We start from the raw sequence: 58,845 nt of genomic DNA, 5'->3' as shown, positions 1-58,845 counted from the left end.
CTCCAGCCCTGGTTATGACTCAGTTCTACCTCCTCCTAGCTGTGTGACCTTAGGTAAATTACTTTACCTCTCTGAGCCTTGTTGTCCCTGAGCCAGGTGGACATGAGGAAGCCAGGTACACCTGAGCAGCCTGGTGGAATCCCCAGTCGGGGTGCTCCAAACTGGCCACCCATGAGCACTGCTCCCTGGCTAAACCGTGCATATGGTGGGGGGGTGCCCACTCTCCTCATGCACACCCCCACTGGGAGCCTGGGACCCAGGCGACAGCACAGCCAGGAGGAACAGCTGGCCCAGGATGCCCTCGTCACCCTGCCGTAACTCCCCTCAGCAAAGGTGTGACCCCAAGGCAAAAGCCCTGAACCCCTGTCACTAAGGCCAGAAACCCAGGGCACGCACCCTGTATCTCTCCAGCCACTCCGCTTCATCCCCCACTCCCGAAGACAGCTTTGACTCCCACCAGGTCCTGTTCTGAGATCTAATCCTTGTCTGTCCACTTTATAGACTGCCTGGGAGCCAAGCCCCAGCCACCGTGCTGTACCATCTGGCCACACTGCAGCCCAGGGTCAGCGGAAGGTGTAAAAACAGGCACATTCCGTCAGCACTTGCAAAGCACCGTGTGCTTCACGTAGTTAACAAACAAAATGTGTGCCTGTCAAAAAAGAGAGCAGTAACTATGATGATTCCTGGAGTCACGGGCAGTTATCAATTTAAACAAAGGACACCGTGAGCGCCACCTGCCGGGGAGAGCCGTCGCGCCCACCCGGCCCCCAGCCCAGCCCACCGGCCCCAGCCCCTTCTAGGCGAACGGAGGGGCGGGTGGGCTGGGCGCCCATTCTCTCACTTCTCGCCCCAAATCCAGCATCTCCGCAAAGTGGGCAGAGGGCCCAACGGACCCTCCTTCTCCCGGCAGCTCCCCACTCCCTCCCGCGGGCAGAGCCTCAGCGCCGGTTCTGCAGAGTCCCCCACACACTGACGAGCCCAGTGGCCCCGGGTGAACTTCGCTCTCTGGATTCAGTTTCTCCGTCTGATCCCACTGGCGTTAGGCCAAGTTGGGCGAGTTGGATCACATTTTACAAAACGGGAACTGAATCCCCAAGAGACCCAGGGAAGGACAGCGCCAGCGCCGTCCGAGGCCCTCTTCCCCCCTGACGAGGCCCCTATTCATTGTTAGAGGGGGAAACTGAGGCTCAGACACACTGGGGGCCAGCAGCCGTCTCCCTCCCACGGCCGACTAGTGGCAGAGCCAGGATGACGGGGCTGGCGGCCAGCAACAACCTCCCCGCTGCAAAAGTAAGACGGACGACTCCCCGAAGCCAGGGAGCAGAGCCGAACAAGGCCGAGCTCGGCCGAGTCTGGCCGAATGTTGCCGAGTACAGCCGAGCAGAGCCGAATGAGACCGAGCGGATCCGAATGTGGCCGAATCTGGCCCGCGGAGAGGAGCCCCTGGGCGGACGCCGCTCGGCGAGGGGGCGAGGCCTGAGGTCCCGCGGCGCCCCCTGCCGGGCACAGAGAGCACAGCGCTGACCTTGCGGAGGCCACCCTGCGGCGGGGGAAGGGGGGGCAGTCCTGCGATAGTCGTGTGAGATGGGGTGTGGAGCCCATTTTACAGATGAAGAAACTGACGCTCAGAGAGGTTCCGAGGCTGTCTCAAAGGGACTCAGCTAAGAAGTGGCGGAGCTGGGGTTCGAACCTGAGTGTGTGCCAAGGGCTCACCTGCCACGGCCGCCCACGTAAGGGGGCGTTGTGTGTGTTTCCTTTTCCCCTGATAGCTGCTGTTTATCATGGCCAGAGCGGGAGAGACCCTCCCTTCAGAGGAGCAGGCGGAAGGTCCCGGCAGAGCTCAGCGGCGACCCACGGTCTCAGGCAGGGAGCGACTAGCCGGGCTCTGGGCCGTGCGGGCCACGGCCGAGTGTGCAGCGCCAGCAGTTCCCATGAGCAAATACTGACACACTTGCTGCATTAAAGCAGGTCGAAGGGCTGAGAGGCCATGTCCTATGCCTTCTCCAGCAGGGCTCTGGTACAGCCCACCTTCACCCCAGGCCTCAGTTTCCCCACCAGGAACAAGATGGTGGTCGAGGAAATGGGCGCTGGGGGCACGTGAGCCAGAACTCAAAGCGTCTGGAACCCTGGAGGACACTGAATGTGGCCTGGCCACTCTCTTTGAGCCTATGGGAAAGTGAAGGCTGGCTTCACCCTTAGCACACACTTGTGCACGCGTGTGCGCCCGTCATTCACCCCTGTGTGCACCCTGCCCCGGTCTGCTAGGCCGGCCTGTGCCAGGGCTGCAAAGCTTGCTGGGGGTGGCTGGGCCTCTGGGAAGCAACTGGGAAGCAACTGAGGTCCCGGTGGGGACTGGCTTGCCCCTCTGCCTGTCGAGTCTTCCCTGAGGACGTTGCCATGGCCCAGTGGCCACCAGGGAGCTGACAACAGTGGCCTCAGCTCTCCCCTCTCCCCGCATCATGCCTGTCCACCCATCCCCCATTTTCATAGTTTTTAAAAATTATGGGCACTGGCCTAGAGGCTGGGAAAAAAAGTGTTTTGGGTCCTACTCCTGGTGCTGTAACCCTGGGCAAAGTCACATAGCCATGCTGGGCCCCACTGCCCTCAGCTGTGAAATGTCAGAGCTGTCATCAGGGCCTGGAAGGCCTCCCCCACCTCCCTGTAGACAAACTCTGGTCCCCCAGTCGCACTTGGCTGGGCTCTAACCCCTCCTGGGGAGGCTTCCATCCCACCCGCAGATGGATTCTTGCTTCTGTAAAAGCACTTCCCGTGTCTATGTGCCACTTACACGGTACCTGTGGCACGCCAGGCACTCTTCTAAGCAGTTTACAAATATTAACTCATTTAAACCTCCTAACAACAGGGACAACTGCTCTCATCCTCATCCCAGAGAGGAGGACACGGGCCCAGAGAGGTTAATTAACTGGCTCAAAGTCAAACGGCTACTGAACAATGAGCCGGGATTCAAACCTAGGCAGTCCCAGAGTCTGTGTGCGTAGGAACCGCCCTCTGTACCTCTCATCTGTGCTGTCACTTCCTTCTAGAAGCCAGGCCTTATACTCTGCTTCTCCGCCCTCAGCTTTCTGCAGCTGACAGCCACCCAGTAGCTGCTGAATGAAGGAATGAGTGGGTTAATCCAGCAGGTCTCCCCAGAGACCCAGAGGAGCAGGGGCTGTGATTTCTATTTTGCAGGTGGGGAATTGTGTTAGTTTGCTCTGGCGGCTTAACAAAGTAGCACAAATTGGGTGAGTTTAACAAGGGAAATTTATTCTCACAGTTCTGGAGGCTGGCAGTCCAAGACCAAGGCCTCAGCTCCTTCTGAGCCTGTGAGGGAAGGAGCTGCTCCCAGCCTGTCTCCTGGCATCCAGGTGTTTGCTGGCAATCCTTGGCGTCCTTGGCTCGCAAAAGCATCACTCCGGTCTTCACCTTCATGTTCACGTGACATCTCCCTGTGTGCCTGTGTCCCAATCTCCCCTTTTTAAGGACACCAGTCACATTGGATTAGGAACCCTCCCTACTCTGGTAAGACCTCATCTTAACTACCTACCTCGGCAATGACCTGATTTCCAAAGAAGGTCACATTCCAAGATACTGGGAGTTAGGACTTCAACATATGAATGGGGGGAATATTCAGCCCATCGCAGGAATTAACGCCCAAGGAGGCCCGTATGACACAGCCTGTGTCCCTGAAGCATCTCACTGCTACCTTCTTCCCTCGCTCACTGGGCTCCTCCATGCTCGGGGCCTTAGCACGTGCAGGTCCCTCTGCCTGGCACACTTAGGCTCAGACTTCGGCTCTTGCTGCAGCCCCACCGACCCCCCTGAGGTTCCTGGAGCACATTGTACTTTTCCCTCCCCAGTGAGCCCAACAAATAGTGACACGTTCACCGTGTGGTGGCTTGTGAGCACTGTGAGCATGGGAATCCTGTCGTTTGCCTCTACTGTGCCCCCAGCCAGTGGCAGGGCCTTGCATACAGCTGGTGCTCAAAAAAGCCTTTGTTAACGAAATGAATCATGTCCAGAGAGGTGAAATAAATGGCCCAAGGCCACACAGTAGGTTTGTGGCAGAGTGGGGCCCAGGGCCCAGGCCTCCGACTCTGGGTCCCATGACTTTTAGGGGCTGCGTCTTCCCTGCAGCCTGCCAGCAGACCCACCAGTGCCGGGGAGTGCCCCGAGGCCTTGGCAGGATGGAGGCCTTATACAACTCCAGGGCAGTGTCCCCCACATGATAGCCTGAGCTTCTTGCTGTGTTTTCTTCTGTGTCTGGAGTCCTGTGGAGCCCGAGCTGTCACCTCCCATGGGACACTGGCCTCCATCTGCCCCACTCCTTCTAGGTGAAGAGGATCCCAAAGATCTGGGGGCCTCGGTTCTCTCTGTTCCCAGCCCTGCAGACTTCCAGCTCCTTCCTGATAATGCTGATGCTAACATAAAAAGTCCTGGTCCAGAGCCGGGTGGCCATGGGCTGTTGCCTGGCAACCGCCTCTGAGAGACAAGTTCAAGGTAAGGACTTGGGTGTGAGCAACTTCGATGGCTGAAGAAGAGGAGTCAGGCAAGTTGGTTTGTCACCACTCCTCCCGCCCTGCTCAAGCTCGCAACCACAGAACCTCTGCTCACCCTACAGCCCCTGGGGTGCCCCCAACCCACAGATTCTACCCCCAAACCCCACTACAAGCTCCTTCAGCCCCTCATGCCCCCACACTCATTTATTCAGGACCACCACATTATACAATTTCAAAGGAGGCTGGAGTCACAGGGTGGCGTACCCTGGAATTGTGAAATGCAATGGCCCCCTTTGTGCATTCGTTCTGGATACTCATCGGAAGGGCCCGCACCAGCACGGCTAGGCCTGGAAACACAGACACGTCAGGCGTAGGCGTGCCCTGGGAGGGACAAGGCTATCAGACATACACACACGTGTGTGGGGGACAAGGACATCTACACACATGCATGCACGTGAGATGCACAGGGAGTAGCACCCATTGTGGTGGGGGAGCTGGGGCTGTGGGAGCCCGTGGTGGGGCCTGGCCCAGGCGGCAACCCCCACACCACACTCAGGCCCCAGCAGTTCCTCTGCTCCCACCGCATGCACCCTTGTCCCACGTGAGGCCCCAATGCACGTTCACTCACAGACGTGGCTGAGCACCTACTGTGCACCCTGCACCGTGCTCACACAAACCTTCACACACATGTGATCACAGCCAGGAAAGGCAGCCACACACAGTGAACCCTGCGCACACCCAGGTTGCTGTTGCTGCTGCCTGGCCCACCTCCCCTTGCCATGGGTGGGCTGTCCCTGACCACCCCTACCCTGCTGCCCATGTCGTACCTTCTCTCTGCTGGCAGCATAGGCACATGACCCACACCTGGCCAATCATGGCACCCTATCATCTTGTCTTTGGTGATTGGCCCAGGGGACCATCATGTGACCCAATTGGAGCCAATTGACTTTCTTCCATGAGATTTGCTATTTAGATAATAGGGAGGAAGGAGATCTGCTTTTGGATCAAGATCTATAAGGCTGTGGGTGCGGGCCCGTCAAGGGTATCTTCTACATTCCCTGGAGGACCTGGGCTCTGGGAGGCCACACATGAAGAGGCCAGGGTGTACAGAGCCCACACACACCTGCACATTCACACCCATCTGTACCCACGGCGTCTGGCAGAGGGATTGGCCAGGCCACAATGCCGTCGTGTATCGCCATCTTTATTGACAACAGCTAGGGGCAGAAGCAGCAAGGATTTCCTAACTGGCCTCCCCATTATCCTTGCAGGACATTGCTCATCTGCTCAGGAGTCAGGAAGGCAGGGTCAGCCAGAGAAGGCTGGAATGCCAGGGGTCCCTTCTTCCTCAGATGCTCAGATCCTCCTCAGGGGAGCCCCAGACCACGTCCCAGGGCTGGGCCTCCAGCCCCCAATCTCCATGGAATCTCTGGTTTTGTGAACACCCTTCCCCTCTGAAGGTCCTGCACTGTCCCTGAGCCCTGCCTCCCTGCCCCTTGGCCTCTGACCCCCAACTCCCCATTTCTCATGGCCTGCAGTGTCCACACCCCAAGAGCCAGACACAGAGAGGCTACTTGATGAATTGGGGCAGGGGTGCAGGCCAAGCCTGGGGGTGCGGAGGGCATCCATTGCAGTGAGCCTGGCAGTTTACCCAGCATGACTCATTTTTCTCCCCAAGTCCCAGGAGGCCGACAAGCTGGGATAACCACCGCCATCTTATGACGGGGAAACTGAGGCCCAGAGAGGCTAGCCAAGGACCCTGAGGCGGGTTGAAGATCCAGGTCTCCAAAATTCTGGTTCCTAGGCTTTCCCTGAGGACCCCCCTGCCCTCTGCAGGGGGTGGGGGTGGAGGGATTTTGTAGAGGGGCCACCCTCGCCAGGGCAAGCCCTACCACGGCTTGAAGGGGTTCTCTCCAGGAGGAAGTCCGGGCCCAGCCTTGGACAGTGGCTGCTCCCTGTGGTTCCATTCCAGACCCCTCTTGTCTCTACTCCTGGGGGCTGCCGCCAGGAACATAGAGGATGGGGAGGCCTGTTCCCCCACTCACCAGGAGCTCATCACTCTCCCGATGTGGCCTCTGTCAAGGCCTGAACCCTTCTTTCTGCCGCTCCCAGGCCCTCGAGGGGCTGCCGCCCTGTGCGTTAGCTCACCCACTGGGTCGTGCAGCTTCTCCTTGATGCTGGTCGGGCCAGGCATCGGCGACTCTGGTTCACAGATGCTGCAACTGCGCTCAGCCCACAGGGGCCACAGATGGCTCCGAGAAACAGATCTGTCGTCCTCCCCCCTGCTCCTTCTCCCTCCTCTTCCTCTTATCTCCTCCTCACAGCGCTGCTCAGACACTCTTTCCATGCCAGTCCACATGGGTCCCTGCCTGGGTCTCCAGGAGGGGAAGAGAGAGAGGTCGCAAGCAGAGAAACAGGGCAGGTCCCACTATGAGGAGGCTCTTGGAAGCCCTCAGAGACCTGAGGATGCCCCCACCCCAATTCCAGCCACAAGACCCAAAGCAACCTGCCTTAGGTAGCTGACCTCAACAGGGGCCCCGAGCCAGGCTTTGGGTGGCCTAGGCTTATGCAGTTTGGGGTCCCTCTTTAAGAAAAGGAATACAAAATTACAGTACAAAATTAGACTCAGGGCCTCAAAAGAGCCCAAGCAGTAAGGGACCCTGAAGCTGGACACCATTAGCTTCCTAGAAAGTTCACCTCTTCTCCTCATGTCCAGGATCACAGGAGCTCCAGCTCTGAGCGTCTGGGCCAAGAGGGCCTGGAGGTTACCGAGTTGTCCGGCAGAGGACAATTGAGAGGAGCACAGCTGGCCCAAGGCCTCACAGCCCACAGGGGAGCGCTGACCCGGGCCTGAGCACTTCTAGGCCCTCCTTCCCCCAGGTTAGACTTTCTTCTGTTTGGGGCTCCAGCCCAGCCCCCAGCATCTCCCGTGTCCCTGACCCTGAGCCTGGGAAATCCAGGCCTCTGAGGGCCAAGATTCAGGCTGGTTCCCCAGGATGCTCCGTCTCTGGGAGGCAGGCTCGTCTGCACTCAGCCTTTACCCCGGCCCCGCTCAGCAAGGTCAGCCCAGCAGCGATGCCCACCAGACCTCTCGCCTGACAGAGCTCATCCAGACCGCTTACTCCTATCCCTGAGTCACAGGGGAGGAAATGAGGCCCAGAGAGTGGAAGTGACCTACCCAAGGTCACACAGCAAGTCCCGGCAGCAGTGGGATCAGAGCCCAGGCCTCTGAACATCCCAGCATGGGTCTCTGGCACCTAGGGCAGCATGCCCCAGGCACACCCATGGCCTCTGTCCCTTCCTCGGGCCACCCTGGCCCTCCCCAGGCCCCTACAGGTAGCTGATGTGCAGCGTGCTGGACTTCTCCCCAGCTGAGGGCTCCCGGGGCAGGAACTGCCGCTCCTTGCCAGCTGCTCTGCTGGGCGGCCGCTCCTGCCCGCTGCTGCCAGGCTGTGTGATCTGGCTGACCCGGCTATTCTCCTCCTTCCCCTTCCCCTGCGCCCCACCCTCTTCCTCGTCCTCCTCCTCGGTCTTCTCTGGAGGCCCCACGGTGGGCTCCTGGTTTCGCACACGGCGGGAAGGCCGCAGCAGGACCCTGCGGAAGCCCTGCTTGAAGCGGTAGGAGAGGAAGCCGTAGAGGATGGGGTTGGCACAGCTGTTGGCATAAGGCAGCGCCACCACCAGGAAGTAGAGGCCGAAGAAGGCAGGCTCCTCGGGCAGCGGGCACACCACGTTGACAATGTTGAGCACGTAGAAGGGCATCCAGCAGAGGACGAAGAGCGCCACCACGGCCACCACCATGCGAGTGACCCTGCGCTCAGAGTTCCGTCGCCCCTGGCACGAGGGTGCCCACACCCGCCGCCCGGCCGAGCGCACCTTCACCACGATGAGCAGGTAGCAGAGACAGATGACCAGCAGCGGCCCGAAGAAGCCCAGCGCAGCCGTGTAGATGATGAAGCCGGCCCGCCAGGCTGCCGCCGGCTCGGGCCACTGCATGTGACAGGTGCTCATGCCACGGGGCACACCCGAGAAGACCACCACGGGCAGCACCACCACGGCTGAGGCCACCCAGACGGCTGCGCTGACTGTGCGGGCCACGGGCGCTGTGCGCCAGCGGGCCGAGCGGGTGGGGTGCACCACGGCCAGGTAGCGGTCCACGCTCATGACGGTGAGACAGAAGATGCTTGTGAACTGGTTGATGCCGTCCACGGCCATGACCAGGCGGCACATGAGGGAGCCAAAGGGCCAGTAGGACAGAGCGTTCTGGGCAGCCAGGAAGGGCAGTCCCAGCATGAAGAGCTCATCAGCCAGCGCCAGGTTGAGGATGTAGACGTTGGTGACCGACGGGCTGGCCGTGTGCCTCAGGACCACGTAGATGACCAGCGAGTTGCCCAGCAGGCCCACCACGCACACCACCAGGTAGACCAGTGGGATCAAAACGCCACTGATGGCCAGCCCTGCCGGGCTTGGGCCCATCGACACGTTTCCCAGGGTGGCATTCAGGGGCCAGGCCAAGGAGGCGTTCTCAGGTTCCAGGGTCGTGGGCACCAATGAAGGATAGCCAGGGGTGTCCATGGCCGAGGGGAGGGTGGTCAGCAGTCAGCTACTGGCCTGAAGGAGGGAGGACACAGCCTGGTCACGACAGAGGATGGCTTTCTCTGTGCTGCCCCTCCCCCATCACACTGAACTTGGAGACCTACCGTACCCCAGATCAGGGCTTGGCACGCACCCTCTCATTTGCGCTGCACAGCCCACAGGGCTGGGTGGTGCTGCCCCCATTTCTCAGATGAGGAAACCAAGTCTCAGGGGGTGAAATGACCACTCTCTATCATGCAGCTGGTGTGTGGTGTGGGACATGAAGTCACATCCGTTCATAAACCAATACCTGCCCTTTCTACGTATAATGCCCCAGCTGGCAGGACCCCAGTAAGTGGATTGCATCGTCCACCAACAGGTCTCAGGCCTCACGTCTGAGAAATACTGCTTCACATCCCAGGTCCTCCACCTGCACCCAGACGAACTTCAGGGGAACCACGGGAGTCTAGGTGGGGGTTAATGTGTCCGTGTCTTTTTGGGGCAGAGCTCAGAGCTTAGAGCTTGTGTCAGATTCCTCAGATTCCAAATGGAGTTAAGAATCACGGGCTCAGGGGTGTCCCCTCCTCTGGGACTGGGAGCCCTTAGGAACCCCCTCAGCCTGGGCCTTCCCACTGCACCCTCCCAAAGCCCCTGCCCAGGAAAGCTGGCTGTGAACCTGGGGGTGCGGCTGAGGCCCCTTCTCCCCCAGAGACCCACTGGTGCTGGAGAAATTTACAATTCACGTGATGGTGCTGACAAGAATGGCCACCATCCCTGGCCAGTAGGGTGGGCTGCCCGGAGCGGGGACATTTCAGACGGTCTTGGGGCGTGAGCACGCACTCGCCCACGGCACAGCGAACCCGTGTTCCCGGGGTGTTCGTCGGCATCCTTCTCGTGACACGTCCCATGTGGCTGAGGAACTGGGCCTCTTCCCGCTCCCTGCTGCGCTGTGGTCTCCCCCTTATGCAGCTCTGGACCCCCCACCCGCTGCCTCCCAGCATCACTTTCGCACCAGCGGCTCTGCCTCCGTGCCTGAGGCATGGGATGACTCAGAGGAGCCCGGGGCGGGCAGTTCTGAGTGCCAAGGGGATGAATTACCATGGTGGAATTTCAGGCCCTGCTGGGGAAAGCGCACGCCTGAAAACAGGAGCCTCCTCTGGGGCCTGAACCTCCTACCACACCCCTTCTTTCTAATGACCCCCCAACCCTGTCCCTTGGCTCCTGGCTGTCCTTTGATTCTCCCTGGAGAAAACCCTGAGGTGGGAAGAAATTTCTCAGAGAAGCCCTTCTTCTAATACCCTCCGACTGAACCGACGCTGGGCCTGAAATACCTCCAGTGCAACCTGCAGTCCGCATTGCACTTTTGAGGTGCAAGCCTCCTGGGAAGGGGAGACCCCCCCCAACTCCAAAAAACACCTCTCAGTGGGTGAGCCCACCTGATTATCCCTGCCCTGAGGACCTGGGACTGCCAAGAGTTCCGAGTGCCAGGCCAGGGGAGGCCAAGGATGGCAAAGAACCCCCAGGCCATGGCTTTTCCTGACTACACCCCAGGCTGGCTGGGCTCAGAGCACCCTCTCCTTGCTCCTGAGTCTGGGAGAGGAGACAGGACTCCGAGCCTGGGGGGCGTCCCCAAACTGTCCTCAATCCACCCCTCTCCCCAAGCCCTCATCAGCTCTCCTGAGCCTGGGACAGCAGCACTGGGGCGGGGTGGGGGGCTCGCAGAGTGTCTGCACAGCAGGGTATAGCGTCCTAACAGTGCTGCCAGCTGCTCTGAGCCCCAGCTGCGCCAGGTTCCAGGCTAAGCTGGTGACATGCAGCGTCATACAGTGTCCCACGAAGGGGCAAATCTGGGAGGACCCTTAACGACCATTCCCCACCTCCACACCCGTTCCCCAGGGCAACAAACTGAGGCCAGGCCTAGGGAAGGCACCCACTCCAGAGCCCAGCTGACAGCCAGCCCCCTACACTGCCCCTTGGGCTCTTGAGCCATTAGGATCATGGACCCAAAGCCTCACACTATAGGAGGCTGAGAAATAGAATTTTAGCTTCTTCGAACAGTCATAGAATCTTAGAATCAGATCTTTAGACTCAGTGTCCTTGAATCAGGCAACGTTAGAATTTTAGAATGCCAGAATCAGTCCTTCTTAGACCCAGAATTGTGGAACCTGGGACCTTAGAGTTCTACTTCTTTGGCCAGGGTCCTGCGACACCTACCACCACCACCCCCCGCACCCCCCGTCCATCGCAGTGCTGTGCACAGAGCCCCTGTACAGCACCCCAGGGCTCGGAGTGGGGGTGGGGAGGAGCTCCAGGCTCCAGAGAAGGACAAGGAGCTGGACAGATGCCCCCAGGGAAGCCGGGGGGTGAGCTCTGAGGCCAGCCCACCCCCTGCCTGGCACACATGTGTGTACCCACACGCACGAGCACGCATGCTGACACACACGTGGCCCTGGCAGGAACACAGCGTACCCAGCCAGACTCTCCTTTGTGCTGTGGGTTGAAATAGCCCCTCCTAGAACCCCTGACACCCCCCCAAGACTCCTGGCCTCCGCCCTCCTCTCAGCCTGTCTTCCCTGTCAAAGTCTACCAGGCCACCGTGCCAGAGCAGGGGAGTCACAGCTTTCCACGCGCATAAGCCCGACCTGCAATTTAGGTGCCGTCTTTTCTTTAAGGAGCTGGAATCCTGTGCATAATCTAGTTCATCCCCGGGAAGGAGGGACTTTTCCTCCCGTCTGGTTTATCTTTGGCACAAGCTTGCCTGAAAGCTGGGGGCGGGCTCCTCAGAGGACTGTTCCAGTGGGGACAGAGCACAGAGAGGGTGAGTGGCTTCCCTGAGCCCCACAGCAATTACAGACGGGCCCTCGGGGATGCCAGGCACCCAGTAGCTCTCCATTTGCCTGTCTCCCAGCCCCTGGAATGCTGGCTCTTGGACGCAGGGACCCTCAATGATCTATTTCTTTAGCCCCAGCACCTAGCATGCCACTCGGAATGTCCTTGAATGTGAACAACCAAGCAGTTCAGCAAGCAGAGCTCCAAGGTGGGACATTGTTCCCAGGCGGAGGTTTCAAACTCACTATGAAATCCCCATGGAGCCCAAGAGGGTTTTAGAGAGAAAGAAGTTGAGGCTCAGAAAGGTTAAGTAACTTGCACAAGGTCACCAGCTGGGGAGTGGGAAGGCAGAATTCGAACCCAGTTCTGTCTGCTCGTAAACAATTGGTACCTCCTGGCCACACTGGCTTCTCAACAGGCCCCGGGCTGACAGGAATCAAGGTCTGGGACGGCCCTGACAATGCAGGCTGGGGGCCCCCAGTGGTCTCTGCATCTGCTTGTCCTCTGCACCTGGGCCTTCTCCCAGAGAGCCTCGGCTCATGCTGGTCAGTGCCGACTGGCACATTCCCACCCCAAACCTGGGGTCTGGCCCCCAGGAACACCCCCCACAAGCACTGGGTTGGGGGCTTCACTCTGCCACAGAGTGAAGATGCCAAATTGCTGTGTGACCTTGGACAAGTCACCTCTCCCCCGTGGACCTCAGTTTCCTCCCATTAAGATGAAGACAAGCGCACTCACCTCCAGGGGCGTTGTCGAGATTAATGAGAGTGCTGAGCACGGGCGCGTAGCGGGGAGCTCGGGAGAGCTGCCACGTGAGCTGGGGCCAAATGCCGTGATGCATCTGGCTTCTTCCAGCTCTAACATGCTGCTGCTCTGCAATTCTGAGATTCTAGAACTGTGGCACAAGATTCTAAGATGAATACCCCTGCTCCTGCAGCCCTCCAAGAGGTCACAGGAGGGCCTCCTCCTTCCTCCCTGGGACCCCTCACCCGCTGCCAGCCCCCAGCCCCAGCCTCCCAAGTTCATCCTGGGCAGAGGGTGGGCTCCGGCACCCCACCCTCCAGGACCCACCCAGCCCCAGCCGCCTTACCTGCCCACAGGGTGAGGGGTCCCCTCCTGGCCGCCAGGCTGGTTATCATCCTGCTGTCTCCCCTCCCTGCCCTGTCCCCAGGTGTCCCCAGAGCATCCCTAGCCAGGGCACCCAAATGGGGCCCATTTCTAGGTGGCTTGTGGGCTAGGGCCCCTCCTGGGCCCTCGGCAGCCCCGTCTGCCCACAGCACCTCTCCCGTCTGGTCTCTGGCCTTGACTTCCCAGCGGTGCCTGGTGCATCAACCCCCATCTCCAGGATACATCCTGGGGGGCAGGGACACAGATGGGGGGGTCTGCAGTCAGGGGCCCGGGGTGGGGGTGGGGGACAAGCTCCCCAAGGTGAAGAGGAAAAAAGGAGAACAGGGGACGTAAGAAGCCAATGGAAATAGAGGGAAAGGGGGTCGGTCGGAGGTGGAGGAGGGGAGAGAGAGAGGGAGAGAGAGAGAGGACGGTGAGTGGGTGGAAAGGCAGAATGAGGGGGAGTGAGGAGAGACGCTGACAGGGAGAAGACAAGGAGGAGAAAGGAGAGAGAGGGAGAGATGCAGAGGGAGGCAGGGATGGAGAGCGAGGAGGGAGGAAGGAGAACGAGGGGGTGGCAGGGAGAGTGACAGAAAGGGACTGTGCCACAGATGGTGACATGGAGCCAGCAAGGAGGGGGGTGCAGGAGAGGCGGGAGGAGGGGCTGAGGGCCGGAGAGCAGGTGCGGGTGAGGGGGTGCAGGTTGGGAGGAGGCAGCAGAGGGAGCAGGGGGGCAGACCCTGTTACCGAGGAGATTTCAGCCACCCACGCCGGCCTTGGCTCCTGCAGAGAGTTGGAGGGGAGGATGTGGTGCTCGGGCCGCCAGCCCGTGGCCAGCCGGAGCTCCCTCAAGCCACTGCAGCACATGCCCGCAGGCGACAGCTGTGTCCTGAGGCCAGCTGGGGTGTGGGCTAGCCAGGGCCCAGAGGAGGGCCGAGGGCGCCTGCGAGCAGTGGGCTGGGAGTCCACGGTCCTGCCCTGCAGCCACCTGCCACAACACTGGCCATGACATGCCCCGGGAGGGGCGGGGGGCCAGGTGGGGGATCGCTGAACCTGGAGCCCCCCAGGCAGGGTGAGGGGTGGAAGGACAGGGTAAAGAATAAACGTTTTAGGCTTTGAGGGTTGAAATGCAAAATTAAAGACAGTATGCAGTGAGGAAACAAATCTCCACTAATTTTTAACTGACAAAATTCCAAGGATAATGATGATAATTGAGGATGATGTTTTGTGATACAGGTGAATGAATGAGAAGAATAGAATTCTCTTAGGGGATGACATTTTGCTTAATTGGAGTTCAAAATTATTGTTTCCTACCATAAATCAATTGCAAATGGTCATCTGTAAAAACCATTCTTAGCCTGTAGGCTGTATGAAAACCAGCAGAGGGCCGGATTTGCCCACCTGGTCTGAGATCCTCTGCCCTGCGGCCTGAGCACAGGCCTGGCCTCTCCTCTGGCCGCCGTGTCCCGGCCTGTGCTGATCCCTGCCCCAGGAGGGAAGGGGAGAGCTGTCAGAGAAGGGAGAGAAAAGGAAATGAGTCTTTGTGAGGAAGAAGACATGCTTTTACCAGAGGTGGGAGTCAAGGCCGAGATAAATCTGTACAAACAGACCTTTTAAACTTGTCTTTTTAGTTACACAATTATCATTCTTTGTTCAACCTAGTGTATAAGCACATAGCCTGATCCCTTCTTTGGGTCTTGTTGTTGTTTATTGGCGGGGAGGGTGGGCCGAGGCTCCCACTGTACACGTCAATAAATTCGTGTGCTTTTCTCCTGTTAATCTGTCTTATGTCAGTTTAATTCTTAGGCCCAGCTGGAAATCCTAGAAGGGTAGAGGGAAAACCTTTGCCTCCCCTACACCTCTCACTGTTCCCTGCTTCCACCCTCACCCACTACTCAGCAGGGAGAATGAGTCTGTTACAAGTGGAAGTCACACCAGTTGCCTCCTTGAGACCTTCCTATGGCCACCTGTGCTCGTCAAATAAAATCCACAGTCCCTACTGCGGCCTGAGGGGCCCAGGTAGCCTGCCTTTCCCTGCATGCCCCCCAACTCTCCCCCTCCTCTCATTGTAAAGCACCAAGGTCTTCAGTCTGAACCTCACACGCGCCCCAGGGCCTTTGCACAGGCTGTCCCTCTCTTCACCTGCAACAAGTTTAGGCATCACCTGCTCTGGGCAGCCTTCTCCGAAGCCCTCCCGTTCTCTGGTGCTCTCTCCTCCGGGCTTCCTTTTTATCTGTAATGCGATTATTTTTAATTTGCTTTTATTTTATCAAAGTACTGTTTGCAAGTAAATTTTAAAAACCAATATAGCAGTCCCCCCTTATTCTCAGGGGACATGTTCCAAGACCCCCAGTGGATGCCTTAAACAACAGATAGTGCTGAACCCTATATATGTACTGTATTTTCCCCTATAAGGTACATACATACCTGTGATAACATTTAATTTATAAATTAGACACAGTAAGAGATTAACAACAATAACTAATGATAAAATAGAACAATTATAACAATATACTGTCATAAAAGTTATGTGAATGTGGCCTCTCTCTCTCTGTCAAAATATCTTAATATTTTTGGACCATGGTTGACTAAAACCACAGCAAGTGAAACTGCAGATAAGAGGGGACAACTATAGTGATTAAAAATGTCTGTAACAGCAAAAAATAGCAGTCCTCTTGTAGCCCTGCTCCCCTCCTTGTCCCAGAAGCAATCCCACCCTCTTAGCTATTTCTCTGTATTTACCTCCATCTTACCAAATGTCATCTTTATTTTTCTGTCTCTTGAGTCCTCGATTTCACCCGTTGTCTACTGACTTGCTATTACAGTGGGTGAGAATTTTAGATTCCCTGCACACCCTCATCTCACCCCTTCTCCCCATCCTCCCAACACGATTTTCATTAAATGCATATTCAGTGTTCCCGTTATTAATGCAATGTAAATATTATTTCCTGCTCAGTCAGGAGTTAATAATTGCCTCATTTTTTCATTTGCTTAGTTTTTTGTTTTTTTGAAAGAAACCATTTTCTTGGATTAAGCATTTCCACACACTTCCTACAGCTTCACACAAACCTCACAGTGTAGTTTCCAGAGTCCAGCCTCAGTGGTCATTTTCCCTTGGAGACTGCTGAACTCCTCTTGCGTGGGCCAGCTGCCCCTAGGCCTACACTTGGCAACATCCTGAGAGTCTCTCTATAGCATAGTATTGGAGAGTCCTTTCAGCTGTTTCCAGTGTTCGATCCAGTTTCTTAGATTCCATGTCTTCCTTTTTGATATTTTACATTCTAATTTTGATGGAGCATAGCTTCGAGTAACTTCCTGAGAAAGTGCGTATGTTTGAAAATAGTTAATTCTCCTCTCTTGCTTCTTGATAGCTGGGCTGGGTGTAGAATTCGAGGTTGAGAATCACGTTGACTCAGCTGATGGAAGACGTCTGTCCATGTCACTAGCTTCCAGCACTATTCTTCTTCCAAATCCACTGTGTGTAACTTTAGGTAACTTTGTTTTCTTTATTCTGGAAGCTTCTAGGATCTTTGCTTTGTCCCTAAATTTCTGAAATTTCATAACAATGTGATTTGGTTGGTCTTTTTCATTCATCATTTGGGTCACTAAGTGGACCGTTTTCATCTGGAGATTTGTGTTCTTCAGTTCCGAGAAAGATTTTTCTATTATTTCTGTCTGGAACTCCTATTGTTTGAATATTGGGCCTCCTGGATTAAACCTTTAATTTTCTTGTCATTCACCCTTTACCATTTTGTTCTACTTCCTGGGAGTTATCTGTTTTTATCTTCTAATCCTTCTATTTTTATTTCAAAATATTAATTAAGGAGGTACAAGTGTTTTTGTCACATGGATACCTTGAATAATGCTTAAGTGAGGGTTTTTGGTGTGCCCATCACCAGATCTTTATTTTAATCAACGTACTTTTAATTTCCAGGAGCTCTTCTCTGTTCTCTGATTGCGCCTTTGCTATGGCATTCCGTGCTTCTCTGTGGACACGTTTCCTGATCTCCTCAAGGATGGCAATGATGGTTCTTGACAGTTTTCTTCTGCTCACTGCACTGTCTCTGTTTCTTGCTAGTTCCTTTCCTTCTACTTCTTTGATCGGGTCTCTTTCACATTACAGTTTTCTTCAACCAATCAACCTTTGTTATCCACTCCTGTTTCAGAATGAGGCATTAGAAGTCTGACTGGAGCTCAGGAGCAGTGCTCGTACAATGATGAGCATTCTGTGGCACAGCTGGGTCTTTGGTCAAGGACACCCAGATGTCAGCATCTGTGAGACGTTTCTCGGATGACCAGATCCTCAAATTTCCTGTCTGGGGTAAATGCATGCCGGGTGCTGACACCCCTGAAATGGGCCAGAGAAGGGGCCTGGGGTCACTTTGTTCAGTATCCAGGCTTTCACATAATCCCCCTGTATCAGTCAGCTATTGCTGTGTAACAAGTAACCACAAAACTCTGTGGCACACGACAATAAGCACTTGGTTAACTCACACATCTTCTGGTCAGCTGGTATGAGCTGATTTAGACTGGGCTGGACTGGGCCCAGCTGTATCCAGTTGCAGGTCTGCAGGTCAGCTGGACAGCTCTGCTCCGTGTTTCCCTTACACTCTTGGAAGCAACAGGCTTGTCCAGAGCATGTTCTTTTTTATTTTATTAAATTAAATTTATTTATTTATTTATTGGCAGCACAAGAGAGCATGCTCAGGGGTGCAAGCACATTCCAGTCCCTCCTTCTGATGCATGTGCTAACATCCCAGTAGCCTCAGCAAGTCACATGTCCAAGCCCTGCAGCAGGGCAATGGGGAAATACATTCCTCCCATGGGTGGGAAGCAGTGATTATTTGCTGAGCATAACCGAATCTCTAACATCTCCAAAATCATTCTGCTGCCGCCCCCCACTCTGCTCTGCAGCCGGTGTCCGTGGGTCCAGAGCATTCTGGCTGAATTTTCCCTGCCTGGGGTTGGGAGGGGCTGCTGACTGGCTGAGTAGCGCCAAGGAGAGGACCTGGACAGCGAGTGTCTAACTCCTCCTTACACAGACTTCAAGCAATCTCTTGTTTCGGCCTCCTGCCTCGCCATCAGTGGTGTCCGGGCCCCCCAGTTCGGAGCCTCTCCAGGATGCTGAAAGGCCAGTTGGTTCACGTCTTTTCTGTCTCCACCGCCGGCCCCTGCCCCTGCCCTGCCCTGTAAACAGCAGGCGCTAAGGTTTGCTTTCCTGGGCTCTGTTAAATCATTTACCACCCCTCCATCTGCTCTCAATGCTCGTGCTTTGAGGTTACAGGTGTCTCCTAGTTTCTTCGAAGATGGGAGTTTCTGTTTCTGTTTCTTGTTCGCATTATTGTGGCGCCTGCTTTCAGCACGGGCCGGGGTGGAAACATCTCCACCCCAGCGCCTCGACACCCGAGTCTCTTCCTTTCTGTGTTGAATATACTTCTGTGATTCGTGCATCAAGCCACGCGGCAGGTGTTTATTTACGCATCTGGTCCTTCCACTGGCCTCTGAGCGCTCAATGTGGAGCACGTGGTCAGTGTGTGGAAACTGAATTGAATTGAATCTGGATTATACGGACAACTGCTCATTTCGCCTTCCTTGAGGCCGTCTCCAGGAGTCTGGAGACATCCGGACCTGCCTCTCCCTCCCCAGAGCCTGCCCTGCCTACCGTACCCCATGAGGACTGGATGGAGTCAGGTGTCCCCAGAGGTCAATATTTCTCTGGGGTGGGCATGCAGGGTAGCAAGAAGTCAGAGGTCAAAGGAGTAGACAGCAGAGATTCCAGCCCCCAAGTCATTGTTTCAGCATCCGTGTCTGTGTAACAAACCACCCCAAAATGCAGCAGCTTGTAACAGCAGCCATGTTGTCATCGGCCAGGATTCTGTGCATTGGCTGGGCTCATGCAGGTGGCTCTTCTCTTCCACGTGACAGTGGCTGGGGCTGCAGTGACCTGGGGCCTCAGCTGGGCTGGCACGTCCCGGATGGCCCACACACATGGCTGGCTCCTTGGTAGGGATGCCGGAAGGGCAGGCTCAGCTGGTGCTCGAATGGTTGGTCTCTCTCCCTCCGTTGGAGTCTATTCCCTCATCCACTTGCTCACTTGCATGAATAACAAACATTCATTCGGCACGGATTAAGGGGCCAGGACACACTAGGGTCCTGGTGTTGACCTGTGAACACAGCACACGGGTCCTTGTTGTCGTGGAGCTTGCAGTCTAGAAGGAAGCACTTGTACAAACTGACCCGTCTAACAAATGCTTAAATATAACCAGTGACGAAGGCTGCTCTCCAACAGAGGATGGAGAGAGGCGGGAGGAGGTGATTGAGGGTGACTGTGGGTGACTGTGGGGGAGGCTTTGGGAGACCACGTGCTGGGGGCGGAGGGAGGGACCTGCCTGAGCGAAGGTCCTGGGTGGAAGAGGGCCTGGGACTCCATGAACACTGGGAGCAGCGCTGTGGCAGGAGCTGTGCCAGGAACCGGCAGGCGGGCACCAGGGAAGCTCCGGAGCGAGGCACTGGTGACATCATGCAGGGTCTCGTAGGTGAGGTGGGGTTTCATGCTGAATGTCCCCAGATGCCATGGAGGCTGTTAAACAAAGGAGTGATTCAACCTGATCTGTGCTTTAACCTGACCACTCTGGCTGTTCTGTGGAGACCAAACCACGGCCAAGGGCGAGAGTGGAAAGCAGGAGACAGGTCAGGGGGTATGAGAGTTTGGGTTGGCACTCAGCAAATACCCCTTGTCCCACTGGCATTGGGCTCTGCCACCCGCAGCGTGAGCAGAGGCCTTAACTATGCTTGTGACGCACAGCTTGGCCTCCTGGGACCCACGTGGGAAGAGCACGCTCCGGGTAACACTGGTCTCGGGAGGATGAGAGGCAGGTGGGGCAGACCTGGAGCTGTGGCCAGGTGCTGAGCCCACCCAACCCCTAGCCTGAGGCAGAGTCACCAGCCAAACCCCCGCCAAATCAGCTGACCCACACAGAGCCGCAGCCTGGAGCGTGGGAATGAATACAGGCTTGGCGACGTTCGCCTCTGAATTTCGAGGTGGTTTGTTACACGGCATTATTGGCAATAGCTGACTATGACCAGACGACGCTACTGCAGTCATCCAGGGAGGAAACGATGCTGGCCTGGACATTAGAGTGGTGGCAAGGGAGGCAAGGGGACATCTGGGGAGATAGTTGGTGATGGGTCAGAAGTGGAAGATGGGGAGTAGAAGGTATCAGAAAGGACTCCCCGACTTTTGGTTTGAGAGCCTGGGTGCACCAGCTGAGTGACGAAGGCTGTGGCATGTGGGTTGAAATGCTCAGAGACACACAACGGCGGGGCTGTCTCCCCTCTCTGCCGACTGGCAGCCTCCCCGCTGGCCCAAGACTGGCGAGAGCAGCCCCGGCCTGGCTCACCCTCACACCCTGGGTCTGGCATCAGGTCTCCTTAACTATTTGCTGAGTGATCAAATGACTGGATGAGCCAGCAGCTGTGTAAGCATGTTTGAAGGTAACAGGAGGATGTCACGGCATCCAAGCGGCCGAGTATGTTTGTACACAAGGAAGACCCCCAGGCTGCCCGGTGGAAGATGGAGGACAGGCAGAGAGAGGGAAGCAGCAGTGGGGACAAGGGGGTGGATTTAATAGGTATTGGGAGGTTGAACTGCCCGAGCCTGGTGACCAGGGAAAGCTGGGGTGGGAGATGGGAGGAGCCTGGGGGACCCCTGGCCCCTGCTCTGGAAGAGGGAACGCGAGCGGCCAGGCTCCGGGACGGAGAGCGGTGGATGAAGCAGTCTGTCCGGCAGGCGCTGGCCTGGCCCCCCAGGCCACGATTTCTTGCAAGAAGGGCTGAGTCTGAGGCTAACAGCCCTGCGCGCCCGGCCTGGGCCTGGCACTAGGCAGGCTCTGGGAGTGGCTGTTGTCGCATGAGTGAGCACTGTGTTGTCAGCTCCTGCCCACAGCCGGCAGGTCTTCCTGTTTCAACACAGGTTCTCACTGACTTCCCACAAGGTTTCTCTTTCCTGTCTGAGAGGCCTCTGGCCTTCAGCCAATGTGCAGAGCAGGAACAAGTGACTCACCCATGTCCGGTGCCTGCTAGTACCTGATGCGATGCAAAGAGCACTGGGCTAGGAGTCCTAAGGCCTCAGTTACAAATGCTGTCAGCTTATAGTAATAGAAGGCCCGACCAACGGAGGAATAGATAAATAGGTGGCTTCATTTTCCTTTGTTCCCATAACAAGGCAGTTGCTGGCACTAGTCAGCTGCCAACTGATGCTGTCAGGGCCCAGGCTCTTTTTCGCTTTCTCCTCATCCACTCTCAGCCTGTTGGCTTGTGTCTTCACACCTGTGGCCTCAAGCTCACCGGATGGCTGCTGCAGCTCCAGACATCCCATCAGTATTGAAGCCAGGGAGGGGGCAGGGCAAAGGGCAGTGTCGATTAGGTCTGTCATTTTTTATAGAAGAAAACAAAACCTTTCATAGAAGCCACCTCTCCAGCTGACTTTCCCTTATGTCTTGTTGGCCAGAACCGTGTGACCTTGGGACCCCAGCTACAAAGCTGGCTGGGAAACAAGTATTTTGTCAGATGTTAGGTACAGCGCTGCCGTGCACAACACGAGGATTCTGTTAGCAAGGAGGATGGGAGTAGCGCAGAGGGCGGGACAGCAGTGTCCCCCTTATCCACTTGAGCTCTAACTCCTTTGGTCTCCTGTACTCGTGTTTCCTCCTCTGCAAAATGGGGCAACTCGTACCTATCTTGGAAACAGGTTAGAAGGATTAAATGAGGTAATACGTGCATGCTGAGACATCACGAGTGAAGGCATTTCTTCACTGACATTAGTATTGGTATAAAGGCAAGGACTGTCTACCGGGGTAGGCTTAGGCGGCTGAACACACATGGGAGGAGACCCAGCCCCCCGTGCCCTGCAGGGAAGTTGGAGGAGCAAGAGAGGAAAGGATTCGAGGAAAGGGGATGGAGCAAAGGCTTTGGGGTGCAAGAAGCAGGAAGGTGGGTGGGTTTGAGGAAATGAGAGTCCAGTGTGACAACAGAGGTGTGAGTGCAGGAACAGAGAAGGAGGCAGAGGTGGCCAGGGCTCCAGCACCACGATGGGGGGTCCGGAGTTTGTCCCGAAGCCTTGGAAAGAGCAGACAGCAGAAAGAGGCCCCCTTGGACTCTGGCTAACTGGAGGGCCATCTCAGGGCTTTTAAATGCTGAACCTATTGGGGTGTGGGATCCCAGCCCCCGTGTCTATGCCTCGCAGTATGGTGGGTTGTGATGTGGTTTTTTGTTTCAGAGGAGAAGTAACTTTAAAAACATAATGACCTTATTTGAGCGAAAACTAAGAAAAGTCAGGGGGTTCCCAACTGTACCCAGTCCCTTTCACGGGGGCTGCTCCCAAGAGACAAGTGACCTGGGGGTCTTGTCTCAGAACTCGGGACTTATGGGGCGGTGGGGCTGGCCAGGAGCTCTGGGAAGGCAGAAAATGGAAACCCAAAGCATTTCATTGGCTGGGCATTGGCGGACTTCTGGGATGTCAGGGACAGGCTCTTACGTCTCTTAGCCTCTCTAGAGTGGCAGCCCCCTGAGAGCAGAAGCATGTGTGCACTCCTGGATCCCCCACCCTAGAGCAGTGCCTGGCACAGAGGAGGTCGCCAGTAAATATGTGCTGAATGATGAATGCAAAGTTTAGACAGGGAAGAGTGATCGTGCACAGGAGTGGGAAGTCTAGCACCTACCTGTAACTTAGCAAACACCAAGGTGGAACCGACTGTGCCAGGCACTGTTACACTTTCTATATGAACTTCCTAAATCCTTACAATAACCCCATCTCTCTTTTAAAGAAACTCACCTCTGCTTCGTGCCTGCTGGGCCCAGCATCATTTCCTTATACTGTTGGGTTGGACACTTGCCCACGACCACCAATAGTGGAGGTTGCGGGTTTCTGGCTGCCCGATATCAAATTCCCCAATTCCAGCCAGGCTCTCAGCGTCCACTTGGGAAGTGGCTTTTCCTCCCTAGTGCACCTGGTTTTGCTGAGGTTGCCTCTACTTGCTGCAGCCTGGCGTGTGGTCTAGGCCTGACCAATCAGGACACGGCACTGCTTGGACAAATATGATTGGTTGAAGGGCCAGGACCTAAGCTGGTCCATCAGAGTAAACTTGCCTAGGACAGACGCTTGCTCTGTTTGGCTGAACTTGAACTTGGAAGGATGAAGCCCTGAGAGTCACTGCCTGAGAATGAACCAGCCAGCCAATGGCAGAGCCAAACCATACAGGAAAACAAGCCCTGATGACATCATTCAAGCCCCCTTGATTAGGCTGCACCTGAAGTCACGATATTTCCAAAGTGTAATCAATAAATTTATTTTCTGCTTAAGCAGGTTGAATTGGGTTTTCTGTTTGCAATAGCAAAAGTCCTGACAGGCAGGGTGTGAAAGTTTTAAGACTCTCACAGGTAAATGAAGCTCAGGATCCTGCAGGCGGAGCAGAAAGTCCTGAGAGATGGCGGGGGTCAGCTGAACCCAGACTGTCGATTGGCGGGGCAGATATCCCAGAGATTTAGAGAATTTGATTTGTTTTATGTTGTCCCAAAAAAGGAGAACTGAAAGCAGAGGAACAAACTTCTGAGACACTCATTTTTGCTTAGTAGAACTTTCAGACAAGCAAGACCATCTCAATAGTGGAGCAGACTGCCTCAGGAGGGACTGAGATCCCTGTCCCTGGAGGTATACAAGTAGTGGCTGGCCACCATCTGACCGAAGGTTTCCAGAGGGGAGTCAGGCACTGGGGGGGACTGGGGCAAATGGGTAGATGCTTCCATATGCAGTGGCTGGCATTGACCGAAGTAACACACGGGTGGCTTATTGGGTCCTGGGGCTCCCCGCTGGCCCCTGGGAAGGCAGGAACATGAGCAGATTGGGATACAGCGCCTACAGAGTCATGCTCTCCCGGCCCGCGGGGACCTCTGGCGCGGAGAAGATGATGAGCCAAGCTCTGCAGCCATCTGCTAGGAAACGCCACAGGGAGGGGACAGCATGGCCAGTTGGGGCACCGTCGGGCTTTGCATGGGGGTCCTAGAGGGTCAGGACCATCTGGGTGGGAGGGCTGGGGAGCAACCTGGAAGGGAGACAGGCAGGGGGTGAGAATTTGGGGACAAGCAGAATCTATAGCTCACGGCTTTCCTGGCTCACAGCTCATTCCAACTCCAGGGCCTCAGCTTGAGGCCTGCCCTCCCCCTGGGACCGCCCTCCTGCTCTTCCCACCACCCCAGTCCTCTCTGTCCTTCTTGTCCCACCCCGAGGAAGCCTTGCCAGCTGCCTCCAACACACACCCCCCTTCTGCCCCAGGGGCACCAGAGCGCACGCAGTCTGTCCCGCCTCCACCCATATGTGTGGCGTTCAGTCTCCCAGGCTCGAATGGGCAGAGTGCGGGTGCAGGGACTGCCCATGGCTCAGGGTACTGGGCATCTTCTGATTCCTTGGGCCTTCCCTCTGGGACATAGGGTCCAGAGAGCAGGACTGCCTCAGGCAAATGACAAGACGGCTGGGGAAACTGAGGCTACCTTGGCACCCACCCCTCTTCTGTCCTGGCCTAAATGCCACTCTCAGTGAACCGAGGGCCACTGCTCAGCGGCTGGACGCCCCCCTCCCAGCCAGAGTCTGCTGTGATGGGGGGGGTCCCAGAGCGGTGGGGGAGGGGCTCTTACCCCTAGAGGATGCTGCAGGGGCGCTTCTGCGGCCGCGTGGGCTGGGGGCACAGGACAGCCCGGATCGCCTCGTCAAAGACAGTTTTCAGGCCCCTCTGGGTGAGGGCTGAGCACTCCAGGTACTTCACCGAGTCTGGTTGGGGGGGGCAGCGGGAGGGCAGAGGCTGAGTCCGGGGGGCTCTGGGCAAACACCCCTCCTGCAACACATGACTGAACACCAGGCTGTGGGGGCTGCTGTCCAGGCTGCAGGACCACTGGGGCCACCTGGGGTCTGGGAAGTTCCTCACCATGCCTCAGTTTCCTCACATCTGAAGTCGCTTGAGTTCAGTGGGAGAAGTTAAGACCCACAGGGCAGGTCTGTGTCTTTCTTGGACAGGTAAGCCCTTAATTTGCGGAAGGCAGGCAGGGATTCTGACACCAAATCTCTGGGCACCTCACTGTCTTCTAAAAAGTGGCCTCGTGCCTGCCTGAGAGGCTTCCCCAGGGACACGGCTCAGGAGGCCCGAGGCCCACATGGCTCCCTCCGCAGGACCCTCCACACATCATCTGCCCACTCCTCAGCATCAGACCCATTTCACAGACGAGGAGACCGAGGCTCGTGCAGGATGTGACTCGTCCAAAGTCACACACTGGACGTTTCCCCCCGCCCGGGGCAGCGGGGCCCTCGTGAGTGGAGTGGGCATGGAGGGCTCCTCCTCCTCGCGGAGCATAGGCCCCTCCCAGGCACCCCGGGGACAGTGTTCTGTGACGTTCTGCAAGGAGCCGTGTGACTTCCCATGTCCGCTACAACCCGAACAGTTTCCCTGAAGTGCGGAACCAGAAAACCCCATCTGCTGAGCGGCCCGCGGGGCCAACGGCAGAGCCAAGAGGAAGAGCAGGGAGGGAGGGGAACTTTGCACCCTCCTCTGAGGCCCGCTCCTCTTCTGTGGCGGAAGGAAGGGGACAGGCCCCGGCCAGCACCTGTGCCGCGCCAGGCACAGAGTTTCCAACACTGTGCAGAAATGCCATGACCTCCCACGTCACAGATGAGGAAACGGCCCAGAGAGGGGAAGCCACGGGCCCAAAGGCACACAGCTGGGAAGAGGAGAGTCGGGACTGCAGGAGGGGCAGCCCCTGGAGGCCTGGGGCTGGGGAGAAAGGAAGGGAGGGGCAGAGACAAGGAAACTGAGGCTCAGAGAGGATGTCACTTGTCCCAAGTCACACTGGATGTCTCTCCTCCAGCTGGGGGAGTCCGCGCCCCCCAGGGATCGTGGGCGGTGGTCCCAGGGCTTGGCTGGTGAGAACGGAGCACCCTGAGCTCAGCCTGGGAGTCTCATCGGTCACCACAACCCTCTGCTGCCTCCTTGCTGGCCCCACCCACCCACTCGCCTCTCCAGAACAGGGTCCTGAGCTGGGGGCCTGGGCCCACCTCAGCTCCGCCTCTGACCTCGCTAGGACACTAGCCAGCCCCCCTCTCTGGGCCTCAGTCCCCTGTTTGTCCAGGACTCAGTGACATGTGATGGCTAGTCAGGCTGAGGCAGGGGCTGGGGAGCCATAGGGAGAGCGTAGGGGGGAGACCCCGGGAGCGGGGCAGATGGCCCTGATCCTTGTGACTGAGGGCGCCAGCCTGCCTGGGTTCGAATCTGCGCTCTGCCACATCCTGGCTGTGTGGCCTTAAGCCAGTGGCTTCTCCCCAAGCCTCAGTTTCCTCTTCTGTAAGGTACAGGTGACAAGAGTCCCTCCCTCACAGTTGCTGTGACAATGAAGTGGGGGGCGTTTGGGCCTGGCACGCAGGAAGTGCTCAGCGAATGTCAGGCATGCTCATTAGCTGGGTCACAGTGCCCCACACTTGTCATCCCAGGGCGGGGGGCCGGGTGGGCAGTGGCGGCTGCTGTCTTCCTCACTAGCCCTGCAGGTCCCCCGCCCCCGCAGGCCTGAGCTGGTCTGAGGCACCATCAGCGTCACTACCCCGGCCCAGTCCACCCAGCGTCAGCCAGGAGAGACTGGCTAGAGCCAAGGCAGGGCCCAGTCCCTTCCTTGCAGAGGAGAAAGGGCCCTCGGGATTGTCCAGGCCTGCCTGTGCAGACGGGGACACTGAGGCCCAGAGAGGGGGAGCCCCTATCCCAAGGCCACACAGCGCATCAGTGCCAGAGCGAGGACAGGGATCCAGGCTTCCGGGGCCCTTCACGCTGGCCCAGAGCACGTGCTTTGCAAGGGAAGGGCAAGGACACAGCAAGGACACAGCAAGGACACAGCAAGGACACGGCAAGGACACGGCAAGGACACGGGCTGCAGAGCCGCGTCTCAGGCGTAAGGAGTCCGAGGAGAACAGGCTGATCAGAAAGAAGAGAAGGCGGGGTGCAAGCCCCAGCCGGAGGCCCCAGCGCAGGGCAGGGGGCCCAGGGTTTAAGCATCTTCCCCCGGGGGAAGATGGCTGTGTCACCAGGCTGGTCACAGGAAGGAGGGAGGTGGTGGCTGCGGTTTCTCTTCCTGTGAAGAGATGCGAGTCCCGGGGCCCTCCCAGTTCCGCAGGAGGCAGGGTGGCAGGGCTGAGGCGGGGAGGGGTGGGAGGCCTGGCCCTGGGCCCGCGGGACCCTGTGGTGAGGCAGAGGGCACAGCTCATAGTGGCCAAATCCAGCGGGGGGCGCCGGGCTCTTGGGCGAGTGGCCCTGACCCTGGGCTGCAGGCACGCTGGGGCCTGGCCAGGGACAGGGACAGAGCCAGCAGGCCTGGGCACCGTGGGAGAGGCCAGAGCCATGGTCATCACCTCCCTGTGCAGGCAGCCCCAAGCCACGACAAAGAGGCCCCCCCAGTAAGCCAGCAATTTGCTGTCCTTCCTTCAAACCCGGTCGGGCCACCTATTAGCTGTGCGACCTTGAGAAGTCATGTTATTTCTCTAGCTCAGTGATCTGACAGCAAAGAGGAAGGAGTCGGGCTGAGAAGCCAGGGGGTGAGGAGAGCGAGGTAAGAGGAGGTGGAGGGGAATGTGACACCCCTCAATTCTAAAGCAGGGGCACCTCCTCCAGGAAGCCTTCCCAGAACATCCCAGCTTGGCGTGGCTGCTCGTCCACCAAGCAAGCACAGCAGCCCCGCTCCATCCCTGCCTTCATCTGCTCAGAACACACCCCTCATGCCGATACCCATTGACAGACGATACTGCTGGCTGACACGGGGTGCGTCCCACACGCAGGTGCTGCTCTAGGAGCCCCAACCTCCCTAGGAGGCAGGAGCCAGGCTTTGCTGATAAGGGCACAGAGGCACAGAGAGGCTAAGTGACTCGCCAAGGTCACACAGCCAGAGCACAGCACAGTCAGGGTTTGAACTGGGTAGCCCATGGCCTGGAGCCCGTGTTTACACCACCATGAGGCTAAGTCAGGGGTCCCCCTGCGTCCAGGTCCCCTCTCTGAGCCCGAGCCCCCTACCAATCTCCTTGGCCAGGGCCAGGCCCTGCGGGTAGGTGATGGGTGCCAGCTTCTTCTCCTTCAGCTTCTCGATGGTGTCCTTGTCATCCCGCAGGTCCAGCTTGGTGCCCACCAGGATGATGGGCGTGCTGGGGCAGTGGTGCCGCACCTCGGGGAACCACTGGGCGGGGACGACACAGGTTGTGCGGGAAGCGTGGGGAGTGTGAGCATGCAGGGAGGGAGGCCAGGGGTGGGCACGAGCACGTGGGAAGAGACACGGGTGTGCAGGAATGAGGGCACAGGCACGCGGTTGTAGGAAGGGAGGTGGCGAGATTTCGTGCAGAGACAGGAGACAAGCACGAGGTGATGAGGCAATAGAGGTGGACGTGAGGTCGTGCAGGGAGGAGAGGGGACAAGATCACAGAGGCTGTGAGTCAAGCTAACTACCCCAGCCCTCCCTGGGACCCCCTCGGTGTCTCCCCCAGGACCCCGTTGGCCATGGTTGGCACTGGAGACCCTCCCGCCCACGGCCTCTGCTGCCCCAGGGACCAGCCTAAAGTTGCCAGCCCGTCCCTCCTTCCCCATGAGGGTCACCTGCCCCTGCGCCCCCATTACCGGCTCGGTCCAGCTCACCTTGGCACGGACGTTCTCGTAGGAGGCTGGGCTGACGAGGGAGAAGCAGATGAGGAAGACGTCCTGGGGGCAGAGCAGCAAGGGTTGCCTGTGAGGGGAGTCTGGGGTGTCCCCCCTGGCAGCCACTGAGGGGTGGAGCAGTCCAGGAGACGCCAGGGCTTAGGATCTCGGCAGAGCAGGGACACCCTCCCCGCCGCTGCTCTCTAACACTTGCTACAGGCCGGGCCTCTTCTGAGAGGCTGTGCTCACACCCCACTCCATAGCGAGTACTGCTGCTAACCCATTCCACAGATGGGGAAGGTGAGACTTACAAAGGTTAAAGGGCTTGCTGAGGTGCATCCTGGAAGGGGAGGATCTGGGATTTCAGAGCTCACACTGCTGGCCATGCGCTATCCTACCGTCTGATTACCGGCCGCAGCCCTCTCCTTGCCCACACCGGAGGGACAGCCAAGGACCCTGGGGCCTAGCAGTCACAGAGCCACCTGCAGGCACCCCTGCTTCCCCTCCCCTGGTCCAGCCCTCCCAGGGCTCACCATCCTGGGTTGCCTACTGGGGCCCTGTGCAGGGTCCACCTGCCCCGCCGCTGGAAGCCGGGGGGTGCCAGAGCCCACGGGGCCGAAGGCTGGGGAGGCTGGCCCGGCACGAACATGCAGGGCTGGGGGAGCGCGGGGAGGAGTCCCTGCTCTGCCTGGAGAGGGGGGAGGCACTCCGCCAGCTGAGCCTCAGGCGCAAGTCAGGGCTCCCAGGCCGAGCTGGCTGGAAGGGCATTCCAAGCAGAGGGAACAGAGAGCGCAAACGCCAGGACTGAGAGGAGGGGGTGGGGCAGCACACCGTCTGGGGGTAGGAGAGCGGCCGGAGGCGGTCGTAGTCCTCCTGCCCGGCAGTGTCCCACAGCCCCAGGTTCACAGGTTTGCTGTCCACCATCACGTTGGCGGAGTAGTTGTCAAACCTGTGGGGAGCAGGAAGACAGAGGCAAGGTCAGTCCCAGGCCCCAGAGCCCAGGGACTCCCGTCCAGCCCCATGTTGTTTCATTCAGAGGCTGAGACCCAGAGAGGGTCTGCAAGTGGCCCAAAGTCACACAGCCCTATGCAGTTGAGTTTTTCTTTTCTTCATTACTGATTCATTATATTAAAACATTTTAATGCAAGTTTAAAAAAAGAGGAAAATATTATCTCTTGACCATTTTTCTGCCTTCAACTGTCCTTTGAGGCTGGATAACTTTTCCTCCAAGTCTTGATCAGAATAAGCTTTACCCACCTCCTACACTGGACGCCTGGGTTGTCTCCCGATATTTGGTGAATGAATGCTCATCCCTGTCTTAGGGGACTCATTCACCACTCCCCCAGAAGCAAACCCTAAGACAAGGAGGGGGTACACGTGGTTTACCTGGGAGGCAACCCCAGGAAGCTGCAGAGGGGGAGTGGGGAGGAGTCCAGGAAGGGACGCTGGGCCCAGTCCTGCTGGGGCACCTGGGAGACAGCAAGGACTGCACTGAGGGCGCCCCGGGGCAGGAAGCTGGGTATTGATCCACTGTCTCCCACCTTCCATTGGCAGAGAGCTGCTCCTGGGGCCTTCAAGCCCACCCTGGAGTGCACCCAAAGCCATCAGTCACCAGCCCTTGGAAGGGCCCCGGCACATGTGGAGGGGACGGGGTGGGCTACCGATATCGACCGCTAAGATCTTCCCGCCGGCACCAGGAGGCCTCCGGGGTGATGAAATGAACTTTCAGATTTATTCTTCAGGCACCTACTGTGCATCAGGCACAGTGCCAGTGCCAGGGACAGGGACGCGCACAAGCCCGGCCCACCCTCCAGTCAGGCAGGTGGCCAGACACTGGGCAAGGGGCCCGACAACCGTCAGAGAAGGGGCAGTCCAGGGGACTCTGGGAGGGCCAAGCCCAGGGCTCCTAGCTCAGAGCAGGGCAGGCTTTACAAGCAATTTGTAACTACACACATCCCTCCTCATGCTGTGGAAGAGAACACTGGAATCAGAGAGGTACAGTGACTTGCCCAAGGCCACACAGCCAGTGAGTGACCAAGCTAGGTGAGAAGCCGTCTCTGTCTGACTCTACAACCAGTGCTCACTGCCCGGTGTCATGGCTGTGCCTCCAACACTGCCCTCACTGCCTGACCTTCTCGTTGAGGTCACCTGCACAGGCCCTGATCCTCATCTGCTGACCTGGCCCACTGAGACCTCAGGCTCCTCTGGCTTCTCCTCCTACTCCCCCCAAGCCAAGCCATTTCCCTGGGCAAGGCTCACACTGCCTGCCTCCCTGTGCTTGTCCACGCGGGCAGCCGTCCACATATTCCCACCCCCCAGCCCTGCGGTCCTCCACGCCCTCGGGCCACCCACCTCTCTCTGGAATACCCTCCAGCCCCTTTCTCTCTTGCTTCTTCTAGTCATGCTTCAAAACCCTGCCCATGCAAGTCCTCTGCTGTGGGGAACTTCCCTGTCCCCCACCTGGAAAGGGCTCACCATTCCCCTCTCAGGTGTGCTTTGAATGCGCAGGCATTGAGTGTGGCTCAGTCCGCTCCAGGGGCCGTGGGCCGTGTGGGCCGGGCACGCGCCTGCTTCATCTCCGCATCCTCGGGCCTGGCACCCAGTGACTGCGGCGGGACGGACTCAACCTGAGCTGAACTGAAACCCCTCGACGCCGCCTCTTCCAGGAGGCCCACACGGGATGCTGCTCGCCGGCCGGCTGCAGGGGCCCGAAGGCTTCAGAGTAGCTCGGAGGACACCGCTCCTGAGCCAGAGCCCCCACCTCACCCATCCAAAGAGCAGCAGCCCGGCATGTCCCGCACACCGTGCTTGTTCAGCCGGAGAGCGCTCCTGGCCGCCTCTCAGTTCCTCAAACGCCCGCCGCCTGCCACCTGGAAAGACCCTGCAGACACGGGGTCCTGACTTCACTCTCCCTCCTCCCCCCCTCCTCTTCCTCCTCACTGCCAAGCTGACTCTTACCCGCCCCTCCCACCCCAGCTCAATGCCACCCCCTCCAAGAAACCTTTCCTGACCCCCGAGGCAGGTCAGGGCCACCACCCGACCCCCAACCAGCACCCCTTGGGCAACTCGGCACGGGCAGCAGGCCCTAGGCCTGGCTTGTTCCTCGCTGCACCCTGGGGCCCGCACGGGTGTGGGGCTTGGCAGGTGCTGCTGGTACGTACCCTGGGAACCACCCACACCTGTGCGCTACCCAGGGAGCCACAGCCGGGCATGATGGGAAAAGAAGTTCCTGTGTTGTTTTTAGCTTTGACCCGAAAACACACCTCTGGGACAAGCTTGGGATGCCGGGACACTCCCTCCTCTAGCATGCGGCCAAGGATGAAATTCTAGTGCCAAGAAGATGCCCAATATTCCCTGAAGCAAAGGCATCCGTCTCCTCTGGGTCACCCCCAGGACCTCAGGGCCCGTGGCAACTCAGAACGAGCACCAGCCATCCGCGCTGTGGCCAGGCAGGGGGCTGGGGGCCTTTGCACATTAAGTCTTGAAGTCCCATGTGACCCAAGACAAAAGGACCTTAAGTTACTTCCTTTAGACAGATGAGGAAACTGAGGCCCCAAGAGGTCAAGGCCAGCCAACTCACGAGCACTGGAGCTGGGACTCTAGCCCTGATCCTTCTGGGCCACCCTTCGTGCGTGAACAAATGAACCCCAGGAGGGCTGGTTCACACGGGGCCACTGCCTGGGTTGGAAGGGAACAAAGAATTCCTTGTGAAGCTACATCGTCCTGGCTGTGTGACCCTGGGTGAGTGACTTAGCTCTCTGAGCCTCAATCTCTTCACAGTGGGGGGGGCGGAAAATTTAAAATCCTACATAAGAAAAAGAAATGGCTCCTAAAGGGGCCAGGAGGAGGCTCAGAGACATTCAGCCACCCCACTGGGAAACGCTGGGAAGCGGAGCAATCTCATTTTCCATGTCCCCAGAGGTTCCCCCACTGGGCCCCTCCCCAGAGGACCTTCTGCCGGAGCCTGGGATGTGTCCATGACGTGAAGCCCCCAGGGGTCCCCCTTACTTAAGAAACCCACGAGCAGCCAGAACCTGAGCACACCACCACAGCCAGCCCTCGCCCCATTTTCCAGACGAACACACTGAGGCTCCCAGACAGGAGGGGACTTGCCAGATCTCCCAGCCAGCAGGCGGCAGAGCAAGGGCTGGAGCCCATGACCCACTGCAGAAAAGCCCCAGCGGTGAGCACCGCCAGGACTGCACGGCCGGGGACAGTCGGAGACAGCAGAGGTGCTTTCACGCACAGCCTGTACGGCTCTGAGGCCTGGCCTCTGGCTGCAGGCCCAGCCCCACCCCTGGAATGGGTGGAGGAGGGGACCGGGGCAGGTGACAGGGGTCGGCCCTCAGATGTCACCTGACCACCACCCAAACCCACCCCAAGGAGGAAGGACGGCGCATTCGAGGAATCCAGAGACCACAGGGCACTGTGGCTGGTGACGTGGGGATGAGGAAGGACTGGCCAGGTCAGGGGAGGTGGACACAGTGGGGATTCTGGGCCGTCCTCTGGGACACAGGGAGCCACTGAGGGGCGTAAGCAGGCAGGGCGTGACGAGGACAGGTTTGCACGTAGAAAAGGCCCTCTCGGCTGCTGGGTGCAAGTCTCCGGGAGAGGTTAGCGGGGAAGCTGGAAGGCCAGAGGGAGGGCTCTTACAGCGTCCTCGGGGAACAGTGAGGGCGGCTGGAGGAGAGGGGAGGCGAGCAGAAGACGGAAGAGAAGCGGGTGCCCGAGTGAGGGCAGAGGCTCCAGCCAGCTGGGCACCGTGCGGGACTGACAGGCCCAGGGCAGGAGCGTGGGGGCAGGGGCAGGCGAGGGGGCAGGCGAGAGGCCAGGCAGGAAAGCCTGGCGGGGCCCTGGCGCACCCGGTAGGGAGGCCGATGTCCTCCTGTCTATGGGAATCCCAGGCTCGACTTGGCATGTCCTGCAGAGACGATTACAAAGGAAGGTGAAAATGAAGTTCCAGGCGATTCCACCTAAACTAACAGCGTGCGTTCTTGCAGAGCTGAGCCCCATGCACCTCTCAGGGCAGGCCAGAGCGCACTCTGCTGGGGGTCCTGTCGTGACCGAGCGCCAGCGATGTGCTCAGGTCTGTTCTAGAAACGCGCGGCAGCAGTGAGCTACACAGACCAGGGCCCGGTCCTTGGGGAGCCTCCATCCGGCATGGAGTGGATAGTGAGGGAGGGGCTATGGACAGGGCAGGGCGGTGGGTGGAGGCGCCTGGGTGGAGGCAGGGCTGCTTTAGACAGGGGTCAGGGAGGCCACATCAGAGCAGGGAACTGAAGGACGGGGTGGGGTGTGCCTGGTGTCAGAGCGCAGGGAAGAGTCTTGGCGGAGGCGATGCGTCTGGGGCCCCGAGGCAGCCTGAGTATCTGGAGGGGAGTGGTAAGGGGGTGCGAGGTGACCAAGGCTGGGGAGGAGGCGGCTGTCGTCCAGGGCTTGGAAAGCCAGGATGGGTTTAATGTGAAGGGACACCACAGGGGATGTAGGGCAGGATGGTGTGGGTCCCTCCCCTCACGGTTCTGGGCCCCAGAGAGTCGCCATCTGCATACACCACAGGCCGTGCCGCATCAAGGAGGGCACAGCGAGAGCCAGGCTGCTCAGGAAAGTGTCTGCCACAGGTTCAGGTCCACCCCTTGGCTGCTAACCCCCAACCGCTGGCAGCAGGCCAGCTCTCCCACTTATCTGATCTGGTGTTGGCAGCACACGCCCTCCTCCCCCAGCAAGCCTCCCACCCCAGCCCCAGGACCCCCCACCTTCATGACACACGCCCTCCTCCCCCAGCAAGCCTCCCACCCCAGCCCCAGGACCCCCCACCTTCATGACACACGCCCTCCTCCCCCAGCAAGCCTCCCACCCCCGCCCCAGGACCCCCCACCTTCACCTCAGGCGCCAGAGATCTTGGGCTGCCCGTTTTTCCCACCCCCCCTCCCTCTCCAATGCCAAGGGCCCAGTGTGACTTATTTTACCCTCCCTGTCACAGGGGCTCAGGCGTTGGCCCTGGCAGGATCCCCTGGGGGCTTGTCCAGGACTGAGCGACTTTGCGGCAGAAGCCACAGGAGGGAGCGATGCAGGACCTGCTACAGAATTTGCAGGGCCCAGTGCAAAATGGAAACGCAGGACCCCTTGGTCAAAATTTAAGAATTTCAAGATGGGGACAACCGAGCATTAAATGAGGTGCAGGACGCTTCTGAGCACGGGGCTCTGTGCGACGACACAGGGGGCACACCCATGGAGCTGGCCTGTGGGATGCCCTGACCCAACTCTCCAGAGAGTCCTGGGAAGGGAGGCCGTGTTTGGTCTACTCTGCCAGCTTCTTCAAGGTTGTCCAGGACAGCCAAGTCCACTCAGGGCCACCAGGGGCTGGAGGGGGAGGCTGAGAGCAACGGGCCTCAGCCTGGCCTCGGCAGCCCTAGCTGTGCATTTCCCCCAGGGGAGGCACCAGGCAAGTGTGGGGTCTCCCTTCCCCCACCTCTTAAGAAAAGGAAACTGAGGCTCCAAGAGGGGAAGTGACTAGCCCAAGGTCCGGCAGCAAGTGGGCCCTTCCACCCAGTCAAGACAGGATGGGGTCCTGAGCCAGCACCCAGTGACTCAGAGACAGGCAGGGACAACACACTCCTGGTGACAACGGCCTTCAGCAGCAGCTGCCTTACCCAACTCTGCACCTGCCTAGAGCCGGCCACTCTGGCCCGTGGAGGAGCGTGTGAGGGCAGGTGCGGAGGGTGCTCACCCGTAGCAGGACCGAGCTGAGGCAGAATCAGTGCTCCGGGTCCCTGCCCAGGTTCCTCTGTCCTCTCCTGCCTACCTGCCTTCCTCCTGCCTGGGCCAGGATGTCTGAGGCAGCTGAACCCAGGGTCTCTGGGATGGATCCCAGCAGAGGGAGCCCGGCGCTGCCAAGTGCTGCCGTGGTGGGCCAGGAGGCTCGGGGCTGCTGGGCTGGGACGAGGTAGTGGGCTCCTGTCACGGGGTGGGTCGGGGCGTCTTGGCCCCAGGCACTGTTCTCCCTTCCGCTTCTCCCTGTCCCTTCTGAGAGAACCTGATCCCCACTCCTGAAATGGAGCCCCATTCATATAAAAAAAAAAAGAGGCCCCAGCGAGGCTCCGCAGCCAGACAAGCCTGGGTGACCCTACGGGACAAGCCCCTTCACTGCTGTGAGCTCAGCTTCCCACGGGTGCCCCGTGATAATAACACCCACTCTGTGAGCTTAAATGCAATCACCTGTGTGTGACATTGCATGCAGGGCCCTGACACAGCAGGCCCTCGGTAGATGGCAGCCAGGATTGACGCTCCCAGGGGCTCTCCCGTGATGTTCAGCTCAGGCCAACTCGAAACACACGCACTGTGTGTAAGGCAGGGTGCTAAGACAGCGGGGAAGCCCACAGAGAACTAGACAGGCTCATGGTCGTGGGAGAGATCAGATAGTCACTCCGGAGTGTGAGAGACCCCTTTGGGCTAGATCAGAAAGGCTTCCTGGAGGAGGAGGCACTGCAGCTGGGCCGGGAGGCTTTAAACAGGTGGATATGGGAAGAAAAAGCACTATCGGGAGAGGGAACGGCTTGAGCAAAAACCCTGAGGTAGAAATGCCCAGGGAGGCTGGGCGCCGTGGCTCACACCTGAAACCCCAGCACTTTGGGAGGCTGAGGTGGGAGGATCACTTGAGGCCAAGAGTTTGAGACCAGCCTGGGCAACACAGAGACCCCATCTCTACAAAAATATTAAAAATCAGCTGGGCATGGTGGTGCATGCCTGTAGTCCCAGCTCCTCGGGAGGCTGAGGCAGGAGGATCACTTGGGCCCAGGAGTTCAAGATTGTAGTGAGCTATGATCTCGCTATTGCACTCTAGCCTGGGTGACAGTGTGAGTCCCTGTCTAAAAAAGAAAGAGGAGGGGAGGGGAGGGGAGGGGAGGGGGAGGCAGAGGGGGAGGGAGAGGGAGAGAAATGCCCAGGCAATATGTGGCAAGCGGTAGGGGCTGGAAGCAGACAGCATGAAAACAAAGTAACCAGTGATGGAGCCACAGGGGAGGTTGAGGGAAGACCACGCAGGCCCTTCTGTGCCATGCTAGGGAATCCGGGAGTCATCCTGGGGGTGGTGGGGGCCCTGAGGGCTGGCCAGGGAGGGGATGCTGCCTCCCCAGTCATGTTTCCCTCCTGAGTCTGACACTGACACATTCCTCCGGCCAAGTCAGGTGACAGCCCTGCCTCCAGGCCCTACAACAGGGGGCAGGGCTTCCAATGGGCCTGCAGATGGCCCTGCTCTGCACCCTCACACACCTGTCCCCTGCTGTCGCCACTGCTTGGAGTCAGGCCCTGTGGATCACATCCGCCCCCAGCCTCCCCTCCCCTCTGCTCCTCTCCCACCCCGCCCTTGCCCAAGCCGCTCCTCCACCTCCATTTGCTTGGGGGCCCTGCTTAGAGGCCACTGCCAACCCTCCACCCCTTCCCCATCGCCCATCCCCACAACGTCCCACCAGGCTGGAGACGGTGGCTCTGGCCTGGCCCCCAAGTGCCCACACCAGCCGGGACCACAGGGGGTGCCTGTGTATCCACCCGGGGACTCACACGGTGGGGATGTACTCTCCCGGGAAGGCGTTGGTGGTGTAGCTGATGAGAAGGCAGGTCTTGCCCACGGCTCTGAAAGACAGGAATCGCGAGGGGACAGCGGTCATGGGCTCTGCCTGGGACGGGAGGTTTCTGAGTGCCTGCCTGGTTCTCGGGGAAGCCTCAGCATCTACCCTGGCCCAGGCCTGTACGACTTCGGGGTCTGACCCGAGATTCTGATCGATGGGTGTGGGCAGAACAGGGAATCTGCATTTTTAAGAAGCCCACCCGGGTGCCAGTGACATGGACAGAGGGGTCAGCATTTAGGCAGTGCCGCGGGGCCCCTGGTGCCTGACCCGGGCTCTGTCATCCTACTCCTGGGCTTCAAATCCCAGCCCCACCACCTGCCAGCAGCACGACCTTGAGGTGAGTCACTTAACCTCCCCTTGCCTCAGTTTCCCCCTCTAGAAAATAGGGGTGAGTCCCTCCTCATTGGAGCGTGCTGGGAAGTAAACCGGACGATGCCCGTCGAGGCGCTGAGCTCAGGGGTGTGTCGCGGCTGCCAGTTACTGCGAGGACAAGTCGGACCCTGCCCTTCCCTCTGCCCTCGCCGCGGAGCAGAGCAGCGGAGGGCACAGGCTTCTGCAGGCGGAGGCCTGGTTCAAGCCCCGCGAGGCCTGGGCAGACCACTTCTCGGAGCTTCAGGTTCCCGGCTATAAAATGGACCTAATACTCGTGAGGGTGGGTGGGAGGACGAAAGAGAGGGGTGGGGCTGAGCCCAGTGCCCATAGGTAAATGGTGAGCGCCATTCTTTGTGCCAGGCTGGGCGGGCGCACAGGTGGTTCAGCGGGAAGCGCAGAGGCCAGAGGGGCAGCTCTGGGGCTGCCCCCAGCCCTGCTTGGTTTCGTCACCTCCGGCTCTGAGAGGGTGGCTCAACCTCTCCTCTCCCCCGCGCCCTCCCCAGGGCCTGCCACCAAGGTAACTTTGAAAAGCCAACGTTAACCTTGACTTCCGCCCTCCCCCTCTCCGATCAGATACAAAGCGGAAGTGAGTGGCGGGTGGGCGCAGATAAGCCCGTGCCTCAGAATCAGCTGAGGGCCGCCTGGCCAGGACGGGCCACTGGGACCCAGGCCGGGAGGGGGATCCGAGCCTCCCATGGCCTCAGGCTGCCCCTCTGCAGAGTGGGAGAGCCGGGGAGGCCCTGCCCGGCAAGAATGCCCTGGGAGGCACTTACAGAAACCCCCGGGGGGCTGTGGGCTGGACCCTAAGTTGTTGCTGGCAGATTGGACCTGTCATTTTGCAGATGAGGAAATTGAGGCACATGGGACATGACAGCCTGAGGCCACTGAGTTCTGACAATTGAGGGGAGCCCTCAGCCCTGCCTGGCCCCTGCAGTCACCTCCCACCCTTCTGCCCTCCTCCGTCCCTCACTCTGCCTCTCAGTGGCCCCTTGCCCTCTGCTCCCTGCCCTCATCCCTGCAGATGCTCCCAAGCCAGTGGCTACGGAGAGGGAGGAGGCAGGGGGGACTACAAGGAGGGGACATTTATTGAGCACATACTGGCAAGACAGACACTCAGCATATCTCAAGTGACCCACAGCAACCCTAGGAGCATAGGCCTCTTCCCAGATGGCCAAGCTGAGGCTCAGAGAGGTGCTGTGACTCGCCCAACGCCACGCAGCAGCACCAAGCCAGTGATTAGAGCCCAGGTCAGCCTGGAGACAAAGGCCCAATTTTTGGTTTTCCACTTTCCACCTGTGTCCACAGAGTTGAAGACTGAGGCTCACCTTCCTGGGAGACCTGCCCCCAGCTTTGGGGGTACAGGCAAGGGACCCCGGGAACCCCCACTTGTAGTCCTGCACCCTCCACCCAGGTGGCTTCGGGGTGGGGTGGGCTCAGGAGAGTGAAGCTGTCCTCAGCCCACCCCACAGTGCTCCCTCCGGGCCTTGGGAGAAGGAAGCAACTCCTCCCAGCTGCCTCCCCGGACACCTAGTCTGCAGGGCAGGGGGCCTCCCCAGGGTGCCAGGGTGGAAAGGTCTCGGGGTGTCCAGTAGGGGGCTGTGAGGAAGTCCAGCCAGGTACCTACCCATCTCCCACCACCACACACTTGATGGCCTGCATCGTGTCTGGAGCCTGGGTGGGCGGCGGTGACAGCTCAGGGCTGGGAGTGTGTCTGCGGGCACCAGGGCTGTGGAGAGGCTGGCGAGGCCCTGGCTGAGCAGCAGCCGCGGGGCGGGAGGCAGGAGGAAGCGGAAGGGGAACTTACCCAAGCTGCTGCCCCCACAGCCGTTTGCAGAGGGCGGGGCATGCGGCCGCAGAGCAGCTGGGGGGGCTCAGGTGCCGGGCTGGGCCCTGCCGTCCCCAAGGGCACCATCACGGGCTCCAGCAGGAGACCTGGGGCCTCCCGGCTGGAGACTCGCCTCCTGCCCTTGGGGCAGGCCCAGAGGTTGTTCTCCAAGAACTCAAGGCTTCCAAGAAGTCTGTTCTCTTCCATTCTAAGCATAGCATTTAATGAGTGCCTACTGTGTGCCAGGCACAGTACCAGTGCTGGTGATTCCAGCATGCAAGAGACACAGCCCGTCCCTAGAATTCATAGTCTTTGGAGAGGGGAAAGTGTGACCTCATGAGGCAGGAAGTAATGGGGCCACGGGGATCTACAGAGAGAGAACCTCAGAGTCACCAAGAGGGAGAGCTGGAGGCCTGCAAGGTGGCGTTCAAGCTGGCCCTCGAAACTCGGTGTCTGAGAGAGGGCACTGCAGGTGGGGGACTGCAGGAGTGAAGACACGGCGGCTGCCCAGGCCAGGCCTGTGTGGAGTCCCTGAGTGGAAGGGTGGAGACGTGGCGGGGAGGAGGTGATGAGGCAGGAAGGGGAGGTGGGGCCAGCTGATGGGGAGTGGCGGGCAGTGCCCACACGAGCCAAGCCTCTCTGAGGCCGGGAGACCAGGCACCCTGGAACTGGGGACCGCAGCCCATTGCACTGATGCAGAAACTGAGGATCCGAGAAGTCACTTGACTCACTAGGACCACCCAGCCTGAAATCAACCCCAAGGGCAGGTGACTCCAAGCCCTTCTGGCACCCCAGATGCTGTCGGGGGGACAAAGCTTGAGTTCTGCAGCTCATGGGGACAGTGCGTGCTCCCCCTTAGCCATGAGGACTCCCTGGGTAGACTCAGGAAAACGTCAGCTCCCCTCGGCTGCCTCCAAGGTCACTGTTCATTGCCACCACTCCCCCCACCCAGCCCGTTCCCAACTCCAGGAGGAAGGCAAGGGAGGGGAGGGGCAGAGCTACTGGTCACCCCCCTTGGACTCGTCACTCAGGACAAGCCAGGAAACACACAGGAGGGTGCGGAAGGCCCGGGGCTGCTGGACGGCAGAGCCCAGGATCCCCACCAGGCCCCCGGAGGCTAAACCTTTCCAGAACAGTTCACACGCACTCCTGGGTTCACAAAAATGACTTTTGCAGAAAGGGAAATGCAACTTCCTCAAAAGCCTACTCTGACATTTGGGCAAGTCAACTAGTAAAGCCACCGGCACACGGATGTCTTTCCTCTGCGCTGTGCATAGGCTGAGCTGAGACGGTGGGAAGCACCTCGTGGCCCCCAGCTGGAGTCAGGGAGGCCAGGAGGCCAGGACCACCCTGAGGCCCCCTCCCTCATAGGCCACCTGAGGACTTTGTTCTGGATACTCCTCTACAGCCGCATTCTTTCCCCATCCACCAGTCCACTGGGCACTTCTGTGTTCATCTAAAAAAAAAAACCACGCAGTGAGTATCCCGGACTCCTGGAACAGAGAGAGAGCATCAGTGGAGTTACGGTGAACAGGAAGGCGAGTTCTGTGTTCCACCACACAGCGGGGTGGCGACAGCAAATAGCAACGTGGTGTACGTGTCAAGATGGCTAGAAGAGAAGATTTTCAATGTTGTCACCACAAAGAAAGGATAAATGTTTAAAGTGACAGATGCGGTAATTGCCCGATTTGATCACACTCTGTAAACATGTGCTGAAACATCACACTGTGCTCCATGAACATGTATAATTATGGTGTCAGTTACAAATAAAGAAATTAATTAAATAATTTTTTTAGAAAAAGAATTCATCCCTAGTTCTTGAAGGGAAAAAAGCAAATGTTTCACATATAGGTGCAACTTCTTAAATTAAGTTAAACAATTAAATTAGCTTTAAAAAAAGAACATTAGTGGAAAAAGTACTAAAATCCAAGTCAAATTTGAAATTGTACTAGTATTATACCAATAGCAATTTCTTAGTTTTCACAAACATACTGCAGTTACGTAAATGATACTAACATAAGGGAAAACTGGGTGAAAGATATATGTGAACTCTTACTATCTTTGCAACTTTTCTGTAAATCTAAAACTATTCGAGAAAAAAACTTTTTTTAAAGAAAAAAAAGAAGGTAAAAGAATAATGATGCACCTCTCTGGGAATACACAGCCAATGAGTGTGGCCGCATGACTTGGAAAGTAGTATATGTACTGAGTTTCATCCCTCATTCACTCCCATAGGAACCTGCCCGACCATACGTGGCCATGGTAGTCCTAAAACTGCACCTGCTCTCCATCCCAAGAAAGCTACTTCTCCAGGACAGCCCAGGCAAAAAAATCTCCCTGACTTAAAGCCATAGACTCCCTCCTTCATTCTGCACGCATCAATTATACATCACCTGAATACCTAGCTCTGGGCTTGTTAACTGCAGTGGACACAAAACATGGAAGAACAAAAAGCTGCCCCTGAAGAACCTGTAACCAGCACTGAGAATGACACAAGAACCTGGGACCACTCTCTTGGAATGTCCTCCATCTGTAGGAGGTCCTGGGGTTGTGTGGACGGCCAGGGCCAGCGGGATGGCGAGTTGGGGAAATGAGGCAGCTCTGACGACAGCAGCAGGTGGGCGCAGGCGAGATGGACAGTAGTGATACCTGTGTGCTCCAGTGTGGCAAACACTGCTCTAAGCACAGATGAGGAACCGAGGCATACTGAGGCTAACTTGCCCAGGGTGATGCACTTCTGCCACTGCACTGGGAGTGAATCTATGTTTCCTTATTCAATTCCTGTTTCACAGGTGGGGAAACTGAGGCCCAAGTTCACATGACCAAGGCCATGATCATGATGCAGCAGCCCTGACCTCTGGTCCAGTCCTCTTTACCTTCTTTCCTTTCTTTTCTTTTTTTTTTTTTTTAGACACAAGGTCTCCCTCTGTCACCCAGGCTGGAGCACAATAGCATGATCATAGCTCACAGCAACCTCAAACTCCTGGGCTCAGGCGATCCTCCCACCTCAGTCTCTGGAGTGGCTGGGACTACAGGTGCACACCCCATGCCCAGCTAATTTTATTCTTTCAGAGATGGGGTCTCCCTATGTTGCCCAGGCTGGTCCCGAACTCCTAGCCTGAAAACGATCCTCCTGCCTCAGCCTCCCAGAGTGCTGGGAATATAGGCATGAACCACTGTGCTTGGCCCTTTCTTTTTTTTTCCCCCAAGTACCTATATTGAGATATAATTTGCATACAAGAAATTGTGTTCATTTAAAGTGCACAATTCCATTCATTTCCACATATATATATATGCCCATGAAACCTGCACCGCAACCAACATACAGAACGCCTTGGAAATTTCCCCCACCCCTGTGCGGATCACGCCTCCCTCTGTTTGTCCCCACCTCCACCCCCCACCCAACTCACGCACACAAGCTCGGATCTGCTTTCTGCCACTATAGCTTACTTTGCATTTTCTAGAATTTCACATGGACGGAGTCACACAGCATGTGGCATCTCACGCGAGGCTCTTTCACGCAGCACGTTTTCGAGATTCATCCACGCTGCTGCACGTGCCATGGGCTGTGCCTTTTATTAGTGAGCAGTGTCCGTCACGGGGATGTATCACATTTGAGTATTCATTTAGTCCCATCCTCTTAAAAAAAATTTTTGTGTGTTTTATTAAATTTCTGAGGCAGAACAAATTTGAAGGTACATGCAACATTTAATAGGAAGGTGCTTACATGACTTCCGAAAGAATAGAAAGCCCATACGTGCAAGGGCACAGGGAAAAAATGTCACCTTTTGATGGCTCTCAGAAGACTTTCTTTTGACCACAATTCGCACTCACTGAATCACAGAACCACAAGGCCTCCGGGCAGGCTTAGTAGAGTCATGAGGCCATCTGCATCCAACCCGCCCTTGCACCCCTGATAACACATGCCTCCTTCACTGCCCACAAGCAGCCATCCAGTCTCAGCTCACATACTTCCAATGACGGGGAGCTCATTCCCTTAGTGGGCAGTCTCTTCCATCCCTAGCCAGCCTGGGGATCGTCCCCACTGAGGTCCTAGCTCTCGTCCTGGTGCCACTTGGGGTCAGTCATCTCCCTTTTCCCCACCTCAGGCCTTAGGATTTAGGAGGCACAACCCCCACCCTGCAGTGTGTTGGTAAATGTGTAACTTAGAGTTCTTGTTTACTTGTTTTTCCCGGTAAGTAATATTCCATTATAGGAATTTATCAAAATGTATCTGTCCAATCTCCTGTTAATGGATATGTAAGTGGCCTGCAATGTTTGCACTACAGACAATTCTGCTGTGAACATCCGTGGGCTCCCGGGATGGTGTGTGAGGTTTCCCTAGAAGCAAGACGGCAGAGCTGCGGGGCACACACATCTTGCACCTCAGCTGTGCTACAGCCATCTTCAGGAATTCCCCTCACCTACACCCTTGCCCACACTTGGCCTGTACAACTTTACACTTTCACCAGCCTCATGGGTGTATTGGCATCTCATTGTGCTTTTAATTTATATTCACCAATTTCCAGTGATATTGAGCATCTTTGCAAGTGTTTATTAAACATTTGTGTTTCCTGTTCCATAAATTGCCTTTTTCTACCTTTTGTTCATTTCTCCATTGGGGTATCTGTCTTTCTCTCATACTTATTTGGAGAAGTTCTTTGTATATTATGATTTCCAAAACTGAATTGCTAGAGGCACTACACATCTTTCTTGCAGTCTATGGGATGTCTTTTAATACGCTGTGACATTTAATTAATGAAACTTTTATTTGTATGTAGTCAAATTTCAATTTTCTTTCTGAATGATAAGTGTTTTTTGAGTGAGTCTTGTTTAAGAATTCCCTTCCTTCTCCCAATTTCATAAAGATATTCTCCTATATTTTCTTTTAAAGGTGTTAAAGTTTTGTTTTTCATATGTAAGTCTTTACATACTTGGGACAGATTTTAGAGTGTGGTGAGATAGGGGCTGGTTTTAACTTTTGTGTGACACGGATTTAATTTCATTGTCTCCGTGACCAATTGCTTCAGGACCAGCTATTGAGTAGCACTGCCTGCTTCTGCCCAGCGAGCCGCGGCCACGCTGTCTCATGTGCCAGTTTGAGTGTTTTCCTGGTTTCTGCACCTGTCGGTCTCTTTGTCCTGTGGAGCCAGTACAGCACGGCCCCAGTTACCACTGTTCTATACCAGGTCTTTATATTCAGCAGGGCAATTCCTCCTCGCTTGCACTTTTCCAAAATTGTTATAATTACCACTGACCCTTTGCTCTTCCATATAAATTTTAGAATAAACTTGTCAAGTTCCCAGAAAAATGGTGTCAGGACTCTAATTAGAATTTTATTCAATTTCTGGAGGAACTTGAGGAGAATTGACATCTTTATAATATTGAGTCTTCCTATCCATTAACATGGTATATTTCCTCTTTATATCTTTCAATAAAAGTTCTATAATTTTCCTCCAGAAAGGTCAGGCACATTTTTCAAAAGATTGATTCCTTGACACTTTATTACTTTCAGTGCCATTGTAACTAATATTTTTTAATTGAATTTTCAATTTGTTGCCTGCATGTAGGGAAAATGTCAAATTTTGCATATTGGACTTATATAGAGAGATACCTGGATGGAAAGTGTTACTATAATTTATGTAAAGATTTTGCTCCTGACAAGTCTAAAACTGTCTTTATAGACAGTCTTGTCATTTGTGAAAAATGACAGTTTTATTTCTTCCTTCCCTATTTTTATCACAGTAATTCCTTGGCGTGTCTGGAGCCTTTATGGGAAGACTGAATAGAATCAGTATGACAGGCATCCTTGTCTTGTTCCCAGTTTTAAGGAGAATGCTTCTGATATTTCACCACCGAGGCTGACATTGACCGTAGGCTGTTTGGCAGATACTGTTACCAGTTAAAGAACTTCCCTGCTATTCTTAGTAACAACAGTGTTGTTTTGTTTTATCATAAGTATTTAATTTTATTGAATGCTTCTCTCTGTATCTATGGAGATGTTGTGAATAATAGTAATACATTTTCTGATGTTCAATCACTCTGTCATTCCTGGATAAACCTGACTTAGCTAATTGGGGCCATGTTACAACTGACCCTGAACAGCCATTCTCCATTTCTTCCTTTTAATAAGAAGGACCCCCAGAGGCGTAGGCAGCCGCACACCAGCCCAGCCAAGATGGAAGACCACATTTCTCAGTCTCCCTTGCAGCAAGGTGCCGAGGTGTGGGCCTGTGATGACATTTGGGGGAAAAGAGGTGCAAATGCAAGTGATGTGAGCAACTTGTGAATCATCTCCTTGGAGGCTAAACCATTTGTTCTACATGTCTTCGTTCTACATGTCCCCATAGAATAGGACATAGAGATGCAACCCTGAAAGCCATGTGTGGAGGGTGGTAGAGCTGGACCCACTCACCTTAGACCTGACAGAGAAATATACCTCTGTCTTCTTTAAGCCACTGTGCTTTCAGATCTTTTTGTTACAGCAGCTTAAACTATACCCTAACTAATGCAGCCATGACGTGTTGTCTTTTGTACATTGCTGGCTTCAAGTTGCCAATATTTGGGGGCAAGCATGGGGGGGTTGCTGTTCCTCCTGTCATCAGTAGGATTGGCCAGTGATCCTAACTTCTTATATCATCCTTTTCTTTCTCTTTTCTTTCTTTCTTTCTTTCTTTTTTTTTGTATCAAGGTTATACTAGTTTCATTAAACAAGTTGGCAATATTATATCTTTTTCTATTTTGAGAGAGGTTTGTATAATATTTAATTATTTCTTCCTTGAATATTTTATAAAATTTGTAAAGCCATCTGGGCTTGGTTTTGGCATTATAGGGGAGGAGGGAGTGGTAGATTTTAAACTATTAATTCAATGTCTTTAATGGATATGGAACTATTTGGAATTTCTATTACTTCTTGAGTCATCTTATATACATTTTTCTAGAAAGTTGCCTATTTTGGTTGGGTTTTCAAATTCATTGATAAAAAAGCTATTCATAATATTACTCTATACTTTTTTATCTCTTCTCTCTAATTTCTGTCATATCCTCCTTTTCTTCTTATATTGATTATCTGTGCCTTCAACTTTTGTCCTGAATCAATTGCTCCCCGGCTTTGTTAATTTTATTAATCTTCTCAAAGAGCCAAACTTTGGCCTTGTTAATCCTTTCTACTATACATTCATTTCCATTTAATTAATTTCTGTTCTTATTTCCTTTCTTTTTTTTAATTTTTGGGGGTTTTTTGGTTTGTTTTTTGTTTTGTTTTATTTTGTTTTTGAGACACAGTCTCGCTCTGTTGCCCGGGCTAGAGTGAGTGCCGTGGCGTCAGCCTCGCTCACAGCAACCTCAGACTCCTGGGCTCAAGCGATCCTCCTGCCTCAGCCTCCCGAGTAGCTGGGACTACAGGCTGGAACCACCACGCCCAGCTGATTTTTTTTCTATTTTCAGGAGAGATGCGCTCTCGCTCTTGCTCAGGCTGGTCTCGAACTCCTGACCTCAAGGGATCCTCCCTCCTCGGCCTCCCAGAGTGCTAGGATTACAGGCGTGAGCCACCGCGCCCGGCCAGTATGCTCCGTCTCAAAAAATAATTAACAAATAAATAAATAAATCATAAATAAAATAACCAAGGAGGCGGAGGAGACGGGCTGGCGGAGGAGGGAAGCGGCCAGCCCCGCCAGAGCCCGGACTGAGCTCCGCAAAGGCCTGGGGGAAGAGCGCGGCGGGCAGAGGCCCGCAGGCGGCAAGGAGCTCAGAGCGCCGCCAGGGCGTGGAGAGGCCGGTGGGGCCGGAACCAAGCGCGCAGGGTGCGGCGCGGCGGGTGACCCGCGAGGCTTCCTTGCCGGGGGTTGGGTTTATTCCCGGTGTGAGCAGAGAACCCGCGGGATCCGGGTCGCGAGGCGCCCTCTGGCGGCCGTGCGAGGAACAACCCGCGGTGGGACCAGGGCCGCCTCTGGGCGTCCGGGCAAGGTGACGGGGCTGGGACCAGGGAGGCGATGGTGGGAGGTGTGGGAAGTGGCCGGACCACGAGTTTATTTTGTGGAGTCTACATGATTGGCGGATGGAGTCAAGCACGGTGCCAGGTTTCATTCTTAGCAACTGGGCAGAGGCAGTTGCCACTTACTCAATGGGGAGAGGGCGGCTGCGGGAGGAGGGGTTTTGCAGAGTCGGGCAGTCAAGCTACCGTCCTGGACGTTTCTGTTGAGAAACCTGATGGACGTGGAGATGTGGGGGGTGTGGTTGGGTAGACGAGTCTGGACAGGGGAGGGTCCGGGCTAGAGGCGTAAGCGTGGAGCTGTCCAAACGCAGATGATATTTGCTATAGACTGAATGTTTTCAGCCCTCCAGATGTCACATGCGGAAACCTAATCCCCAGTGTGACGGTATTTGCAGGAGGGGCCTTTGGGAGGTGATTAGGTCATGAGGGAAGAGCGCTCATGAATGGGATTATTGCTTTTATGATGGAGACTGCAAGAACTGGCTCTCCCTTCCCCGTCGTGAGGACCCAGCAGGAAGACAGCCACCTGTGAACCCGGACAGCCCTCACCAGACACTTAGTCTGCCACTGCCTTGATCTTGGACTTCCCAGCCTCCAGAACTGTGAGACACGCGTTTCTGTTGTTTGTAAATGACCCAGTCTGTGGTATTTTGTTACAGCAGCCTGAACAGACCAAGACAGTATTTATTGATCTCTTTGTTTGAAATGTTATGTTGCTTGGGGTTTACTTTCTCTCTCAGCTTTATTAAGGTATATTTAGAATATGTATACCTTGTGAAGTGATTAACTCAAGCTAATTAACATATCCATTCTTTACACTTATTTTTTGTGGTGAGAACATGTAAGATCTCTCTTAATTCTACTCTCTGCTTCTATGAGTTCAATTTTTTTGTTTGTTTTTTGTTTTTGGATTTTTTGAGACAGGGTCTCACTCTGTTGCCTGGGCTAGAGTGAGTGCCGTGGCATCAGCCTGGCTCACAGCAACCTCAAACTCCTGGGCTCAAGCGATCCTCCTGCCTCAGCCTCCTGAGTAGCTGGGACTACAGGCATGCACCACCATGCCTGGCTAATTTTTGTATATATATTTTTTAGTTGTCCATATAATTTCTTTCTATTTTTAGTAGAGATGGGGGTCTCACTCTTGCTCAGGCTGGTCTCGACTCCTGAGCTCAAACGATCCACCCGCCTCGGCCTCCCAGAGTGCTAGGATTACAGGCATGAGCCACTGCACCCGGCCTATGAGTTCAATTTTTTATATTTTGCATATAAGAGAGATTGTGTAGTGTTTGTCTTTCTGTTCCTGGCTTATTTCACTTAGCATAGTGTCCTCCAGCTTCATCCATGTTGTCCCAAATGACAGAATTTCCTTCTTTTTTAAAGCTGAAGAGTATTCTGCTGTTTATATATACCGCATTTTCTTTATCCATTCATCTCTTGGTGGACACATATGTTGTTTCCACGTCTTGGCTACTGTGAATAATGCCACAGTAAACATGTGAGTGCAGGTATATCTTCTGCATGATTTCATTTCCTTGGGGTATATACCTACAAGTGGGATTGCTGGCTCATATGGTAGTTCTCTTTTTAATTTTTTAAGGAACCTCCATACTGTTTTCCATAACAGCTGTACTAATTTACATTCCCACCAACAGTGTACAGGGTTCCCTTTTCTCTACGCCCTCAAGAACACTTGTTCTCTTTTGTCTTTTTGATAATAGCCATTCTAACAGGAGAAGTAATATCTCATTGTGGTTTTAATTTGCATTTCCCTGATGATGAATGATGCTGAGCATTTGTTCATATATCTGTTGGCCATTTGTATGTCTTCTTTTCAGAAATGTCTATTCTGGTCTTTTGCCCGTTTTTAAATCAGGTTATTTGTTTTCTTTCTATTGAGTTGTTTGAGTTCCTTATACATTTTGGATATTAATCTCTTATCAGATTATGGTTTGCAAATATTTTCTCCCACTCCGTAGGTTGTCTCTTCACATGTCCATTGTTTCCTTTGCTGTGCAGAAGGTTTTTATTTTGATGCAATCCCACTGGTCTATTTTTGCTTTGGTTGCCTGTGCTTTGGGGGCCATAGCCAAAAAATCATGGCTCAGACCATTGCCGAGAAGCTTTTTTCCTATTTTCTTCTAGTAGTTTTACAGTTTCAGGTCTTACATGTAAGTCCTTAATCTATTTTGAGTTGATATTGTATATGATGTGAGATAAGGTTCCAATTTCCTTCTTCTGCATAAGGATATTCAGTTTTCCCAGCACCATTTATTAAAGGGACTGTCCTTTTCCCATTGTGTATTCTTGGCACCTTTGTTGAAAATCAATTGACTGTGAGTGCATGAACTTATTTCTGGGCTCTCTATCGTGTTCCATTGGTCTATGTGTCAGATTTTAAGCTAGCACCACACTGTTTTGGTTACTGTAGTTTTGTAGTATATTTTGACATCAAGTATGTGATGCCTCCAGCTTTGTTCCTTTTGCTCAAGATTGCTTTGGCCATTCAGGGTCTTTTGCAATTCCACACAAATTTTAGGATTTTTTTTTCCTGTGAAAAAATGACATTGGAATTTTGATAAAGATTGCACTGAATCTGTAGATCTCTTTAGGTAGTATGAACATTTTAACAATATTGATTCTTCCAATCCATGAACACAGGGTATCTTTCCATTTATTTGTGTCTTCTTCAATTTCTTTTATGACCCCAGAGACTAAGATAGTATTTAATGCAGCAGGAGGTCATCCGGGGAAGGAATGCAGCTCAAGACCTGGTCCACCCCTGGGGGGCTGCAGCCAGCGGTGGGAGAAAGTCTATTGGGGCAAACGCCACCCTCAGTCCCAGCAAGGCCCCACGCTGACCGCTAGACGGCGCTCTCACCACCCCAAACCGACTGTAGAGCTAGGTGGTAGCATCCTCATGCCTGGGTGGCAGCCACAGTGGTGGGTTTGGGGGTGTCTTTGGCACCTCCCAGCTTTATGTACACATTCCAGGCAGTAAGAAAGAGAGGAAAGGAAAGGGGCCAAACACTGCATTCTCCTAATGAGAATTTCTTTTTATTCAGGGAGGGACAGCCTCCCCAGGGCCCTCCCCGTTGGACAGAAAGGTCACATGGCCATTCTCAGCTCCAAAGGAGGCTAGGAAATAAGGATTTAGCTTTTCAGACTCTGTAGTAGAGGAAAGAGAGCTGGAGAGGGATTGTGAATAGGCATTGGGTGAGCCTATGTTTAATATTTATCATAGCCATAAAGGGAATTAGCTGGCTCATGTAGCCAAGTTGTCCAGGCTTCTGGCACCAATGATTCAGAAGCTCAGATGAATCATCCAGCCTTGATTGCTATTGCTCTCCTTCTCCCCACTCACATTCCTCTTCTGTAGCTTAATTCTCAGGCTCCTTCTGGCACTTGAAGCTCCAGATTTGTATCATCTTCCCAGGTAAACATGGCAGCCGAAAGAGAGTTTTGATTTCCTGGTTGTTCCCGCAAAAGTCCTAAGATTGAATCTAATTGGATCTACTCAGGTCACATGAGCACGCTTGAACCAGTCACCATAGCCAGGAGATGGACTATTAGTTGGGCCTGCACTGTATCGGTCAAAGTGAGTCTAGGCCTAGCCCGGATTTAAGGAGAGGAAATAAACTCCACCCCTCAATGGAAAGAGTAGCGCAGAATTTGCAGCCTTCGTTAAGCCACACCCAATACATTCATTCCGCCCCTCTGCGGGAACAGGACCACCACCTGCTGTTCTCCCAAGCTGGAAACTCAAAGTCAGCCTTCATTCTGCTCACCCTCCCCCTCAATTCTCCATGACGTCTGGTCAGTTTCACCACCATTACCTCTCGCGAAGGTCCATTACGTCCCAGATCCTCCGCTGGCACCGTACCCCAAGCCACCAGCATCTCTGCCCTGGGCTAACAGAACAGGCTCCTAACCAGTCTGTCTGCTTTTAATCTGTCTAACCAAGTCCTTCCTTCACAGAACAGTCAGAGCGACCTTTCTATTCTAAACTGCAGATCAGACCTAGCCTTGGTTCCTGGGTCCCAGTCCCACACTATCTGGCTGTGTGACCCAGGGGGAGTTACAGCACCTCTCTGAGCCTCAGCCTCTCTCACGGGCAATGCAGGATCATAACAGGATCTGAAGGCTTGCATTGAGGAGAGCTTTTGACAAAGGGTGTGAGCGCCTCTCAGTGGCATCTGGCACAGGAGAGATTTCCCTCCAAAGGTGGCTCCTTTCTTACCTGTTACCACCTGGGTAAAACAAGAAGTGTATGCAGTGTTCTGGCACCCCAAACCTCTCACACTCTGGTCCCTGTTTCTTCTTTGAGGCTCATGCTCCCCTGCTCCCCACTAAAGCCACACGCATAAACTCACTCAGCCTAATAGTGTGCGCTCCTGCCCACGGATGTACACAGAGATTGGCCACTCAGTGTCCACCTCTGCAGTTTGCACATGCTGTTCCCACCACATCATGCCCTTCCCTCTTCCAAGGCAGCTCTTATAACCCAATCCCCATCCCTGGCAACCCCACCCAGAATCCGTTACCGCTCCTGTTCATACTGTTCCAAGAACCCATCACATGTGAGTAGAATCATCATGGATCATCTGCCCAGTCTGACGGGATGCCGCGGGACCTCATTCCACCCTGAGGTGAGGCAGCGATGAGGAAGGATGGACTCTGCCCGGTCATGTGACTCGGACATGTCGGGTCTCACATCTGTATCACTCGTAGCCCATGGAATCATAGACAAGACACTTTATTCTCTGTGCCTCAGCTTCTCATCTGTAAAATGGGCATAATTGTATCTTTCACTGAACATTTGGGTAGATTAGAGATCAGGCATCAATAGATGTTTTCTTCTTTAAACAATATATTCAGTGTATTCAAGTAGCATTTGAATAAATTTTAAATGTAAAGTGTCAAAGGAGAGTGTGGGTGTTGAATGGACATGAGAGGTTACCCAGGCCACCTGAATGCAGAATACAAGCTCGTAACCACTGTGGCGTATGGACAGATGGACAGGAGGTGGAGGGACAGACAGAAGAATAAATGATGACAGGTGGAGGGAGGGTGGGGTGGACAAATGGGCAGTCACCGGATGGACAGGCAGGAGGATTCCATGTGGAGTTGCCCTGTCCTCCCCTCCCCTTCCCTCCACTCCACCAGGGCTGGGCTAGGGTGAGTTACTCACCTCAGCACGGAATCCAAGGGGAAGCTGAAAGTTTGCTAATCAAGATAAATAGTACTTATGTGATATCTTTTAAACTCAAAATTAATGCAAAAAATCATGATGAAGAAATTTTTAAGTATAGATAGGATCTTATCCAGCACTTGCACGACCCTGCCTCATTTGCTCACCCTGGTCCAGGCCCTACCTTCCCCCCAGCACCTCCCCACGCCCCACCACCCCTCGCCCCCAACGCACCATGTCCAGCACCCCACCCTTCACCGCCCCCACCCCCACCTGCACCCTGAGGCCAGCAAGGAAAGTCAGGGAGGGGTGCAGTGGAGAAGGAAAGAGAAGACAGAGAGATGGAGCTGCACGCTCTCCCCAGCGCCCAGCCCCGGCCCCGGCTAGAGTCCAGCCCCACAGATCATGGGTGTCGGGGCTGAAGGACCCTCAGAGGTCACCCCTCCATCATCGGGAGCCCCCGGCAGTGGGCTCCCTGGGGGCCATGCCTGGAGCCCCCACAGGGAGGCGCCGGCGAGCTGGCTTTGCTCTCCGAGGAACCCGCGAGGGGCGGGGAAGCAGGACCCCAGTCCCGGCCCCCTGTCCCCGCCCCTGTCCCAGCTCCCATCTGGCTCCTCGCGTGGCCCCGGCTCCGGGAAGCTGGCAGGGTCCAGCTCCAGCCCTCCTGCTCGGGCTGGCTGCGGCCGCTCTCTGGGCGGACATGCCTCATGTGGATTCTTTCCTTAAATCCCTCAAAACTCCCCTTTAAAAAAAAAAAAAAAACAAAGAAAGAAAAATGTCCCTTAGAGCTGACTGGGTCAAACTCCATCCCCCAACCCAGCCACTTGCTCATTCAGTGAATACTTACTTAGCGCCTCCATGTGCCGTGGGCTAACCAGGCAGACCTTGCCCCAGGCCTGGCAGAGCTTATGACCCAGTGGTGAAAACACACATTGAGCAAGCAAGGGCAGCCGGGGGTCCTAAGATTCCGAGAGGCCGCGCAGAAGCCCCGAGAGGGCAGGTCAGGAACGACTGCCCAGAGGCAACTCGGATTAAGCCTGAAGCATGAGTTAAGAGTGGCCTGAGATGGGAAGGAGAAAGAGCGTTCCACGTGGAGGAGGCAGCATGTGCCAAGGCCCTGGTGCATGAGCTACAGAGGTCTGTAAAGAAAGATGGTCCATAGACTTGCAGCCAGAGTAGGAGAGAGGAGAGCGCTGGGCGGCAGGCAGGAGGCCAGTTCTGGAGGGTCTCATCTCACGGGCTGAGTGTGGGGGGAGCCAGTGGATGTTTTTGTTTGTTTGTTTTTATAAGGACTCTAGGGCTTTGTTTTATTTGTTTTAATTGTGGTAAAATATGCATAATATAAAATGTACTATTTTCTCCATTTTAAAGTGTACAGTTCAGTGGCATTAAGTACATTGTGCAACCGTCACCACCATCCACCTCCAGAACTTTTTTCATCTTGCAAAACTGAAACTCTGGTCCTAGCCGGAGCACTTAGGCAAGAGAAAGAAATAAAGGGCCTCTAAACTGGAAAGGAGGAAGCCAAATTGTCCCTGTTTGCAGATGATATAATCTTACACTCAGAAACCGAAAGACTCCACCAATTGATAAACAAATTCAGTGAAGTTGCAGAATACAAAATCAACATACAAAAATCAGTAACATCTCCACACACCAGTAGCAAACAGTCTGAAAGAGACATCACGAGAGCAATGCCATTTACAACAGCTACCCAAAAAATCATAAAACACCTAGGAATAAATTTAACCAGAGATGAAAGATCTCTAAATGAAAACTATAAAACACTGATGTAAGAAATTGAAGAGCACACAAAAATATGAGAAAATATTCCATGTTCATGGATTAAAAGGATTAATATTGTTAAAATGTTCATACTACCCAAAGAGATCCACAGATTCAATATAATTCTTATCAAAATAACCAATGACATTCTTCAAGAAATAGAAAAGATAATCCTAAAATCCATATGGAACCACAAAAGACCCCAACTAACCAAAGCTTTCTTGAGCAAAAAGACCAAAGCTGGAGGCGTCATGCTACCTGACTTCAAAATATACTACAAAGATATAGTAACCAAAAACAGACACATAGACCAATGGAACAGAATAAAGAACCTAGATATAAATCCACATTTTTACAGCCAATTGATTTTCAACAAAAGTGCCAAGAACGTACACTGGGGAAAGGACAATCTCTTCAATAAATGGTGCTGGGAAAACTAAATATCTATATGCAGAAGAAAGAAACTAGACCCATATCTCTCACCGTATACAAAAATCAACCAAAATGGATTAAAGACTTAAATGTAAAACCCAAAACTATGAAACTACTAGAAGAGATCATAGGGGCTTAAGGACATTGATCTCAGCAAAGAGTTTTTGGAAAAGAACTCAGAAGCACAGGCAACAAGAGTAGACAAATGGGACTGTATCAAACCAAAAGCCTTCTGCGTGGCAGAGGAAACAGGCAACAGAGTGAAGAGACAACCCACAGAATGGGAGAAAATACTTGCAAACTGTCCATCTGACAAGGGATTAATGCCCAGAATATTTAAGGAACTCAAACTGTTCAACAGAGGGGGAAAGAAAAAACCCACAACTAATCCAATTTTAATGGGCAAAAGACCTGAATCAACATTTCTGAAAAGGAAACATACAGATGGCCAACTACCATATGAAAAAATGCTGAATATCACTAACCATCAGGGAAATGCAAATTAAAACAACAATAAAATATTATCTCACCCCAGTTACAATGTCTATAATCAAAAATAACAAATGCTGGTGAGGATCAGAGAAAGGGAAACTCTTACACAATGTCGGTGGGAATGTAAATGAACGCAGTACAAACAACAGTATGGAGGTTCCTCAAAAACCTGGAACTAGAACTAGCATATGATCCAGCAGTCTTACTACTGGGTATGTATCCAAACGAAGGAATTCAGTATGTCAAAGAGATTTCACACTAGGGTTTATTGCAGCAGTATTCACAACAGCCAAGATGTGGAAGCAAGCCAAGTGGCCATCAGTGGCTGAATGGCTAAAGAAATTTTGGTACATATACACAGTGGAATATTATTCAGCCATAATAAAGAATGAACTCTTTTTTTCATTCTTGCAACGTGGCTAAGCCTGGGGGACATTTTGTTAAGTGAAATAAGTCAGGCACAGAAAGCCAAATACTGCTGTTGTCTCTCATATGTGGCAGCTAAAAAAGTTGATCTCATGTAAGTAGAGAGTAGAACGGTGGTCACCAGAGGACAGGAAGGGGTGTGGAGGGGAGGACAGGGAGACATTGGTTAATGGGTACAAAATTACAGCTACATAGGAGGAACAATTTCTACTGTACTATAACACAGTAGGGTGTCTATAGTTAACGATAATTTTTATATATTTCAAAATAGCTAGATGAGAGGATTTTGAATATTCCCGACACAAAGAAATGATAAATGTTTCAGCCTTCAGATAATAACGTCCCAGCTGCCACCAAGTAGAGCAGAGTCTAGCTGTCCTAGGCAAGCCCTGCCTAGATCTCAAATTCACGAGCAAAATAAATGTTTAAACCCACTAAGAAGTTTCGAGGTAGTTTGTTGTGGAGCAGAACAGATGGGCACTTCATAAATGTGAATTGAATGAATATTTCAGGGCAGACAGAGACAGGGGAGAGTGAGAGGGGGTCAGGGGAGTGGAGGGAATCAGAGAGTGAGAGTGAGTGGCCCCAGGGCTGGTGGCCAAAACTTTAAGTCTGGTCTCCTCTGACTACTGAGCCCATATTTTGCCTGAGATTTTTATTCTTCCATCCCTCCCTTCTTCTTTCCTCTTCCTTTCCTTTTATATTGACAATCTCCATCTCCCAGATGTACAAAAATGCAGGAATACGAAAGTAGAAAATCAAGACCAAGGAAAAAGGAAATACGCCAAATGATGGGTTGCTGCAGCTGAGCTTCAGATCTGCCTGAGCTTCCTAGCAGCTGGGGAAAAAAGTGAAACAAGGCAACTTACTCAGTTCTCCTTACTGGAAAAGGAGAAGCATGCCAGTTGCTTAGTGAAGTAGATTTGCCTAACACCTAACATGTTAGAAGAAAGCTCTTGCGTGTTCTTGTGTAAGAGGCACTGGTGACATCATGCCTTCAACAGTAAACACAGAAGTGGTTTCCTTGTTTCTTGTAATGACGTCTTTGCTGACTTCAAAATATACTACAAAGCTGTAGTAACCAAAACAACATGGTGCTAGCATAAAAACAGACACGTAGATCAATGGAACAGAATAAAGAACCTAGATATAAATCCAGAGCCCAGAGCTCTGAAGTTCAGAGTGTATCCTGACATCTCTACAGGGAGGAGGACAGCATCTCCCTTACTTGGGTCACAAGCATCTGAGAACACATTTGGGATAATGACTCTAGGCCCCTCCATGGGAGAGACAGCCTCACTGGGAGTTGGCGTCCTGGCAGGTGCCCCAGGTGATCTGGTTGATCTCCAGGTTTGGGTCCCCACACCTAAGACCATCTTTCCTAAAGCTCAAGAAAAAACAAGGCCCTACCTGCTGCCAGGGCTGCGGAGCACTCTGGAAGGCACACAAGCAAGCAGAGGACGGCCTGACCAGGGCCCGGGGGCTGCCTCCACTCCCGCTAGTCTCCCCAAGCCACCAAGGCACCCCACTCCCTCTGCCTCCCCTGACTCCCGGCCGGCCCTGGCGCGTGCGTCCTCGTGGGACCTGTGAGTAACAAGCCAGCTTTCCAATACACTTGTTTCTTAACCTATTGGCCTACTCCACACCTGAGATAAAACCAAAATGCTGGGTACCTTTTTTTTTTTTTTTTTTCTTTTCTTGGAGACAGAGTCTTGCTCTGTCGCCCAGGTAAGGTGCAGTGGGATCATCATAGCTCACTGCAACCTCAAACTCCTGGGCTCAAGCGATCTGGGACTATAAGTGCACACCACCCACACCCAGCTAACTTTTCTATTTTTTGTAGAGATGGGGTCTTGCTCTTGCTCAGGCTGGTCTCGAACTCCTGACCTCAAGTGATCCTCCTGCCTTGGCCTCCCAGAATGCTAGGACTACAGAGGTATGAGGCACTGTGCCTGGCCTAAATACCTTTTTAAAACACCCATCCTGCCCCTCAGAGCCCACAGAAATAGCTTTAACCACTCCGTTGTCAAGGCAGGAGGTTCCAGGGAGCCCTAGCACTGCCCTGGGGTGGGGGTGATTCTGGGTGGTGGGGCAACCCCCAGGCCAGGACTCCAGCCCGATGCAGCTGGGCAGCCTGGCCTGCCCCCACCTGTCCTCATGCCCCAGGGGCCCATGAATGTGGACACAGAAGCCAAGGGATGAAACTCAAGTGGCAGAAAAGGGATGGAGGGGCCCAGGATAAAACGTGTAAACAGATCGTTTGGTTGGAGCTCTACAATCACACTTTTGAGCAAACAATGAGACTCCGTGGCAGACTGAAGCTGGCACAAGTTTAAACACTGAAATATCAGATTTCAATCTTTTGACAGACTCACACAAACTCTACAGGAGTGGCCACAAAAGAACTAGAACTAGTCCCAGAAAGATGACTCAGCCCTAACGATAACTGGCAAGTTAGAGGCAAACTCTGGGCTGGAATCCTGCCTGCAAGTGGCAACTGTGAGCAGCCTGCAGCGACTCTGGACCTCAGTTTCCTGGTCTGTAAAATGGGGAGAAGAGATGCCCTCATGCAGGAAGATGGCAGCTTCCAGCCTTCCCCTCCCCACCGGAATCCTCGGCCCTTCCTCCCTGGCTGCCTCTCCTCCTCCTCTTGCAGCTGCACTTAAGTAAAGTCACTCTCTTCTTAAAAACACTCTCCTACCCCACTCCTTGGGCTCTGGAGGACCCACTTGTCCCCCCACTACCCCCCTCACTCCCTCCACTTCCTCACTCCCCACCTACCCCCTGCCTGGCCGCTGCCACCCCTACCCTCCCTGCTGCTGACACTCACCTGCCAGCAGGTGGGATCTCTGCCCACTGCTTCCCAACCACACCTGGGTTCCCTCCTGTCTCTCCACTGCCCCTCTGGGTCCTGGTCCCGTGGCAGCCCCTCCAGGGCCCCACAGGCTGGCCCCTACGGTCCTACTAGCAGCCCCCTCCTCCCCACCTCCCACCCTG

The 58,845-nt window shown here is 54.8% G+C and overlaps 2 protein-coding genes across 3 annotated transcripts; both read right to left on the bottom strand.

Moving 5' to 3' along the window:
- Positions 1-6,818: 6,818 nt before the first annotated feature.
- On the bottom strand, positions 6,819-9,104 carry SSTR3 (somatostatin receptor 3). Its single transcript, XM_045552935.1, has one exon. The coding sequence runs from the start codon at positions 9,072-9,074 to the stop codon at positions 7,830-7,832; it is 1,245 nt and encodes a 414-aa protein (XP_045408891.1). The 5' UTR covers positions 9,075-9,104; the 3' UTR covers positions 6,819-7,829.
- A 14,236-nt stretch (positions 9,105-23,340) lies between these two features.
- On the bottom strand, positions 23,341-39,516 carry RAC2 (Rac family small GTPase 2). Of its 2 annotated transcripts, none has more exons than XM_045552936.1 (7): positions 39,332-39,516; positions 37,268-37,339; positions 29,543-29,660; positions 28,712-28,774; positions 28,100-28,259; positions 24,699-24,831; positions 23,341-24,109 (listed from the first exon to the last, which is right to left on the bottom strand). In XM_045552936.1, the coding sequence occupies exons 1-6, from the start codon at positions 39,364-39,366 to the stop codon at positions 24,701-24,703; spliced, it is 579 nt and encodes a 192-aa protein (XP_045408892.1). In that variant the 5' UTR covers positions 39,367-39,516; the 3' UTR covers positions 23,341-24,109; positions 24,699-24,700. The 2 variants fall into 2 exon arrangements, with proteins under 2 accessions (XP_045408892.1, XP_045408893.1); XM_045552937.1 differs by lacking the exon at positions 23,341-24,109 and adding an exon at positions 25,598-25,601 and having other exon boundaries at positions 24,771-24,831; positions 39,332-39,504.
- Between the last annotated feature and the right edge of the window lie 19,329 nt (positions 39,517-58,845).

This window comes from Lemur catta, chromosome 6 (genome assembly GCF_020740605.2).
Source record: "Lemur catta isolate mLemCat1 chromosome 6, mLemCat1.pri, whole genome shotgun sequence".
Taxonomy (NCBI): domain Eukaryota; kingdom Metazoa; phylum Chordata; class Mammalia; order Primates; family Lemuridae; genus Lemur; species Lemur catta.
Note: the sequence above shows the minus strand (reverse complement) of the source record. Positions and strands in the feature narration are given on the sequence as shown.

What these genes read in the sequence shown, in the direction of transcription:
- RAC2 (XM_045552936.1), bottom strand. Translation starts at nt 39,366, where the DNA reads ATGCAGGCCATCAAGTGTGTGGTGGTGGGAGATGG. An exon ending in TGTGTGGTGGTGGGAGATGG is followed by an intron (nt 37,340 to 39,331) that starts GTAGGTACCTGG and finishes CCTGTCTTTCAG; the next exon opens with AGCCGTGGGCAAGACCTGCC. An exon ending in CGCTCTCCTACCCCCAGACG is followed by an intron (nt 28,775 to 29,542) that starts GTGTGCTGCCCC and finishes CTCTGCCCCCAG; the next exon opens with GACGTCTTCCTCATCTGCTT.
- SSTR3 (XM_045552935.1), bottom strand. Translation starts at nt 9,074, where the DNA reads ATGGACACCCCTGGCTATCCTTCATTGGTGCCCACGACCCTGGAACCT.